The sequence below is a fragment of the Mobula birostris genome, chromosome 15 (assembly GCF_030028105.1).
Source record: "Mobula birostris isolate sMobBir1 chromosome 15, sMobBir1.hap1, whole genome shotgun sequence".
Lineage (NCBI taxonomy): Eukaryota > Metazoa > Chordata > Chondrichthyes > Myliobatiformes > Myliobatidae > Mobula > Mobula birostris.
The window spans coordinates 22,342,777-22,413,815 of NC_092384.1; the positions used below are offsets into that span (position 1 = coordinate 22,342,777).

General features: G+C 48.3%; 1 protein-coding gene and 1 long non-coding RNA gene across 2 annotated transcripts; one reads left to right on the top strand and one right to left on the bottom strand.

The window, feature by feature from the left end:
* The first annotated feature begins 3,852 nt into the window (after nt 1-3,852).
* Nucleotides 3,853-44,141, top strand: LOC140210465 (adhesion G-protein coupled receptor G1-like). The gene is made up of 14 exons (XM_072279439.1): nt 3,853-3,930; nt 12,129-12,228; nt 19,438-19,479; nt 22,502-22,544; nt 24,967-25,111; nt 25,827-25,967; nt 26,389-26,508; nt 32,403-32,445; nt 32,533-32,636; nt 34,139-34,266; nt 35,290-35,558; nt 36,759-36,858; nt 39,702-39,979; nt 40,276-44,141. The coding sequence occupies exons 2-14, from the start codon at nt 12,147-12,149 to the stop codon at nt 40,353-40,355; spliced, it is 1,575 nt and encodes a 524-aa protein (XP_072135540.1). The 5' UTR covers nt 3,853-3,930; nt 12,129-12,146; the 3' UTR covers nt 40,356-44,141.
* LOC140210466 (uncharacterized) lies at nt 12,134-34,888 on the bottom strand. Its single transcript, XR_011889240.1, has 3 exons — nt 34,615-34,888; nt 20,401-20,489; nt 12,134-14,148 (listed from the first exon to the last, which is right to left on the bottom strand). It is a non-coding gene; the product is annotated as an uncharacterized lncRNA (long non-coding RNA).
* Nucleotides 44,142-71,039: the final 26,898 nt, after the last annotated feature.

Here is a 71,039-nt window from a genome sequence, read left to right on the forward strand (position 1 = left end):
CTGTCTCTGAGCCCACAGAAAGGCCAAATGATTTAGCCCATGGAAAAAAAACTGAGCCCAGGATTACCCTTGTTCTGAACTTCATTTTAAATTCAAACTGCAATCCACATTCAGATCTGAAGACTGGTCATTGTTGAAATTTGCTATTTTTCCATTACGTACTCCAGAATACACCCTAACAGTGGAAGTTGGAGTGCAGTACTTGGTTGACAGAGAAGGGTATGGTTCCGAGGAGAGGTCTTGGGCTGTGTTCAGTTACATCTTGCATACATCTATGAGTTCCACCAAACCCATCTGGATCATCCTGGGCCGTCGGGAGCTGGCCGTAGGTGGGGATGGTCCTGTCAGGCCTGCTCTTGCTGACACTTCCCTGCATGCACAAGCAGACACTTCCCATCACCACTCGCTCTAGACTTATTACCTTCTTCACTCATCGAACCGTCTGGCCACAAGCAGTTGCTCTTAGGTTTCACTCTCCCTGCCTAAAGATGGTCTCGTTGCCTGTTGTGTTTATTTTCTGTTCCCCTTGTCTTGTGGCCCTTGTGGCTTGTTATTTTGTGGTCTATAATTGAAGTTATTATTCCTGCTAAATTGTCTCCATCGCTCTGCTTTTGCGTCAGGCCTCTACATTTCCTGACATGAACAGCTAGCAATGGACACCCAGGATTAAATACCAAATCATGTGGCTTAATTTATGAGCAATAACAGCAATTTCTGTGGCAAAAGAGCACTGTTTCCATTTGAACAAATTCGACAATGACACCCTGTTTGCAGACTCTCAGACAGTGATGAGACGCACAGAAGTGAGAGACATTGGCTGTCTGAGCAGTGTTAGACCTTGCTCTCGATGTCAGCAGGAGCAAATAGTTCATTGTGGACCTCAGGAAGGGGAAATGAGGAAAACCCCGACCGGGGTTCGTTACGGGATCAGCAGCGGAAAAGGTGAGCAGCTTCAAGTTTCTGTGTGTTGCAGAGATACTTTTCCACTGGTGTTTGGCAAAGGGTTCATCCTCCCTCCCCTTAACCCGTTCTGGGGATATTGCACATGCACACTGTTTTCCATCAACCAATATTCTCATTTCATTCCCTTTGTTTCAGTATTCAGGGAGTTAACTGTACCTGGTCCTGGTCCTACAGCTCTTGATATAGTGCCCGTGAAGTATCTCCCACCCCTTCTCCAGCCCATAGTGAAGGGTCTTGCAGATTGTGTTGTCTGTCCGTTCCCAGACTGAATGGTGCCCCTGGTGAGTAAGAATCTGAAGAGAAAGCAACACACACAAAATGCTGGAGGAACTCAGCGGGCCAGGCAGCATCTATGGAAAAGAGTGAACAGATGATGTTTTGGGGCCAAGACCCTTCACCAGGACTTGTCTTCGCTGCCATTCTGTACTCTTTTCTGTAGATGCTGCCTGGCCTGCTGAGTTCCTCCAGAATTGTGTGCGTGTTGCTTTGGATTTCCAGCATCTGCAGATTTTCCTGTGTAACTGAAGGCAAAGAACCAGGTGGCAGGATTGAAGTTAGGGCTTCAATGCTGAGCAACTTATGCATCCCCAGAATCCCTTTCAACTCTCTGGTACTCCACTGCCACATCACTTTGAAATTCACTGGGACCTTTCCCTAAGCATCTGTGTGGCAGGAGGCCCCAGCCTCTCTGGGGTTGGAAGTTCTGACTGTGTATGTGTGTGCGTGTGTGAGTGTGTGTGTGTGTGTGAGTGTGCATGTGTGTGTGTGTGTGTCTGTGTGTGAGTGTGTGTGTGTATGTGCACGCGTGTGTGTGTGTGAGTGCGTGTGTGTGAGTGTGTGTGTGTGAGTGTGTGTGTGTGTGTGTGAGAGAGAGAGTGAGTGTGTGTGAGTGTGTGTGTGTGAGTGTGTGTGTGTGTGTGTGAGTGTGTGTGTGTGTGCGTGTGTGTGAGTGTGTGTGTGTGTGTGTGTGTGTGTGTGTGTGTGTGAGTGTGTGTGTGTGTGTGTGAGTGTGTGTGTGTGTGTGCGTGTGTGTGTGTGTGCGTGTGTGTGTGTGTGTGTGTGTGAGTGTGTGTGTGTGTGTGTGTGTGTGTGTGAGTGTGTGTGTGTGGTGGGAGGGTGGGAAAGAGGCTTGTTTTGCTGTTGGTTTTGTTACTGTTGCTTCCTCCACTATGGCTGTGCGTGGTTCTGCTGAACGTTGTGGACGTGCTTTATTGGTGCCAGAATGTGTGATGTGTGCAGGCTGCCCCCAGCACATTCTTAGGTTGTGTTGGCTGTTAACACAAATGATGCATTCTCTGTTTGTGTCAATGTACATGCAATAAATAAATTTAATCTATTCTAAACTTTTAAAAAAATCCAATCTAAAATCAACGTATTCCTGATCTTTATTTTCAGTAGCATTTTTCAAAATATTTCTGAGACGTTTTTTCCATTTTGAAGAGCACGTAAAAGTCTATCCACCCCAAGTGATTTTTCAACAATAATTTGTCTTTTACATGGAAACTTCACTCCTGAATTAGAGTTTGCATGTTCTTCCTGTGAGTACATGTGTTTCACTTGGGTACTTCTGTTTCCTCCCTCCCCTAAAGGTCCCAAAGCCACGGGGGTTGGTGGCTGAATTGGCCTGTTCAAATGGCACCTACCCCAGAGGTGAGTGGTAACATCTGGGGAAGAATGGTGGGAATGTAACGAAAACAGTTTACAAGGATAAGTTTGTAGGGGAGTGGGATTGCTCACTGAGGCAGCATGAATTCAAGGGACAGAATAGTTTTCCACCTATGCCGTGAGGAAATATAACACTTCCAATGCTGCTTCAATATCTTGAGATCAAATTCAATTGTGTTGAATTTGTCAGGAGATTTTTAATACTGTATTTTGTTGATAGGGAAATTAACTTAACCCAATACATCATCAGCAGGTTAACAATCTTCCACAGTAGTGGGATTTTACTTTGAAAGCCCTGCCTTTGAATCAGCAGGCCACCTCTGGAAATGAACACTGTCAGTTACACTAGAAAAGCAAGTTTCTTCATTTTTTTCCTGAAGTAAAGAGAACTGGTGTTAGAGATACTCCTGCATAGCTGAAAGCAGTGTCTCCAGGGCAAGTGCTAGTGCATTGTTATTTTTTACTATTTGTTAAGAATTTTAGTGTTTGATCTCAGAGAAATCCCATTAGAAATTTACTTCATAACTAGAAGTTTAATGTTGAACATTGAGCCTTTACACAGGAGAACAGAAATACACATTTACACCTCTGATCTTCGTGTTGTCTGTAAACAAAAACATACATCCCCTCGTGCTTTCGACAAGTCATTAACTTTGTGCCCTGAGATTGTAAAGCAGATTTCCTGCAACTGAGGATTTAACCGTGATGTCAAGGTAAATCTTGGACATCGTTGACAGGGATCAGAGGCTTGAGAGATGTTTGGTGGTGGACAGGCAAAGGTGGAGGTTTCTTTTGAGCTCCATGGTGACCCTATGGAAGTGAATGTATTTCTAGTCTGTGAGCCCTGATAAAGCTTCATATGGTTGAATCCAGAACTGGACTGAGGGGCAAACCAGTTCCATGTGAGGCTACAGTAACTGTGGAAATCAAAAATTGTATAGGAAGCTAGATCTCAGAACACTGTTGTAAATGACTTAGATCAAGTTTATTTTAAGAATAGATGTGGAATGAAGAGTCATGACAAAGACCCAAAAACTACCCACCACCCATGGGTACAGGAACTATATGGAATTTAATTTGGAGTTTTAAGTTTTTTTGTCAGAAAGCTATACAGAATTAGGCAGGATTCCCTCTGAAATGTCTGACCGTTATTGTGGTTTGTGTAACTTCTACATTTGAGTTCACTTGCAATGCATGATTCATCTTAGTTCCTTCCTGGTGTTCTACTCTTGTGAGGAGACTCTCAGCCACCTCGTCTGCATCAGTTTACGAACAGAAGTACACTTAACCTTCAAATAATTTGTGAGTAATTCAATGATATTCAGTGGTCAGGTCTCTAATCTGTTACTTTACAAATGGACTAGTGTGGGAGTTACTCAATATTCATAATAATTGCTGCAAAACCATTAATTAGTATTTTCAATTTTTATTTGCATGTTTTGTGAAAGATCAAGTGAATGAGGTTGTGGAGGGGGTGGAGAGATTAACCAGAGATGAGGATCTCCAGTTCTGTGGAAGAACAATATTAGCTTTGTTTTTCTTACAGTAGAAGTTAACTCTAGCAGCTACCTGCTGCATTCTGTTGTCACCAACCCCACCGTTCTTCCTGGCAGAAATCTGAGCCTGAAACAGATAAGTTGCATCCTTTGGTTCTGTAAAGACTTTAAGCTCAGCACTGGTTCCCAGTGTCTCTTCTCCTGTAATGTTCCCTGATATGAAAGCACATTGATGAAACAGGATCTAAACATGAATAACGAGTCCTTTTCATGAGCATCTGTTACGAGGTGAGAAAGAGATTGGATTCCATGACTTCTTAAAGGATAATGGTGGTGTGTAAAAGAATTTGGTAATTGGTTTACTATTGTCACAAGTATGGAGATTCAGTGAAAAGCTTTGTTTATAGACAATCCAGACAGACCATTCCATATATAAATACAACAAGGCAGTACATACAGTGGGGAAGAAAAGAATACAGGATCTAGTGTGATGGTTGCAATGAGGTAACTTGAGAGATCATATGACAGATCTGTTTCTGAGTTTTACAACAGGTAGAACATGTCTTTGAGCCTGGTCTCAGGGTACATGTTCTCAAGCTTTGTACCTCCTCTCCCATGTGAGTGAGGAGAAGGGAGAACGACAGAGGTGTGGGAGGGGTCAATGGTGAAAATGTATTCAACCTCAGTCGTACTTATCAGTGTCGTCTATTACCTTGACTGTCCTAAAGCCTGTTGGAGCAATTCAAAAATCAATGCTGGAGTCGGACCAATAGATGGCCCAATGGATAGATGGCTCATTTCAGAGTTCAACCTAACTGATGGATCAGGAGAATGACCCAGAATTCTTTCTGGCCTGTTCAACCTGACTTACAGATTCAGGCTAATATACAGTATATTGTAACAGAGCTCAGTATACATGTGTGATGTTTCTCTAACACAACGTTATCAGAAATGACTCCACAGTTTAAGACAGGGTTATTGCCAGAGCGGTGGGCAGAGGATAGTGTCGGGCACTTAATAAATTTTCAGTGGCAGTTCATTGATCTGCTTCTTCCCTCATTGAAAACTGTCCCGATCCTGTGGCTTCAGGAAAACAACATATTCTGGTTTCAGTTTTAGCCAAGGAATGTTCATTAGTAGCAGAACGTTAATTTTGCACCCGGCATCTGATTTCCTACAAAGCTGCATCTAGCTTAAAAACATTCGAATTGTCATTCAGTGTCACTGACTGAGTACTGAAGGCATTGATTCACGAGAGCTCAGTGTTTTGAGCAGGGGTCAATCAGCAATCGGGATTGATTGACAAGAACAAATTAAAATAAGGCAGGGGCAAGTGGAGTGGTCAATGCTGGAGTAGCCTTTGTGTGAGTGGACAGTGTTAGAGTGGGGATTTTTGAGGCTTTAGCTCTTTGAGGCTTTATTGAGTGAAGGTAAAAAAACTTGTATGTAGATTTTACCACCCAGTTTATTTATTGTGTTTATTTCATTATGTTTGCACATTTAGAACAGTAGGGATACCAGGCAGGATAGTTGAATGCTCCTCTTGCACAAAGTGGGAAGCCAGGGAGATCTCCAGTGTCCCTGACACTACACCTGCAAGAAGTACATCCAGCTGCAGATTCTAACTGTCCACATTAAGGAGTTGGATCTGGATGAATTCTGGATCATTTTTGGAGACTGAGGGGGTGATAATTGGGACATACTCGTAGATCGAGGGACGACTGCGTAAGCAGTGAATGTCAGTGACTTAGTCCGGCGCAAAATTTAAAAGGAGACAACTCTACAGAGCGGTAGTGAGAGTAGTGGAAGACAGAGTAGGAGGGCTTTGGTTCAGCAGAGCTTCGGCGATAACAGGTCGAAGTGAGGTCAGTTACTTGTGAGGAATAGAAACAGGAAGTATGTCTGTGAGACCCGTGTTCTGTACTGGGTGTCAGATGTGGGAAGTCCGGGAGACTCCCAGCCTCCCGGACGGCCACATCTGCGCCAGGTGCATTCAGCTGCAGCTCCTTAGGGACTGGGTGCGGGAACTGGAGATGCAGCTCGATGACCTTCGTCTGGTCAGGGAAAGTGAGGAGGTGATAGAGAGGAGCTAAAGGCAAGTAGACACACCGGGACTTTAGAGCACAGATAAGTGGGTAACAGTCAGAAGAGGAAAGGGCAAGAGGCAGAAACTAAAGAGGACCCCAGTGGCTGTCCCCCTTAACAATAAGTACCCCGGTTTGAGTACTGTTGGGGGGACGGCCTACCTTGGGGAAGCAACAGTGGCCATGCCTCTGGCACAGAGTCGATCCTGTGGCTCAGAAGGGTAGGGAAAGGAAGAGGATGGCAGCAGTGATAGGGGACTCTATAGTTAGGGGGTCAGACAGGTGATTCTGTGGATGCAGGAAAGAAATGCGGATGGTAGTTTGCCTCCCAGGTGCTGGGGTCCGGGATGTTTCTGATCATGTCCACAACATCCTGAAGTGGGAAGGAGAACAGCCAGAGGTTGTGGTACATATTGGTACCAACAACATATGTAGGAAAAGGGAGGAGGTCCTGAAAACAGGCTACCTGGAGCTGGGAAGGAAGTTGAGAAGCAGGACCTCAAAGATAGTAATCTTGGGATTACTGCCTGTGCCACGCGACAGTGAGTATAGGAATAGAGTGAGGTGGAGGATAAATACGTGGCTGAGGGATTGGAGCAGGGGGCAGGGATTCAGATTTCTGAACCATTGGGACCTCTTTTGGTGCAGGAGTGACCTGTACAAAAAGAATGAGTTGCACTTGAATCCACGGGGGACCAATATCCTGTCAGGGAGGTTTGCTAAGGCTACTGGGGAGAGTTGAAACTAGAATTGCTGGGGGGTTGGGGGTGGGAACCAAACTGAAGAGACGGAGAAAGAGGAGGTTGGCTCACAAATAGAGAAACCATGGAGACGGTGTGAGAGGGAGGATAGGCAGGCAATAGAGACCGATGGTTTGAGATGTGTCTATTTTAATGCAAGAAGCATCATGAACAAAGTGAATGAGCTTAGAGCATAGATCAGTACTTGGAGCTATGATGTTGTGGCCATTACAGAGACTTGGATGGTTCAGGGGCAGGAATGGTTACTTAGAGTTCCAGGCTATAGATGTTCAGAAAGGACAGGGAGGGAGGCAAAAGAGATGGTGTCATGGATGCAGAAAAGGAGGAAGTCATGGAGGGATTGTCTACAGAGTCTCTGTAGGTGGAAGTTAGAAAGAGGAAGGGGTCAATAACTCTACTGAGTGTTGTATATAGACCACCCAATAGTAACAGGGACATAAAGGAGCAGATAGGGAGACAGATTCTGGAAAGGTGAAATAATACCAGGGTTGTCATGTTGGGAGGTTTTAATTTCCCAAATATTGATTGGCATCTCTCTAGAGAAAGGGGATTAGATGGGGTAGGTGTGTTCAGGGAGGTTCCTGACACAATATGTAGATAAGCCTGCAAGAGGAGAGGCTGTACTTGATCTGGTATTGGGAAATGAACCTGATCAGGTGTCAGGTCTCTCAGTGGGAGAGCATTTTGGAAATAGTGATCACAATTCTATCTCCTTTACCATAGGATTGGAGAGAGACAGGAACAGACAAGTTAGGAAAACGTTTAATTGGAGTAAGGGGAAATACGATGCTATTGGGCAGGAACTTGGAAGCACAAATGGGGAACAGATGTTCTCAGGGAAATGTATGGAAGAAATGTGGCAAATGTTCAGAGGATATTTGTGTGGAGTTCTGCATAAGTACAATCCAATGAGACATGGAAAAGATGGTAGGGTACAGGAACCGTGGTGCACAAAGGCTATTGAAAATCTAGTCAAGAAGACAAGAAAAGCTTACGAAAGGTTCAAAAATATAGGTAATGATAGAGATCTAGATTATAAGGCTAGCAGGAAAGAGCTTAAGAATGAAGTTAGGAGAGCCAGAGGGGCCATGAGAAGGCCTTGGTGAGCAGGATTAAAGAAAACCCCAAGACATTTTACAAGTATGTGAAGAGAAAGAGGATAAGACGTGAGAGAATAGGACCAATCTTGTGTGACAGTGGAAAAGTGTGTATGGAACCAGAGGAGATAGCAGAGATACTTAATGAATACTTTGTTTCAGTATTCACTACAGAAAAGGATCTTGGCAATTGTAGGGATGATTTACAGCAGATTGAAAAGCTTGAGCATATAGACATTAAGAAAATAGATGGGCTGGAGCTTTTGGAAAGCACAGGTTGGCTAAGTCTCTGGGACCAGACGAGCTGTACCCCAGGCAACTGTGGCAGGCGATGAGGAGATTTTTGAGCCCCTGGCAATCATCAATGGGGACAGGAGAGATTCCGGAGGATTGGAGGGTTGCAGATGTTGTTCCCTTATTCAAAAAATGAAGTAGAGATAGCCCAGTGAGTCTTACTTCAGTGGTTGGTAAGTTGATGGAGAAGATCCTGAGAGGCTGGATTTATGAACATTTGGAAAGGCATAATATGATTAGGAATATTTTTTAGCAAGGCACTTGATAAGGCACCCAATGCAAGGCTTATTGGGAAAGTAAGGAAGCAATAAGCCAAGGGGACTTTGCTTTGTGGATCCTGAACTGGCTTGCCCACAGAAGGCAAAGAGTGGTTGTAGACGGGTCATATTCTGCAAGGAGGCCAGTGACCAGTGGTGTGCCTCGGAGATCTGTTCTGGAACCCTTCTCCTCGTGATTTTTATGAATGACCTGGACGAGGAAGTGGAGGGATGGGTTAGTAAATTTGCTAATGACACAAAGTTGGAGGTGTTGTGGATAGTCTGGAGGGCTGTCAAAGGTTACAGCGGGACATTGATAGGATGCAAAACTGGGCTGAGCAGTGGCAGATGGAGTTCAACTCATATAAGTGTGAGGTGGTTTCATGTTGGTAGGTTAAATATGATGACAGAATATAGTATTAATGGGAAGACTCTTGGCAGTGTGGAGGCTCAGAAGGATCTTAAGGTCCGAATCTATAGGACACTCAAAGCTGCTGCGCAGGTTGACTCTTTAGTTAAGAAGGCATACGTTGTATTGGCCTTCATCAGCCATGGGATTGTGTTTAAGACCCAAGAGGTAATGTTACAGCTATCTAGGACTCTGGTCAGGCCCCACTTGGAGTACTGTGCTCAGTTCTGGTCACCTCACTACAGGAAGGATGTGGAAACTATAGAAAGGGTGCAGAGAAGATTTACAAGGATGTAGCCTGGATTGGGGAGCATGCTTTATGAGAATAGGTTGAGTGAACTCAGCTTTTTCTCCTTGGAGCGATGGAGGATGAGAGGTGACATGATAGAGGTGTATAAGATGATGAGAGGCACTGATCATATGGATAGTCAGAGGCTCTTTTCCAGGGCTGAAATGGCTGAAATGACAGGGTACAGTTTTAAGGTGCTTGGGAGTAGGTACAGAGGAGATGTCAGGGGTAAGTTTTTTACACAGAGAGTAGTGAGTGTGTGGAATGGGCTGCCGGAAACGGTGGTGGAGGTGGATATGATAGGATATTTTAAGAGACTCCTGGACAGGTACATGGAGCTTCGAAAAATAGAGGGCTATGGCTAACCTTAGGTAATTTCTACGTAAGTACATGTTTGGCACAGCATTGTGGGCTGAAGGGCCTGTATTGTGCTGTAGGTTTTCTATGTTTCTATGTTTCTATACGTGGAAGTAGTTACACGCAATGTGCAGGACACAGGAAACAAGTTGACATTCAGGAAGGGGAAAGAGGTTAACAGTCAGTGCAGAGTACACCTGTGGGTGAGAACGAGATGCCCAGATGGTAGGTTGTCTCCTCGATGCAATGATCCAGGATAACTCGGACCGAGTCCTCAGCATTCTTCAGTTGGAGGGAGAACACCCAGAGGTCATGGTCCGTGGAGGTACCAATGACATAGGTAGGAAGAGTGACGAGGGCTAAGTTAAACGGCAGGACCCCCAGGGTTGTGATTGGTTGTGATTGCTACCTGTGCCACATGCTAATCAGGCCAGAAATAGGAAGAATGTACAGTGGCTAAGGAGTTAGTGCAAGAGGGAGGCTGTCAGATTTTTAGATCATTGGGCTCTCATCCAGGGAACATAGTAACCATACAGAAGAGAAGGTTTGCACCTGAACTGGAATGGACTAATATCCTAGCGGGAAGGTTTGCTAGTTCTGCACGATGGGGTTTAAACTAGAGGTCCAGGCAGATGGGAACCAGAGTGCCAGAACAGATAGTGGAGAGGTCGTGGAGACAGATGCTGGTATGACCTCAGACAAAGTGAGGAATCAAAAGTTTGAGCATACTGTTACTAATATCCTGAGCTGTGTATATTTCAATGCAAGAAGTATCACAGGAGAGGCAGACAAGCCCAAGGAATGGAGCAACTGCTGGAATTGTGATGCTGTAGCCATTCGTGAGGCTTGGCTGCAGGAGGGGCAGGACCAGCAGCTCAATATCCTGCTATTCTGGAGCTCTGTTGTTTTGGATGTGACCGAGAGGGAGGGATGAAAGGAGGAGGGGTGGCGTTACTAGTCAGCAAAAATACTACCACAGTGCTCAGTCATGACAGACTGCAGAACTCGTCAATTGAGGCATTATGGGTGGAGATGAGGAATAAGAAACATATAACCACATTAGCAGGGTTATATTATAGACCACCCACAGTCCATGGGATTTAGAGGAAGAAATTTATAGCGAGATTGCAGTCTGTTGCAAGAGATATAAGATTGTTACAGTAGGTGATTTTAATTTTCCAATTGCTGACTGGAACTCCTAAACTGTAAAAGAACTAGATGAGATAGAATTTGTCAAATGTGTCCGAGGCAGGTGTCCAAGATAGGGCAGGTGACAGAAGTTTGTGTAGGGGAACACTTTACAACCAGTGCCCACAATGCCATTAGTTCGAGGAGAACATGAAAGAAGCAGATCTGCTCTATGGGTTGTGATTCTAAATTGGAGAAAGGGTCAATTTTGATGCATCAGAACGTGTCTGGCAAGCGTGATATGGGACAGGCTGTTTTCTGGCAAAGGTGTAGTTGGTAAGTTGGAAGTCTTCAAAAGTGAAATTTTGAGAGTACAAAGTTTATTCCATCTGTATCTACTCAGGAGATGAACTTCAGATGCCATATACAGATTACAGAGGAAAAGGCACTTGTTGTCTTGAGGCAATTTGGGGTAGGTAAATCCCCAGGACCATAAGTAGGTGTTCCCTTAGACCCTGTGGGAGGCAGGGAATTTTATGCAGACAATTGCGAGATGTTGCACCAACCAGGGTAGATCTTACTCAGTGAATGGTAGGGCACTGAGGAGTGTGGTAGAACAAAGAGTTCATTGAATCATTGGGCTTCATAAATCAATGTATTGAGTACAGGAGATAGGATGTTATGCGGAAGTTGTATAAGATAATGATGAGGCCTAATCTGGAATATTGAGTTCAATTTAGGCCACCTAGCTAAAGGAAAGATGTAAATAAGGTTGAAAGAGTATGGAGAAAATTTTCAAGGATGTTGCCAGAACTGGAGAATCTGAGTTATAAGGAAAGATTGAATAGGATAGTACTTTATTACTTGGGAGGAAGAAGATTGGGGGAGAGATTTGATAAAAGTGTTCGAAAGTGAGGGGTGTAGAGCGGGTAAATGCAAGCAGGCTTTTTCCAGTGAGGTTGGTTGGGACTACAAATGGATGTCATGGATTAAGTGTGAAAGGTGAAAAGTTTAGGGGACCATGAGGGGAAACCTCTTCACTCAGAGCATCGTAAGAGTATGGAACGAGCTGCCAGTGGAAGTGGTGCATGTGGACTTGATTTCAATGTTTCAGAGAAGTCTGCATAGGTACATGGATGGTAGGGGTACGGAGGGCTGTTATCCTGGTGTAGATAGGTGAGAGTAGGCAGTTTAAATGGTTTGACACAGATTAGATGGGCCGAATGATCTAATGTGTGCTGTATTTTCTATGAATATGAGACTATGACTATTAGAAACACCTTCCGTGCAATATAATTTGCTTCAGTTTATCGTTTTTATTTCTTTAGCCATTTGATACTTTCACAATGGAAAACCCAAGGGCATGTACCTGCAGATGGAAAACAGGAAGCATTATTTTGCTTATCTTCATTATTGGAATGATATCTGGTAAGATACATTATCACTTCATTTGTGTTACATGTTTGATTGCTTTCATGTTTTTACAATTGGTAGAACTAAGTGAATGACTTGTGCATCTTATATTCAACCTTCCTCAGTCTTAGCTTGAAAAATGTACTTTCAAAACATTCTCAAGTCAACACTTGAGAAATATCCCACAGCATAAAGACAGTTGGAATATCCTAAGGTTATGAAATGTGCTGAATACAAGGAGGTATTGGATAGGCTGGGGTTCTTTTACTCATTGGAGCATAGGAGTCTCAGGAGTGACTTTATAGAGCTTTCACATGAAACTCACTAAAAATAAATGAACTGTGTTTAAGCTACTTCACTAGCTGGAACTATCTCCTCCTTCGTAGAGAGGGGGACTCACTGCTCAAATAGTGGGTATTGGCAGCTAAACTCACCATGGACAATAAAAAGGGAAGTGATCTAGCCTTTGAAGAGTAAATGGTTACACTATAGCCTCACTTTAGTGAGGGCACTTATATCGGATAGGGCTTAAGTTCTTTGTCTGAGTTCAAAACTTCACAGACAGTAAACCAAATACCATCAGTGATATGTAAATCACTATCAAGGTGGTGGAGGTGGATGCCTTGTGTAGAAAAAGGAAATTGGATTAAATTGAATTCATTATTTTTCTTATTATTAACTGAATGTTAATCCACATCTGCCATGTGGCATTTGTGTGGAATTGAGCAGATCAATGGCAGATCCAATTTGATCCAGGCAAGTGTGTGGTAATTTGCTTCAGGAAGTCACATGCTGGCAGGAAATATAAAGTCAATGGCAGCATCTTTAGGAATATGTGAATTTAAAACAAGCAACAAACAAGGTCAGTAACTTAAATGTTAACATGATGAGAAACTTCCAGCTTTATGAAACCTTTCATTTTAAATCAAATTAATGACAAATCTCAATAAACCTCAAGTTGTCAGTGGAAAGAAAATCCCTGATAAATGGTGAGGTGAAAATACTGCTTGATATGGAAAAAAATGTTAGAGCTCTCTAATCAATGAAATTGAATAATTTTGGATTTCTAAAACTGATCTGTTTCTTTATCCTTATGGCCCCCATGAAGGGTCAGATAGTCATTGATTACATTTTTATTGACATTTGGGTCCCCTAGCTCCTTGAATCCTCGGCTAACCACAGGTGAAATAAAAAGTTGAAAAAGGGTAACTTTTGCTCAGTCCGAGAGTTGCAAAGACTGAGATCTTGCAACCTGAAGTCCTGCTTCAGGATATCCCAGTATGATATACCCTGAGGGAATGACCCTTGGTACACTACAGCTGAAGATGGGAACTGGATTTACAGAGTAAGTTTCCGCAATCTACATTTGGGTGATTTATGTAAAGATCCTTTCTATAGTGTTAGTTGTGGGATAAAGAAAAATGAGTAATCGTGGTGATGGGAGACAGGACTGTCCCCAGCGTAAGAAAGTGACAGATCTGTTTGTGCCTATTGGGTGCATTATTTCAAACTCATCGTCTATGACGTTGGACGTGGATAAAGGATAAAACAATGCACACTCATCCTTGAGTGGAAGCACAGGATTACTTCAGTGTACATAGATACTTGGGGTACAACATAGACTAGAAAAGAATCGGAAGCCTACTCCTGACTTTGAACACTTCCCTGACAATCAGTGAGGTCATAACTGCAATATCAACTTGCATCTGCTTCTCACATATTCCCTGGCTCTGCTGAGATACCAGTTCTTATTGATTTGTGCATTGAATGTATGAGTAACTGAACTCCCACAATGCAATGATATACAGAGACCCAGGCATTCACAACATATTGGTCAGGGTGGCCATTCACAGGTACAGGCAGCATGCAGATGAGGGTTCTTCCCAAGCTGGTTGCCTTCCCCCTTTCCAAGGCTACATCCATGCCCATGTGTCCCTGGGAAAAAAAAAACATGACATCCATTAGAGTAAATTAAAGTGAAATAGTTTGTAAGTGATTGCAATGTGGGTAAAAATGACACCTTTATTTGTGCAGTAAGCTCCCACCTCAGACGTTACGGTGCATGGTCCAGACACAGCGTGAGGCCAGAGGTGCCCCGGATGGCAGGTGGGATCCCACAAACTGCTCGCCAACTGTGACCATGTGTGTGAGGTGACCGAATCTTTCCCACAATGCACCATGTCTTCAGTGCCTCACTCCACCACTGACCTATCCAGTTCTAATACACTCAGTGTCTATCTTTATTAGGTGTACCTGCTCATTAATACAAATATCTAATCAGCCAACCACGTGGCAGCAGCTCAATGCAGACATGGTCAAGAGGTTCAGTTGTTGTTCAGACCAAATATCAGATTGGGGAAAAATGGGATACGAGTGACTTTGATTGTGGAATGATTGTTGGTGCCTGATGGGTGGTTTGAGTATCTCAGAAACCGCTGAGATTTTCATGCACAGCAGTCGCTACAGAGTTTACAGAGAAAAACAAAAGCAACCAGTGAGCAGCAGATCTGTGAGGAAAAATGCTTTGTAATGAGAGAGGTGAGAGCGGAAAGGCCAGGTTGCTTCAAGTTGACAGAGGATGACAGTAACTGACATAACCACGTGTTAGTGTGCAGAAGAGATTTGCTGAACACAGAACGTGTTGAATGTTGAAGTGGATGTGCTGCAGCAGCAGAAGACCATGAACCTCCAATCAATGGCCACTTCATCAGCTACAGTAAGTACCTAATAAAGTAGCCACTTAGTGTAGGTTATCAAATGGAGCCAGACCTATTTCCGTCAATACTTTTCATGTGTTTTACAAACTCTGATCTGTGGCAACAACCCAAGTCTATCAGTAGTGCATCCCAGTTTAAAGATTGACTTGTTTCCACCAGCCTGGTGACCAGGTGATGTACAACAGACCGTCCATTGGTACTGTGCCCAGTCTAATACAGTGGCAGACCTGTCTGTGCCTGTTGGGTGCATTATTTGAAACCCATCGTCTATAACGTTGGACGTGGATAAAGGATAAAACAATGTCACACTCATCCTTGAGTGGAAGCACAGGATTACTTCAGTACTGTCATGGTCTGGTCTGTGAAATCCGCATTCCGATTCATCGTCCGGTCCAGATTCCTTATTCCAGGTTTTCTGGTTTTCCCCAGTTTCTGTTGAGGCAGCTGATTCTCGTTTGGCTGACCTCATAAATAGCTTCAGAATTCAGCCTCCGGCTGCTGGATTGTTCCTGTCCATACCCTTTGTCATTATCCCTGTCCCTGTCCCCGTCCCCATGCCCATCCCCAAGTTCAATTGCTGGAGCAAGATAAGGAACTGTCTATTGTTGTTTTGAACTGTCTCTGTGTCCATGCCTTCACTAGGTAGGTCTGGCTATCTGCCGCTATCTTGTGTTCTGAACAGTCTCGTTGTATTCTGCATTCTGTGTAATGAGTCCTGGCCCTATGTCCTGTACCCAAGGAAGGGTCCCGGCTCTGTGTTCCATGTTCCTGTCTGTCCCTCGACCAAGGCTCTGCGTTCCTGTCTGTCCCTCGACCAAGGCTCTGCATTCCTGTCTCTCCCTCAATGAAGTCAAGGCTTCGGGGTCTCGTCCAGTCCTAGCCACTATCCAAGAACCTTGTCCTGTCCAAGCCATGGCTTTGTGTTCTTGTCTTGTCCATGTGTCTCACCCAGCCCAGGAGTATCTTGCCCAGCCTGGTGCTGGGGTTCCCTCGTCCTGTGCTGGGGTTCCCTTATCCTGCCTAAGAGTCTCACATCCAGTCCTGTTGCCTCTCCTTGTCCTGTAGCCATGTCTTGTCCTCGTCTAGTTCTGGAGTCTGAGCCTGACTCAAGTCCCAGGTTGTGGGTCCTTGCCCAGTCTCTGGCTTGCCTCGAGGAACCCAAGCCCCGTCATGTCCTCGCCTTGAGGAACCCAAGCCCTGTCAAGACCCAGGTTTCGGGTCCTTGTCCAGTCTCTGGCTTGGGGTCCAAGCCCAGGCTCCTAGTTCCAAGTTCCATGTCCTGGTTCCACTAACCTAGTCAAGTCCTAACCCAGGCCCTGTATCCTTGTCTCGTCTAGGGCCTGTGTCATGTCCAGTGTCCTTTCTTCCCCACTTCCCTTGCTTTCTTGACTAACCTAGTCCTGTTCCTTGTACTTCAGTGTCTGTGCCTCGCATTTGGGTCCGCTCCCAGTGCCCCCCTTATGACAAGTGCAGGTGGATACTTAATGTACAACATGTAAAAGAAGATGAATCAGGAGAGGGAGAAGCAGAAAAATCATATATCCTCCAGTTCTGCTGAGATCTAAACTCGTATTTATATTGTACATTGAATATTTGGAGCAAATGATCTCCCACAATCTCTTGATGCTGAGGGATTTAAAACGTTGCTGGCTTTATAAAACTGTACATTGTGCCTTGGATTCACAAGAATTGCATTTAAGCAGAACCAGATACAAGTTCAGTCCCAGGACACCTGTTCACCTGACAGCACACGTGGACACGTGCTGTACAACATAGAATGTATGGAAAAAGGAGTGTGAGCAACAGGGGACGTCTACTCCCCTCCTAGACCACGTTCTGCCAATTATTGAGATCATTATTGACCATCCAGCTCAATACCAGTTTTCCTCAGTCATCCCCATATTGCCTGGTACTGCTCAGGTCTAAAATCCTTTGGGTTTGTGAACTGAATCTACGTAGCAACTGGACATCCACGACATTCCCAAAGGATCACAGTGCTGCTGTCACAACTACGGACATTGCCATGGGGTCTGAGCGCCCTCGCTAGTGGGCTGTGGAATAGGTTCTGCAATCACTCAACAGTGTACACATTACGGGCAATTAGTGTTTCCTGTAAGCACCTTCCCTAATCACATAATGCTCCCAGCTTCCTTGTCGTGGGCATCCCAGACCATGAGCTTCAGGCGTTTATCCACTCCGAGACAGCTGGGAACCTCATGGATATCTCTCTGGCTCAGAGATGTAGAGTTATAACTCAGCAATTGAGAGAGAATATCAATGATTAGGCTCTGGACACCAGCAAGATCCACCTTTCCATAGGACCCCTTCGACTAGTGCAAAAAGGAAACCATAGGGAACAGCTCTCATTCTATCTTGTTCATCTGCAAGAACTGCCCCGGTACTTGGCCTTCCTCAGCTATCTCGACACAACAACAGATCAATTGGACCCTAAAGGCGCTCCAAGAGTGGGGATTGGCATGTCTAGATCCAGCTCAAGATCCACAGCAGATAGACAGAAAGGTGCCCCAAGAGTGGGGATCGGCATGTCTATATGTCTAGATCCAGCTCAAGCCCCTGTCAACGTGTCCCCTTCTGTGCTAACTGGTAGTGTGGACCTGTCTGTTGCTCTGGCTGAATATGTTGACCTTCTTGAAGTCTTCAATAAGAAAGCCACCTTCCTGTCAACACACCGGCCGTAGAACTGTGGCTTTGCCATTCCAGGTGGGGAATCTTCCAAATGGCTGCTTGTCTCTGCCAGGGTGTGCCCCAGAGTGTGGGAATGGGGTCACTCCTCCCATTGAGCTGGTTAACCTGGAATTTATCAAGAGATGATTTTGGTGACCATCTATGTCTCAGGACGTCCATGACTTTGTCTCAGCTTGTCCCCCTTGTGCCCAGAACAGGACGTCACACCAGCACACTGCAGGTCTGTTATGTCCACTGTCTGTGTCTCACGGCCTGTGTCTCAGTGCCACTGGTCCCACCTCTCTGTGGATTTCATCGCTGGTCTGCTCCCATCTGATGGAAACATTACCATTCTGGTGATTGTGAAAGAGCTCTCGAAGGCTGTCCACTTCATCGCTCTTCCTAAGCCCCTGTTGGCACGTGAGACTGCCACCAGTATGGTTCAGCATGTGTTCAGGCTGCACAGCTTCCATCAGGAAATAGTGTCTGATCAAAGACCACGGTTTTCTGAAGACTTTCTGTTCTCTTGTGGGAACTACAGCCCAGTCTTTCATCTGGTTTCCATCCCCAAACTAATGGCCAGACTGAGAGAGAATCAGAAGCTGACACGACCCTGCACTGCCTTGTCTATTCCATCCCCACATCCTGGGAGCTCCTGATTGGTTGGGGCAGTGATTGCCCAAAATAACTTCCAGTCGTCCTCCACTGGCATGTCCCCCTTTGAATGCCAGGAGGAATCCAAGCCACCGCTGTTTTCTGATCAAGAGACTGACATGGGAGTTCCTGCTGCTGAACAGTTGGTCCAACACTATAAGCGCACGTGGAGACGGGTGAGGGCTTCTCTGCAGTGCGCTCAGAAACAACGTGCCCAGCACACTGATCAGCTCCGCCAACAGGGTAAGGCCTGTCAAGTCAGGAGAGAAAGTCTGCTGACATCTTCCCTTGGAAGTTGAGAGCCACAAGTTAGCCCCATTCTATATGGGACCATTCATAGAGGAGAAGGCTATCAACAAGGTCTCGTATTGATAGCACCTATCATTATCGATGAAGATCCACCCACAGTTCAATGTTTCGAAGAGCAAGCTGGTGACTACCTCCCCCGGCTCCAATTACCCACCTTTCCCTCCTCCCCACTTGCTAGATGGGAGCTTATCGATTCTGTATGGCGACTCCTGGCATCTTGATGGATGCAGGGCAGGATCCAGTAGCTCATGGTTTGGAAGGGGTTTGGCCCTGAGGAATCACCTTGGGTTCTGGTCCATGTCACCCTGGACAAGTCTCTCATCCGGGAATGTCAGCAGGCACCGGTCTCCAGCGGCTAGGGATGGGTCCCTGGCACAACCACGGACTCTCCTGCAGGATCTGTGTGCCCACACAGGCAGACTATGGAATGGGTTCAGCAATCACACTCATGAATATGCACATTCCAGCCAATTAGTGTTTCATTGTGGTGGTATTTAACTCCCTGCCTCTCAATCCAGTCTTGTTGAGACTTTACCAAAAGCACAGCAAAGTCTATGCTCCCTGCATACATTTGCCTTTGTTCCGGGAAAGAAGTCTACTACTCAACTGATGCTGTAAAGGAGCAGTACTCATTTAGTATTAAGTTACTGATTCTCGTTGTAATGTCAGCATTAACTTTCAGTTTGAGAGTTTTGGTTAATGGACCTATTGGCCGAGTGTTTATTGTTTTTCCTTTAATTCTGCACAGTCTTATCATGTCAGTGAACTGTTCATCGGCTCCAGTGTCTCTCCCTCTGCACCTGGGCTGTAACCTCTGCAGTAACTCCATAACAGTGGCTCTTTAATTCTGTCTCTGCAGGTATTTGTTGCATATATCACTGTATGGAGGAGGAGTGCCAAGGTCAGCAACTTAAATTTTTAACATCATGAGAAACTTTCAGCACTTTGAATCCTTTCAGTTCCATTTCCCTTTTAACCAAATTAATGATGAATACCAAATCACAGATTCAGGAAAGTTCAGCTATCTTGCCATTATGAATCCCTTTTCTCAGCCACAGATTTTTATCAAAGTTAATCAGAATGAAATACTTTTGAAAGTGATTGCAATCTGAGGAAAATGACCTCTATATTTGTGCAGTAAGATCCCACCTCAGGCATTTTGGTGTATGGTGCAGAACATGTGAGGTCAGTGCTGTTCTGGTTGGTGGGTGGGATCCATCTACTCACCAACTGTGACCATGTATGTAAGGTGACTGAATCTTTCCTACAATGCAGCATATCGTCAGTGCTTTTTCACACACTAATCTCCTGAGTGATCCCCTCCTACTGTCACTCAACATGACCAAAGATTGCTGCTACAGTCCCAGCAAACTCTGGACCTCTCTCCTTCTTCCCAAATCCTTAACCAGAGTGTCTGGATCTGCACCAAAAAATCATAATGCTGCAGATGGTGAAAAGCCAAAATAAAAACAGAAAATACTGGCCAACAGGAGGGACATTTCCTGTGAAGAGATCCATGAAATTAATGTTTCTGCTCAATCACTTTCTTTGGAAACAGGAAAGTTGCCAGTTTTTAATTTGCAATTAGCCCACATGTGTAAGTCCACCATTTATTAGCCCAGTGTCCACTGTTGACTTCTTGAGCACTAGTATTTACCCAATGGGCCAAATGTCCTCCTTTTGTGCAAGAGTAAATCATTATGTTCACAAAACATTGGAGTTTTGAGGAATGTGTTAGGTAACATTTACTGCTGTGTTTGAGAGATGTAGTTCTGATCAGTAGGATATTCATTTTAACAAATCAAATAAGCCCCTGGAATACCTTCCTGGATTGCTCCAGATGCAACTTCCATCAGTTACTCCTGCTGCCAATAAAAATAAAAAAATAGAGTGCTGATGCTTGTCTGAAATCTGAAATAAAAACAGAAAATGATGGAAATTTACTTTTATTCTACACATACCTAACCTAACCACCTCTCTCCTTTCACCTTGTTTCTTTCCTCTTCTCCGCACATCATGTTCACACTCCTCCCACTGGTTCCCCACCCCCCACTGTTCCCATCTCCCCTCCCTGCCTTCCTCATTGGGTTTTATGCTCCACCTACCTCTCCTGACAGATTCCATCACCTGTTCCCTTCAAGCCTCTGTTGCTCTTTGTACACTTGCCTCCTCCATGTGCTCATCACTCCATCTCAACTGGACCCACCTATCCCTTGCCACCTTTTGCTCTGCTCTTTCCCCTCACCCCTCTATATCAACTATCTCCCCTGTACCTTTTCAGTTCCAAAGGATCTCAACCCAAAATTTCAACCATCCATTTTCCTCCACAGATACTGCCTGATCTGCTGAGTTCCTCTTACATAGGAGTTCCCAAACTGGGGTCCACGGACCCCTCAGTTAATGATAGGCGTCGATGCCGTAAAAATGTAGGGAACCCCTGCTGTAGCAGTTTGTTTTCTTTTGCTCTACAATGGCATGTCATTCAAGAACTTCACACATCCCGAAGAGATCATCTCTCAAGTTTTGAATTTGTGGAGAGTGTAGATCTTGCACAGAGTGCCTTAACGTCGGAGAATCTTCCTTCCCAGGAATCATTTTCACTTCTCAGATAAAGTTAATGGCTGCATCAGTCCTTTGTCCCAACAGAAGCTACTCCACTCAGTGAATTTCTTCCTGGAGATTATTTGTCGGGGCTGATTCTCTGCTGTCTATCACAGCAGACTGTTCGGCCATACACTGGAGTGAGCTGATTTAATAATCTATAATCGACTATCGCTCTCCATTCTCCATCCTGTTACTTTACCAGCCAGCCCAGTGAAATATGTTCTTGAGGCAATGCTACCCTGTTTGGTGGTTTGACCATAAGAAATGTTCTGGGTTTATTGGGATTGTAAAAGGCTGATGAATAGTTTCACTGCAGCAAAGGTCTGAGAATTGAGGGATGAATGCAAACTCAGTAGAACCATGTGTCTGGTTCTCTGTGGATTTGTACACTTTGTGGGCAGGTCATACTGCAGGGACTGAGAGAACGATACAGATGATTTGAGCAACCACTGTATGTAGTAAGGCCGTTTTTCACTACAACTGTCCGACACTTTACATATGTTTGTTTTTTTTAGTTAAATTAATTCTCACTGCATCTCTGCATACAGCTGCAGCTTTACCCTTTGTGGTGCTCCCCGTGTAGTTTCACTGTCCACGGTGCCATGATCTGCACTGCACTCCACTCTGCACTCATCTCCATCAGTCTCTAATGTTGGGTACTGAATTGAGAATGTTTGCTGCTGTTTTACCCGTCTCTCCCTACCCTTCAAACGACCATTTAGTCAACGTCCTGGAATATACGATCCGGGAATTTCAATCTCCCTCATCCTCCACGGGGATCCTGAAATCTTAAACCTGAGTGTGATCAATCAGAGGCACTGCCTGTGCAGTATGGCATCCGGAGACACAAGGAGCAGAAACTCCCACATCTTCAGGAATAGTTCCCAGTTACCCGGCCATGATCTAAGAAATATTTTACTCTCCTTTCTCTTTCATAAAGATGCTGATCTTTCATTTGTATCCTTAACTGAACCATTCTTTCCTTGTCATGGTTGTGTTCGATTCTGGGTTAGTGATTAAATACTTGATAATTTCTCCTCAATTTTGCACTGTAATTTTGGTGAAACACTTACCTGTCTTTTAGTAACTTAATTCTCTTGCTCTCTGTCCAACAAATTCCAATTCCTTGCAGTTGGCACAGATTGCACTCTATGTTAACCTGTCCCCAATGCCAAGTACAAAACATTGATTTCCGCTATAGAACTGATGACCTGTTTAATCACTGGCTAACAAAGGAGAAAAGTGTGGGTAGGAAAAGCAACAGGATCACAAATTATTTATGAAATACTTACAAAAATTTTTCTACCATTTCATTTCAGGTAGTCCAATACAGCTACATTCTGAAAATAAGTGCTTCAAGAAGTATGTTTTTTCATTGAACTATCTTTTCTACTGGTGTTAGATATGAAGTATAAAGATTTACATCTGAAGAATTGTGATCAGGAGAGAAGAATTTCAGAATTGTGTTCTCATCGTGTGTGATGTATTTTGTACCTTGTTTACAACAGTCTGAAGTGCAGATTACTCATCACACCCAAATGACCAATACACTGGGGATGAGTCTGTTTATGATACATTACAAGAAGGATCCTTGGTTCAGCCTGGGATGGTCAGATACTCCAGTGCTCTGGGTGGGGGTGGATAAGATCATTCATCAGCTTCCTCATAGCCACTCACTGAACCTTAATAGAAATTGCACATACGAGAGAATCCAGCACAATTAGTCTCACCTTCAAACGACCTCTTGACACTGGCCTCAGTTTACACAGCATGGCAGAATATGGGGGTAGGAGCTTGCTAGAAATCATAGATATGGAGACTCTTTCAATGTTAAGCAGTAGGATACCACTGAAATAAATTATTGTGGGATCCTGCTCCACACATATCCAAATTGACGGCCAGTGGAAGAGGACATTTGACCAAACCCCAGGTACCCATGTCACCAGTGGTTGGTATAAATTTTCTCACAGAACAACGGAGAGGAGGGAATTGCCTTTGGTAGGCACAGAAATGCAATTGTGTCATCACAGAGAATACAAATGCTCTTACTTTGATCATAAGGGACACAATAGGATATTCAGTCCCGCAGGACGGCCCCACCATTCAATATGACCATGGCTAAATTGACCTAGGCTTCACCTCTTCTTCTAAGCTCATTCCATAAGGCATAGAGCAGAATTAGGCCATTCAGCCCCTCAAGCCTGCCCCACCATTCAATATGAACATGGTTAATCTGCCTCTTCTCAGCTAGTTCCCCACAGTTTCCCATTCTCTCAAAAATGTATCTACATCCTCTTTAAGTATCCCCTGGGATCCAGTCTCTACCAACCTCCAGGATAGAGTATTCCAGAGATTTACATCTTCTGCAAGAAAACGTTGCTATGTAATTCCGTTTCAAATAACCATTCACAAATCTTATATATCCCCTTGTTGCAGTTTCTCCCACCAGTGGAAACATCTCAACAGCTTCTATTTCTGTTGGATCTTTAATCATTTCCATAACATCAGTCTACGTTATCCAAAGTGTATAGATCTAATTTCTTCAAGCACACGTGATAGAACCAGTGGCTCACCTGCGGAATAGTGATGGTGATGTTGGAAGTAACTCACCTGATCTGACAAGGCATTTGTGGATCTATATTTCTGTGTGAAGGTTCTGTCAAGGTATCAGTGTGGGAGTATAAACACTCATCCTTAGAGAGGGGAGGAGTTTTGTTCAGTCCACAGATCTACTGGTCCTTGTCCAGATGAGGGCATCTGGTAATTGTGCCGTATAGTCTTGTTACGTTAAGATCCATGACAATTATTGACCTATCCCAATGATGGGCGCGTTGTGTGTGTGTGTGTACATGTTCTTACAAATGTGTATACATTTGTGTATGTGTGTATGTGCATGTATGTACTTGATATGTTCATGCAGTGTGTGTATCTGTATGCTTGTGTGTGTTATGTCTGCTGCGTGTTTGTGTGTGTGTGTGTGTGTGTGTGAACGTAATTCAATTTTAATTCTTTAATTCAATTACTGTGTGGTTTCACAGACTCAGACTCAGATCAAAATGCTTCAAAATGTTATTTTTATGTGAGGAATTAAAGAATGATGCCATGGAAATACACACAGAATATAGGCAATGAATTAACATCTGCCGGACGATGCTGAGGATGTTCTACGAGTTTGTGGTGGCCAGTGCTATCATGTTTGCTGTTGTGTGCTGGGGCAGCAGGCTGAGGGCAGCAGACACCAACAGAATCAACAAACTCATTCGCAAGGCCAGTGATGTTGTGGGGATGGATCTGGACTCTCTGACGGTGGTGTCTGAAAAGAGGATGCTGTCCAAGTTGCATGCCATCTTGGACAATGTCTCCCATCCACTACATAATGTACTGGGTGGGCACAGGAGTACATTCAGCCAGAGACTCATTCCACTGAGATGCAACACAGAGCATCGTAGGAAGTCATTCTTGCCTGTGGCCATCAAACTTTACAACCCCTCCTTTGGAGGGTCAGACATCCTGAGCCAATAGGTTGGTCCTGGACTTATTTCCTGGCATAATTTACATATTACTATTTAACTATGTATGGTTTTATTACTATTTATTATTTATGGTGCAACTGTAACGAAAACCAATTTCCCCTGGGATCAATAAAGTATGACTATGACTATGAAAGGGATTAAAGTGGAAATGACTGAATTGAGATGATGTAAATTACGCTCCCATCCATTGAGACAGTAAATTCACATGTTACATTACTGTTTATACATTTTCATATCTTATGGTTTCACAGATACAAAAGAAAATGCATGACAAAGTCAGATAAATGCACAGAATTAAATAATGACAGCATGTTAATATACAGAGATTGTAAAGTTCTGGAAAAAAAGGGAATTCCCAGAAAACAACAAATAAGACTGATTGTTAATCCATCGTGGGTAAGTACAAGGAACTCACAAGCTGTCCACCTATGCTGGAGTTACATATACAAACAATCTTTAGATCACTCATTAAACGTCCCTTGGATTAACAAAACAGAAATGAAATTTGCCTAAAAGAAGCAACAGATGATATTTATGTGTCATTTTAAATGTTTCTATCAAGGTAAATCAGTGTGTTTTTCTTCGTGACGGAGGGCCTAAGCTGCAGAGAAAGACTGGACAGGGTGAGGACTTTATTCCTTTGGAATGAAGGAGTTTATGGAGATACATAAAATCGTGATGGGTTTTCATAGGGTGAACACACAGTCTTTGTCTCAGAAAAGGGAAGTAAAAATCAGAGGGCAAGGGATTAAGTTGAGAGTTGAAGTATTTAAAAGGGACCTAAGGGACAATTTTTTTCATGCAGAAGGTGATACATTTACGGACTAAGCCACCAAAGAAAGTGGCTGAGACAGGTGCAATAACAACATCGAAAAGACATTCGGATAAGTACGTGGATAAGGGGGTTTAGAGGGATATCGGACCATTGTGAGAAATTGAGATTAACTTAATGGGCACCAAGGTTGGAACAAAGTTCCTGTTTGCAAGTAGTATTACTCCATAATTATAAGACTTTCCTACTTTACAATCAGATCAAGTGGTGTTAAATCTGCACCTATTATCAACAGAACACAGAGTGAATGGTGAAATGGTTTCCCTTTGACTTGTATAGGTGGGTGAACGAACCACTGGTAATCAGGATGCTGATGTCGAGGTGATCCTTCCAGCTGAGCTATCTGAGAGAGCTGAAGAGCAACAGAATGACCTTTCAAGGCTCATTTTCATCGTATTTAATGACAGCAAACTGTTTGAGGTAAATTGTTCAAAAGTGTCATTGTAGTCTGTATAAATTTACACTTGAAATTAAATGAGATTGTTGTCAGCCTACATTGCTACCATTCAGTTGAAAAGGGCCAGGTGCCTGTGGTGGTCAGTCCTCAGTTTGAATGATTTTCTCCCCTGACCTCACCACCTCCCATGTTAATGCCTTTCCTTGTGGTTCCTGGTTGGGCCGGGAGGAAGTAAACTCTGAAACAATGTGAATCTAGATCCCAATCTAATTTGTGATGGTCCACCAGAGTCAGAGGAGCAAATTTGGCCAGATGTTTTGGGCAAAATATAGTTACTCCAAAGTTAAAAATCTCTAAAAATAGTGAAAATTGTGAAAAATATCTGATGCTTTGTTCTCCAACACTGCACCTTGCTGAAAGGACTCTTGGTTTATTTCTCTGCAGGATGAAAACAATAGCACACTATTAAATGACCAAGTGTTTGGAATTTTTGTGGGAAACACAAGCATTCAGAATTTAACAGAAGGTGTGACGATTAAGATTAATCATGGCAAAAATACGAAAGTAAGTATTTTGACAATAACTCAGAAAAAATCTTTCAAGAATGATGAAAGGTCTTTAGGTCAATTGAAGTTTATCTCTTTATTACCCAGACACAGATTGTAACAACTTATTTGGTGTAGTGAAGTATTTCAACTTGGAATTGTCAGCTAAGTCAAAATACTAACCACCCTGGGTAACACTTAATTTACACATTAGTTCATTCTATCAAAACAACCTGTAAACAGCTCCTTTGTATCAATGAACCACCCTATAAGAGTCTTGTAATATGATTGTATTCACCCTGCAGTTTGAGAGGGACAAGATGAAGCCAAATATATCACAGAACATAGAACATAGAATAGTACAGCACATTACAGGCCCTTCGGCCCACAAAGTTGTGCCGACCCTCACACCCTGCCTCCCATATAACCCCCCACCTTAAATTCCACCATATACCTGTCTAGTAGTCTCTTAAACTTCACTAGTGTATCTGCCTCCACCACCGACTCAGGCAGTGTATTCCATGCACCCACCAACCACTCTCCGAGTAAACAACCTTCCTCTAATATCACCTTTGAACTTCCCACCCCCTTACCTTAAAGCCATGTCCTCTTGTATTGAGCAGTGGTCCCCTGGGGAAGAGGTGCTGGCTATCCACTCTATCTATTCCTCTTATTATCTTGTACACCTCTATCATGTCTCCTCTCATTCTCCTTCTCTTCGAGTAAAGCCCTATCTCCCTTAATCTCTTATCATAATGCATACTTTCTAAACCAGGCAGCATCCTGGTAAATCTCCTCTGTACCCTTTCCAATGTTTCCACATCCTTCCTATAGTGAGGCGACCAGAACTGGACACAGTACTCCAAGTGTGACCTTACCAGAGTTTTATAGAGCTGCATCATTACCCCACGAATCTTAAACTCTATCCCTCGACTTATGAAAGCTAATATCCCATAAGCTTTCTTAACTATCTTATCTACCTGTAAGGCAACTTTCAGGGATCTATGGACATGTACCCCCAGATCCCTCTGCTCCTCCACACTACCAAGTATCCTGCAATTTACTTTGTACTCTGCCTTGGAGTTTGTCCTTCCAAAGTGTACCACCTCACACTTCTCTGGGTTGAACTCCATCTGTCACTTCTCAGCCCACTTCTGCATCCTATCAATGTCTCTCTACAATCTTCGACAATCCTCTACGCTATCTACAACACCACCAACCTTTGTGTTGTCTGCAAACTTGCCAACTCACCCTTCTACCCCCACATCCAGGTCGTTAATAAAAATCACGAAAAGTAGAGGTTACAGAACAGATCCTTGTGGGACACCACTAGTCACAATCCTCCAATCTGAATGTACTCCCTCCACCACGACCCTCTGCCTTCTGCAGGCAAGCCAATTCTGAATCCACCTGGCCAGACTTCCCTGGATCCCATGCCTTCTGACTTTCTGAATACGCCTACTGTGTGGAACCTTGTCAAATACCTTACTAAAATCCATATAGATCACATCCACTGCACTACCCTCATCTCCTGGTCACCTCCTCAAAGAACTCTATCAGGCTTGTTAGACACGATCTGCCCTTCACAAAGCCATGCTGTCTGTCCCTGATCAAACCATGATTCTCTAAATGCCCATAGATCCTATCTCTAAGAATCTTTTCCAACAGCTTTCCCACCACAGATGTAAAGCTTACTGGTCTATAATTACCCAGACTATCCCGGACTACCAGTATTACAGTGGAGTAAGGGGAATTACAGAGGCATGAGAAACCAGCTGGCCAAAGTTGATTGAAAGGGGTCACTAGCAGGGATGACGGCAGAACAGGAGTGACTGGAGTTTCTGGGGGTAATTCAGAAGGCACAGGAAAGATACATCTCAAAGCTGAAGAAGTACTGTAAAGGGAGAATGACATAACCCTGGCTGACAAGAGAAGTCAAAGACAGCATAAAGAAAATGAGAGAGTATATAATATAGCAAAAAATTAGTGGGAAGATTGGAAAGTTTATAAAAATCAAGAAAGGCAACTTAAAAAGCCATAAGAAGAGAAAAGATGGAATAGGAAGGAAAATTAGCTAATAAGATAAGAGAACTCCAAAAGCTTCTTCAGATATATAAAGTGTAAAAGAGAGGCAAGAGTAGATATAAGACTGCTGGAAACTGATGCTGGAGAGGAAGGAATAAGGGACAAAGAAATAGCAGACGAACTTAACAAGTAATTTGCATCAGTCTTCACTGTTGAAAATGTTAGCAGAATGCCTTTAAGTTCAAAAGTGTCTGGGCATAAGTGAGTGTAGTTGTTACTAGTCAGACAAAAGTGCTTGGGAATCTGAAAGGACTGAAGGTAGATAAGTCACCTGGACTAGGTGGACTACACCCCAGGGTTATGAAAGAGGTTGATCTTTTAAGAATCACTAAATTCTGGAATAGTTCCGGGGGACTGGAAAATTGCAAATGCCACTCTATTTTTCAAAAAGGGAGGGAGGCGGAAGAAAGGAAATCATAGGCCAATTAGCCTGACTTCAGTGGTTGGGAAGATGATGGAATCTATTGTTAAGAATGAGGTGCTGGGATACTTGGAGGCACATGATAAAATACCCCAAAGTTAGCATGGTTTACTTAAGGGGAAATCTTGCCTGACAAATCTGTTGGAATTCTTTGAGGAAATAACAAGCAGGGTAGAAAAAGGAGAGCCAGTGGATGTTGTCTTCCTGGACTTTCAAATGGTCTCTGACAAGCCACTGCACATAAGGCTGGATAACAGGATAGTAGTCTATGGTATTGCAGGAAAGATACTAGCATGGATAGAAGATTGACTGACTGGCAGGAAGCAAAGCATGGAAATAAAGGAGACCTTTTCTCGTTGGCTCCTGATGACTAATGGCTTTTTGCAGGGGTTAGTGTTGGAACTGCTTCATTTCCCATTACATGTCAGTGATTGAGATGATGGAATTGATGGTTTGTGGCCATGTTTGCAAATGATATGAAGATAGGTGGAGGGACAGTGAGTGTTGAGGAAACAAAGATCCTGCGGAAAGTATTAGGCAGATTGGAAAAGTAGGCAAAGTAACAAGTGGGCTATAGTGTAGGAAGGTGTATGATCATGCACTTTGGTAGAAGGACTCAAGGTGTAGACTATTTTCTAAACGGAGAGGAAGTTGAAAAAGGAACTTACGAGTCCTTGTGCAGCAGTCCCTGAAGATAATCTTGCGATTGAGTCGATAGTAAGGAAGGCAAACGCAATGTTAGCATTCATTTTGAGAGGACCAGAATAGAAGAGCAAGGATGTAATGCAGAGGATTTACAAGGCATTGGTTGACTGCACTTGGAGTACTGTGAGCAGTTTTGAGCCCCTTATCTAAGAAAAGATCTGCTGGCATTGAAAGGGTTCAAAGAAGGTTCAGGATAATGATTCGGGGAATGAAAGTTTACACACATAAGCAGTGTTGCTGGAGCAGGGCCTGTACTGGCTGGAAGTTAGAAGAATGAGGGAGGATCATATTGAAACCAATTGAATATTGAAAAACCTAAATAGGATATGGAGAGGATGTTTCCTACAGTGAGTGAATCTGAAACCAGAGGGCACAGCCACAGAATAGAGGGATGTCGATTTAGAACAGGGATTAGGAGGAACTTCTTTAGCCAGACGCTCTTGAATTTGTGGAATTCATTGTCACAGATGTCTGTGGAGGCCAAGTAATTGAGTATATTTAAACCAGAGGTTGTTAGGTTCCTAATTAGCCAAGGTGTCAAAGGTCACAGGGAGAAGGCAGAAGAATGGGATTGAGAGGGATCATAAATCAACCATGATGAAATGTTGGAACAGACCTGATGGGCCAAATGGTCTCATTCTGCTTCAGGGTCTTATGGTCTGATGGTTTTATTTAATTCCCATACATTGAGCTGTTAAATTAATTTCTATCCATGCACATTATTGTTGATGCATTGTTAACACCAACATAATCAAATTGATATGAATCAGTTTGGGTGCAGTTGGAGGCTCCAATTCTCAGACTTCAGTGCAGTAAAGCAGGAACAATATGATAGCACAGAACCAGACATCTAATTGCACTTTACAATTGCATTGGGTGGAATGAAGTTGGAGAGATACATCAAAGAGACAAGTCTTTTGCCCAACCAAGTCTGCACCAATCATCAACTATTCCACATTTCTCCTCTATTTTGTCCTTCCCACATTCTCAGTAGCTCACCCCCATCTGGCCTGCACAAACAGGTTCCTCCAGTCTCCAACCAGCTGACAGGACTCACCTGTTACTCATTTCCAACTCATAACCTGCAGCCTATTTAAACCCAGCATTCATCCCCTGTCCTTGTTCACACATCGACCTAGCCAGCCTCATCCTGTTTCTCCCAAACTTCTGTTACCTTTGTGTGTTAGGTATCAGTTCTCTCTGGTTTTGTGGCCCCTCGTGGCTTGATATTTAAAAGTATATTAGTAAAATGTCATTCACTACTACATTGTCTCCACCGCTCTGCTTTTGGGTCAAGCCTCCTCTGCATTTCCTGACCACCTCCAGATTCTACAACATACGTGAAGACATAGTAAATTTACAAAGACCAATTAATCTGCCAACCAGCATGTGATTGGAATGTAGGAGGACACCTGAGCACCTGGTGGAAATATACATGGTTATAGAGGGAACCTGCAAACTCCACACAGAGAGTACCTGGGGCCAGATTCAAATCCAGGTATCTGGAGCTGTGGGGCAGCAGCTCTACTGTGCCACCCCTGATAGAACTCCAACTCTGAGATTCACCATCAGTATTTTGAGAGCATCTCTCAATTTGTTGAGACTTTTCTGAATTTGTTTTCTGTCTTTTAACAACATCAGAAAGTAACATTATTGCTGATGTTGTGACGAAAAACCAAGTTATCAGAAGATTGATGCTGATGAGAGAGATAAGAGAGACAAAGGGAGAAGCGTTTAAAATGTTAATGAGAGAGCAGAGAGATTAACGAAAAGAGACACAGTTCTGAGTATTGACAGACCGGTTGCTTTGAACCTGAACTGTTTGAAGTTTGATGGACAGGCAATACCCCGGCAAGGGGATAAAAAGAGCAGGTTCGCTAAGGCACGACAGACACCACGAGATCACGAGATAACGAGACCCTGGAAGTGCGGTGTCCCCCCCACAAGTTGGTGGGAGTTTTGGAGGTCTAGTTGTGGGACCGACCATAGACGCACAGGATGAAAAGGTACGATCGGCGGGAACCTGGTGTGTGTGTCCGCCCTTGCCTGGGTGCCGGGTTCACCGCGGAAGAATGATTGTATCCGGAACAGAGGAGTCACAGTCGGTAACCTCAGAAGACATTAAAAAGGGCTTGCCCGAAAGCTAACTGCGAGCAACGTCAAAGGTCTGTTTGAATCGAAATTTGCATTCGCTCTCTCTCTCTCCAACGGCACAACAGCGATTACTGCGAACTGTACTCAGCTGAACTGAACTCTGCGTCACTTGAGACTGATCATTTTACCCCTAGACTGCGATAGGGCTTGATTGATTCCTATTATCCTAGTTCTGTGTACATGTGTGTTTTATCATTGCTAACAGTTGCATTTATATCCTTACGATTAGAGTACTGTGTTACTTATTTCTTTAATAAAACTTCCTTCGTTCCAGTAATCCAGACTCCAACTAAGTGGTCCATTTCTGCTGGTTTGGCAATCCAGTTACGGGGTACGTAATAATGTTTACGTCACAGGAAAAAGAGTTAAGCAGACAAGTGGGACAGATCAGTTGTACAGTCTTATCAATCAGCAGTTTAGTTCTGTAGTAGCACTAGGACTCTTTTGTACAGACCCTGGTGCCCACAATGGTACATACATTGCTGAACAGTCATTGCAACAGGTTTCTGGTAACACACAAACTAACTAAACAAATCCATATCTTTCAGAATGGATCACATCGATGTGTATTCTTGTTTGAAAATGATAATGGTAAGCTGAAAACCAGTTCAAATATTTCAGTCAGTGTTGGAAACCCCAGTTACAGTGTAATCTTTAAAGCCTGAATTAACGTTACAGAAAACATCTCAGACTCCTGGAATTCCACGGGCTGTAACACAACAGTTGAAGCTAATCAAACCATTTGTGTGTGTGACCACCTGACCTTCTTTGCTGTGCTGCTGGTAGGTTTTACATTTTGTTCCCCCCCCCAATAAAGATATGTCGGTCACCTGTAGAAAGCATAGCTGTCTGTCCCTTTCACTGAGTTATATCGTTGATTTCTCCAGCACACAACAGGCTATTCAGCGAAAATCTGATTTGATCACCCAGAACTCATTTACACCAACCTATAATAATCTCATAATATTCTCCCCCTAACCCCCTCATCCCCCCAGATTCTCCTGATGCAATTCCCACCCTCCAGTTCCTCCATACTCACCCAAAGATTGGGGAAATTTACAGTGGCCAAATAACCTACCACCTGCAGGACTTTGGGACACGAAGGGAACCAACGGAAATCCATGTGGCCTTGGGGGGGAGCATGTAAACTTGGCACAGACAGTTCCCAAGGTCAGGATTTCACCTGCGTCACTGGAGCTACGAGACAGGGGATCTACTAGCTCTGCCACTGAGCTCCCCACTTTCCTCTTTCCTTTTTTCAATTCTTCATCTTCTTCAGCCAGCCCTGCTCACCCCTCGAGGTCCTCAAAGTCAGCTGCTTCACCAAATCACGCTGTGGAAATAAGCTGACCTGAATATGTCTACCCACACAGTACTCAGCCATCCAATCTCTCATCCCTTGTCAGGATGCAGTCATTCCAGTACCAAGAATTGGTTAATGGTACAGCAAATGTCTGCACTTGGCCAAAAACATGAGCAGCTCTGTGCCACTCCAAGAGAAGACATGAATACCAACAAGGTCCAGCCCAAGACAGAATTTTATCGATGGTGACCTTCAATGACATAAGGGAGAATAGCCACTGGAATTTGTGTTGCCTTTGGAACTTGCAGCTGCTGTTCCGTGATGGGCACAGCAGTGACCATGGGGTCACACAGCAAGGAAACAGGTCAGTGGGTGCACTGTCCATGCTGACCATCAAGCACCCATTCACACTGATCCCATTCACATCAGCTCCCACTGAGGGTTGACATGGTAAGCTCCCCGCTGTAGCTTTCACGTGCTTCATAATACTGACACATAACTGTATGCTAAATATGTTGGTAGGAGAACAGAATCATTTTAAAAAGTAACTCAACTTCCTGTTTGCATCCTAACCCACTGATGTACAATCCCCCTTGAGATCAATGCAGTCTAGCAACCTGTGCAAGCCTTGTCCTGGTCTAGAATTTGATTAGTGATTTCTGACTGGTGCAACAGTGAGCAGCAACATGATTGGGGTGTATCTGTTGACATTACACCAGATGGCAGTGACAGATTCCATGTGCACCCAAACTACTCACTGGGAGGTGTGGCCTCATCTCAGCATGAACAGCAGATGTGTTCAGATCCGCTGTCTGGGACGCCTGTTTCCTGGGAACAGTTCAAGTTTACATCAGATGCATTTCAGGCATTGTTAATTTTCAACCAAATTTATTTTCAAAAATTTAAATTACCTCCAGGAATAGACAAATCAGACTGAGAACAGGTTTAATCATTGCTCACAATCACCATTATTTCTCAAAGGATTTACGCCTGGACAACAACACGCTGGATGAAAAAGATGTGATATCATTAACGTACATCACAGTGACTGGCTGTGCAATCTCTGCCGTCTTCTCAGCCATCACAGTATTCCTTTACTGTGCGATGAGGTGAGTGACCCCATCCAGTGAGTTCTGTGGGAGTATCACTGATCAGACTGCACCCTGTCGTAACCTCAGTCCACACAGCAGCTTGTGTGTTTCACAGATCAGTCTCTTCTGTGAACCTTCTAATTATCCCTCCATGGAGCAGTAAAGAAATGAACACTGATTATTCATCACTCACACCATCACTAACTATCTCTACAAATTACCCAACAATGACACAGACACTGACTACAGATTACCCAGCTCCAACAGTACTTTACCAACCAGTTGACAGCTAAGCTGATTCTTTTACAACACAGGGGTGTTGACAGTGGTGTCCTCAGTGTTAAAAGCTGAATGCTCATTACTTACTGGATGCATGACGTTAATTGAGGTAATCCGCATCGGAATAAGGTTACTTCCGATGGCATATTCCTTGTGTTCCATCGCCTGTAACTCAGCTGTGCCCCTCTTTCCTGGGTCACTGTTAAACCAAAGGGGTGATCGATTCCCTTACCACCTGGCTCCCGATTCCAGTGTGGATCCACAAAGCACAACAAAAGCCTCGGTGATAGCTCCAGGCGTGCTGATGAAGCGTTTCAGTGTGTGAAGCAGTCTGGAGGAGCTCGGCACCACAGTGGCTCATGGTCACTGCACTCTACAGAATGCAGCTCAGCCTCTCAAATCAGAGAGTCTCAAAGGGCTGGGGACCACAAGCAGAGGGAGCAAGGGAGGGAGAGGAGGAAGGGGAGAGAAGCAGGGCAGGAGAAGGACATTCAGAGTCAATGTTGAAAGACGTTTCTGCCTGGAATTCAGACTGTCCCTTCTGTAAACACAGTTCTGAATCCTGGTTCTCCATTCCACCACCATTCCCACAGTAACTTCCCTCTTGTTCTGACAGTCACCAAGCCCTTTGAAAATGACTAAAACAGTTGTGTGAAGCTGAATTGTCTGTTTCCATGTGATATTATCTCAGTAGGATCAGAAAGGTTCTTGAAGTATGACTGTAGTTCACAATGTTGGTATCTGGTTGTCTCTTTGTTTTAGGAAGAATAAAGGTGATCACACCACCCAGATCCACATTAACCTCTGCATTGCTTGCTTTCTACTGAATATGAATTTCCTGACCAATGAGTGGATTAGTAAGCTGATGGTTGATGGTGCCTGTAAGACGATCGCTGTGTTCCTTCACTATTCATTACTGTGCGCTTTAACATGGATGGTAATTGAAGGACTTCATCTCTACTTGTTGCTGATCAAAGTGCTCAACATCTATGTCAAACACTACATACAAAAACTGGCTTTGATGGGTTGGGGTGAGTATCAGGCCATTTATTTCACTTTCTCTTGAACACTCGGTGCTTTACACATTGGACATTAGTTGATCCAGTAGAATATTTTTCTCTAAATATTACCAGATGGACAGGTGCCTGATGTCAATTGGGCATTGGTACTCTTAAACACAGCACCATCATGAGACCTACATATCTCCCATTTCTGGAGCTGGTGTCAGTTATAACATTATAAGCCCTAACTAACTTCTTTTCATGAAAGGTGATACTTGCTACTGAGTTGCTCCAAACATTAGTCCTTCATTCTCTTGTTCTGCATTTTGTTTCCTATCATTGTATCATTACTGGTAATAGTGCAATGTTCAGAGAGGAAAGCTGATTGACATCATTGCCTGCTGTCATCCGACCATATCCTTGCCTTGGGTTCTGTGTTTCAGCTCCTTCCCACTCATGTCAATATTTTTTCTCTCTCTCCTGAGATTCTGAAACTGCTTTGTGGAGATTCTTATTTATCTAACTCTCCCCCCTCTGCCCTCCCCCTTTCCCCCCCATCCCCCACTCTCCCTCCTCCCCTCTCCCGCCCTACAGTTTTTCCCTAACATCTCCTCTGCAGGTTCTAACATTTTTCTATTTACCCTACGGCAAAGATAGTGAAGGGAGAGATGTCTATTTGGTGTACATTCCCATTGTATCAGAGGCAGAACTGAAGAAGATTTTCAGTTCCTCAGCCTTCTTCCAGGATATAAGTCTTCTACCATAGGAATTCCATGATCTTGACTCAGTAATTGTGCGATCAGACACATCATCACCCATTTCTATATTAATGACCCTGTTTCCAGGTATTTGAAATTGATGCAAGATTGGACAAGAACATTTGGGCACATCTAACCCACTTTTATTGAGATTGTGGTCTGCGTCACGTAATGGCCTATCATTCAACAGTAACTGGGGCTGAATTATGGCTCTCACTGGGGAATCTTCAAGAATAATCCAATTGCAAAGTTTGGTGGAAAATCAACAACACATTTAAAGTATGATTTTTAAATGTTGTTATTTTTCATCTTTCATGGACATGGATTGAATGCAATAATTGGAAAATAATTCATCACTATGCCAAACCTCCAATCGATAAAGCAATTACAGCTTAACATTCTCAACAGCATACATAGTGAATTATATGTGACGACAACAGGATGAATACATGTCATTTTCTTCTATTGACAGGCATCCCTGCTGTGGTGGTGTCTTTGTGCATTGCAGTGGACAAGAACAATTATGGACAGTTTCAAATCCAGACACAGGACAATAACAGCTCTGTTTCCATGTAGGTCTTGTTAACCATGCCAACAGCAATAATGTTGATACTTATCTCCATTGCTCAGTCTGTGACTAGAATTTCAGCTGAGCTAGATGTGCATCGAGCCAAACAGGCAAGGGTGCTCTGAGGTTCTGAGTCAACTGACATTGGGCATTAGATGGTGGGAAACAGGTTCAGATTAGCTATGTTGTCCCCAACAATCAAACACCCCACTGGCACTTTTTATCATGGAGAGACATTGGAGGGTGACCAGTAGGCCGGTAAAGCATCAACGTCCTTTGGATAGAGTTAGAGTTTATTCTTCAGTAACTCAGTATTAGATGGAGAAACATCATACCATGTTTGCCATTTCCTTTCCATGGACAAAGGAGATAAATGGTTGCAGTGACTTAGATGCGGAACAGTATGTGGCACGTTATCGGAGGAGGTTACTTATCAACTTTCCATGAACTCACTTCAATGAACTAATTTTCTTCCCTCCCCACCCCTGTCACAAATGATGGACCTGAAACATAAGGAAAGGATTAAGTTAAAGCTTTATCTGTTCAAGATGCATTTTTGGGCTAGATATCACTTAGCAGTGATTGGTTAGGGCACTGAACATAAAAATTGGGAACAAACAAGAGAAAATCCGCAGATGCTGGAAATCTGAGCAACACACACAAAATACTGGAGGAATTCAGCAGAACAGGCTGCACCTACGGAAAAAAGCACAGTCAACGTTTCGGGTCGAAACTCTTCAACACAACTCAAGAAAAAAAGCTGAGCAGTAGATCTGAAAGTTGGGAGGAGGGGAAAGAGAAACACCAGGTGATAGTTGAAACTTGGAGAGGGAGGGATGAACCAAAGAGCTAGGAAGTTGATTGTTGAAAGAGACAGGTCCATGGAAGAAAGAAGAAAGGGGGGGAGCACCAGAGGGAGGCAATAGGTGAACAAGGAGACAACATAAGAGAGAGAAAAAGGAATGGGAAATGGTGAAGTGGGGGTGGGGAATCAGTCATTACTAGAAGTTTGAGAAATCAATTTTCATGCCATCAGGTTGGAGGCTACCCAAATGGAATATAAGCTGTTGTTCCTCCAACACCTTATCACGTGGCCTTATCACAACACTGGAGGAGGCTGTGGATGGGCATATCGGAATGGGAATGGGAAGGGGAATTATAATGGGTGGCCACTGGGAGATCCCACTTGTTCTGGCGGACAGAGTGTAGATGCTCGGCGAAGCGGTCTCCCAATCTACGTTGGGCCTCACCGATGTACAGGAGGCCACACCGGGAGCACCGAACACTATATACAGCCAACAGACTCATGGGTGAAGTGTTGCCTCACCTTTGAGCCCTGTATGGTAGTGAGGGAGGAGGTGTAGAGGCAGGTGTAGCACTTGTTTTGCTTGCCAGTGCCAGAAGGGAGGTGGGGAGGGAAAATGTGCTTGGTGGTGGGATCCAGTTGGAGGTGGCAGAAGTTTCGGAGAATTATGTGCTGGACATACAGGCTCATGGGGTGGTAGGTGAGGACAAGAGGAACCCTATTCCTGGTAGGGTGGCAGAAGGATTGGGTAAGAGCAAACATGGGTGAAATGGAAGAGATGCGGATGAGGGCAGCATTGATGGTGGAGGAAGGGAAATCACTTTCGTTGAAAAAGGAGGACATCTCCTTCATTCTAGAATGAAATGCCTTGTTCTGAGAGCAGATGCGGCGGAGACAGAGGAATTGAGAGATGGGGATGGTGTTTTTCAAGTACCAGGGTATAACGAGGTATAGTCCAGGTAGCTGTGAGGGTCCGTTAGTTTATAATTGAGATTGGTGGATAAACTGTCTCCAAAGATAGAGACAGTGAGATTGAGAAGGGGAAGGGAAGTGTCGGAAATGGACTGGGTGAATTTGAGGGCAAGGTGAAATTTGGAGCAAACTGGATGAAATAGACAAGTTCAGCACAGGTGCAAGAAGCAGCACCAATGCAGTCATCAATGTAGCATGGAAAAGTGCGGGACGGTCACTGAAGGTTTGGAACACAGACTGTTTCACGTAACCGACAGACAGGCAGGCATACCATAACTGGGAGCCATGCGTGTGCCCATGGCTACCCCTTTGGTTTGAAGGAAGTGCGAGGAATAAAACTCGGGAAGTCATGTGTGCAGTTGTATAAAACCTTGGTTCGGCCACATTTGGAGAATGGTGCACCGTTCTGATTGCCCCATTACAGGAAAGCCGTGGAGTCTTTGCAGAGGGTGCAAAGACGTACTCCAGGATGTAACATGGGTTACAAAGTATTAACTCTCAGAAGGGGTTGGAAAACTGGGATTATTTTCTCTGGAGCCTCAGGGTTTGAGGGGCAACCTGATAGAAGTAAATAAAATTATGGAGATACAGGTACAGTAGATAATGAGAACCTTTTTCCTGGTGTAGAAAAGCCTAACACTGGAGGGCATAGGTTTAAGATGTGGGGAAGAAAGTCTCATGGATGTTTCCCAGGAAAGGCTTTAGACACAGGGAGTAGAAGGTGCCTGGAACGTACTGCCATGGGAGGAGGTAGAAGCAGATAAGATGGTAAGATTTTGGAGGCATTTAGACAGGCACATGATCATGCGAGGAGTAGAGGGATATATTCCACATGCAGTGGAATGGGATTAATCTAATTTGACATCGGGGCTGGCACAGGCATTGTGGAACAAAGGGTCTGTTTCTGTGCTGGTCTGTGTTCTGTGTTCAGAGACCTCGTGGTGTTAAAACATTTCTCCAGAGTGTTGGAGCTGGTTAGGCAGTGGATCAGAACACTGGATGCAATGGGAAATTATTTCCAAACAAAATCTGCAAATTGAATACTTCATGGTTTATATATTTTCACACAGGTGCTGGATAACAAATGATAAAGTGCATTATGTTACAAACTGTGGTTTTTTCGGCATGATATGGCTTTGGAACCTGACAATGCTAATCACCATCTGTGTCAAGTTAGCTCAGATGAGAAAAAGAATCTATTCTGTGTCAAGATCTGTGTGGAAGGATCTGTGGACGGTCCTCGGCCTCAGTTATTTGCTGGGCATCACGTGGGCTTTGCCGTTGATTTTACATGGACCAGTGTACGTGGTTCAAACGTACCTGTTTTGCATCTTAAACTCCCTGCAAGGTTAGTGAGAGATTTACCAGGTATGTTGTGACAATTATAAGTTAGTGGCCATACAATGGTAACAAATCTTGAAATATTTCTACTATTTTATTAACTTATTAATGTTTCAATTGCTTATTTTAAAAATGAGAGGATTTAACTGAAAGGTTTTTTTTTAAGTTAATGGTCACCAGAGGGTATATTTGATATGTCTCATTTATCAGAACTAAAATAACTAGCATATTCAATAGTAGATGTAGACAAATTCTGAAAAATGTTTAATATCTCAATGCTATTTTCTTCTTGAATCTTTGCAGGGTTTTTTATATTCTTGTGGTACTGCACCATAAAACTACCATCCAAAGAGCAAAGTGCAAATTATACATCAGATAAGTAAAGAAGAAATGGAAATGAAACTGCATTTGCTGGAAAAGACCCCGCTGATTATTAACTTTAATTAAGAGCAGCATTTATTATTTCAACTTGCCATAAAAATCAGAACCAATATCTCTGATTTCTCTTTGCATAGGTGACTTGCATTTTGCACTTGAAGACGAGCCTAGTAGTGATTTGTTGACCTAAGGAGTTATTCAGGTGTTCAATTGTTGAGCCACAATGGGACAATCAAAGCCAATAATGCCACTGAGCATACTTTTCCCACTCTCCCACCCCCACTTTCTGCTTTCTGCAGGGATCACTCCCTACAAGACTCCCTCGTCCATTCGTCTCTCCTCTCTGATCTCCCTCCTGGCACCTGTCCTTGCAAGTGGGACAAGTGCTGCACCTGCCCATACAGCTCCTCCCGCAGGTCCCAAACAGTCATTCCAGGTGAGGCGACACTTCACCTGTGAGTCTGTTGGGGTCATTTACTGCGTCCGGTGCTCCCGGTATGGCCTCTTGTATATCAGTGAGACCCAGCATGGACTGATATATCGTTTTGCCATGCACCTACTCTCCATCTGCCAGAATAAGCGGGATCTCCCAGTGGCCACCCATTTTAATTCCATTTCCCAGTCCCATTCCCATATGTCTATCCCTAGCCTCCTCTACTATCGCGATGGGGCCACACTCAGGCTGGAGGAACAACAGATTGTATTCTGAATGGGTAGCCCCCAACCTGATGGCATGAACATCGATTTCTCAAACTTCTGGTAATGTTCCCCACCCCCCACTTCACCATTCCCCATCTCCTTTTCCCTCTCTCACCTTATCTCCTTGTCTACCCATTGTCTCCCTCTGGTGCTCCTCCCCCCTTTTCTTTCTTCCATGACCTTCTGTTCTCTTCTATTACATTCCTCCTTCTCAATAGGTACATTTAATATCACAGAAATGTATACAATATGCATCCTGAAATGCTTTTTCTTCACAAACATCCACAAAATCAGAGGAGTGTCCCAAAGAATGAATGACATTAAATGTTAGAATCCCAGCGTCCCCTCCCCATCTACCCCTCCCCCCCAGCGCCCCCTCCCCCAGCTACCCCTCCCCTCCCACGCAAAGCAGCAGCAAGGCAACAAACTCCCCCGCATCCCCACCAGCAAATAGCATCAGCACCCTCCACCGAGCACTCAAGCGTACAGCAAGTGTCAATATAGACACAGACTTGCAGTACCCCAAAACTATTCATTCACCCGGTAATTCGACACACCACAGGCGCTCTCTCTCTCCCTAATAAGGGAGAAAGAAATGTCCCCATTTCACAGCAAGAGGGGAGACATAACAAACAACTCACTGATTTACGATATTAAAAGTCTGTTCTGTCATTTTTTCCAAGCTCTGCGCCCAGAGAATCAGCCTTAGGAAGGCTCAAATTTCTGGACACAGCCCACGGCAGCTAACCCACTGCTCCGATGTTCCATGTTCTCCCGCGATGTCTCAGTCAGGAGCACCGGCCTAGAATCAGCATGTCTCCAGAGCAACAAAAATACCACACTCTGTAGGCGTGCTAGTCTTCCAGGCCATGTCCTTGGGATATCAAAAAGCAGCCGGTCGTGAGGCCCTGAGGGCAGGTCCCATTCCTGCAAAGAACCAAAGTCAGAGTGTAACTCCAGGTCAAGGTCTTCAAAAGAACCTTGAAAAGGAAAAAAAAGAGGTATCAAAGATAGAAATAGAGCTGTTTCCACGGATGCAAACAAAGGAGTCGCTGTTTAGCGCTGTCATCACTCCAGCCCTGCATCTCTTTCACCAGTCAACTTCTCAGCTGTTTATTTCTCCCCTCCCCCTTCAGGTTTCACCCATCACCTTGTGTTTCTCCCTCCCACCTTTTCAATCTATTCCTCAACCTTTTCCCCTCCAGTCCTGATGAAGGGTATCGGCCTGAAACGTCGACTGTACTCTTTTCCTTAGATTCATTTGCTCCTGCATTTTGTGGGTGTTAATGATTTCAACGTTCAACTTGTACATGTTAATTATGAAACTCACCTACTACTGTAATTTGCAAACGTATCCTTCAGTTGTCGGAATATCTGGTGAAATTTTGCCATCTTTATCGGCATTCTCCTTATAGGTTGGTTCCCTTGTCAATCATAAGCAGGCGGACACCTTTGTGCAGCACATGCAAAATGCCAGAGGAACTTAGCGAGTCAGGTCACAACTATGGAGGGAAATAAAGTCAAAGTCTTTGGCCAAAACCCTTTGTTTTTTATTTCGACAATCATCTCTTTGAGCTTCCCACTTTGAGCAGAGGGGAATTAGAATGTGCAACCAATGTACTAGAAGATGAAAATTATATTACACTAACTAAAGCATAGCAGTTTCACGATGATATACCCTCTGACTTACTTGAGCAATTTTAGAAAAAAACATTGCTTTTTTTTAAAAAAGTGGTTTATTACGATTGGTGACAGCTGAATGTATTTCTGCAGGTTATAGAACATTTACAAGAAATTTTATGTCCAGACAGGTGTCGATTCTAACCTATATTGTACTGATTATTATGTTCAGTAATTATAACCATTCCACAAACTTGCTGTAACACTTACATTGAAGAGTAAATTAATGGATCACCTGCTGAGAGAGTTGACACCCTGTCCCAGTGAATGGCAGTAAGGGTTTACCCGGTAAGGAAGGGAAAAGTTTAGTTGGTGTTTTGTGGCAGGAGGTTAATGGACCTGATGTCAGACCTGTTTCTTTCTCAGAGCTGCCAGGATTCCAACCCAGATATTACCTCTGAGAAACCCTGCAACTCCGTCCCTCCTATAACTCTCACCCTGGGACTCCCACCCCATTACACCTGCCACCCTGGGGTTCCCTTGCTCCCACCCCATTCACCGAGGATCTTGTAACTTCACTGCCACCTACACACCCAGGGACCCCTCACTCCTGCCCCAGTCACCCTGGGACTCTCTCAATCCCACCCCATTACACTGAGGCTCTTCCAATTCCACCCCACCTTCACCCCCAGGGACCCCTCACTCCTGCCCCAATGTTACCAGAGAGTGCTGGTTTGAAGTACTTGGTAACTTTGCACTTTTAACCCCATACCTTATACTTTATACATACAGTTCATACGTAGTGAATACAATCGTGATATGTCATTATCCATGTGCAAAGTACCAGTAACACAACACGTTCTCTTACAATGAATGGATCAACACCAGTCTCATTCGCCCCCCCCCCCGATAATTACATGGATGAGGTGCGTGACAGGCAGTTACACAGGGCCCTGTCCTCAGTGTCCCAGACTGTGAGCTGAGTGCAGCACCACAGAGGGTGGGAGGGGAGAGGAGAGGAGAGGCTAGTGTGGGTGAAAAGGGAAACCAAGACCCACACTCCCCTTCAGTACAACATGAAGGATCACACTGCTCGATTTCACAAAGGAGAAGGCCAGATATCCCTGGGTTCTGACCAATATTCATCACTTAAGAAACAGCTCCTGAACAGGTTTATTTGGCCATTAACACTCAGTTGTTTTTGAAGTCCTGTTGTGCTGTGTTGCCTGCATTATTATAGTGACTGCCCTTCATTGGCCGTGACCCACTTTTATGAAATTGGAGGAAGTTTCTTTTGATGTTAAGACTTATTAACAAGTAAAACTCACACTTAAATCACAAGTGCCAGAACATTACTCAGAGTGGAACTGAGTCTGATCGGGTGGTTTGTAAAGGGAATGAGTTTGATCCTTATGACTGCGATTCCAATGGAGAGAATGTGTGAACAATGCAATTTATTTCATTTTGTACATGGCAGCTTCTTTCTGCAATTGCAATAAAGTGTTTATACTTGTATTAAAGATTCTGCAGAGATCTGGGTTACAAAGAAGGAACATAAAATACATCTTACATTTTCTCACATTGTGGAAGGAGGCCATTTGGCCCATTCTGTATTTGCCAGCTCTTTGAGCAAGCCCATTAATCCTGTTTCTCCGGTTATTTCAGAGTGTCGTGCCTCCCTTACATGCCTGCCAACTCCACCCAGATTCCTTTCCCACCTCACTCCCACAGGGCAATTTACAGTGACGAGTTAACATACCGCTGTGCTCTTCTTTGGGATGTGGGAGCGGAAACTCCAGCAGTCACTGGACGATCATACGGACTCCACACAGACAGCACTGCAGGACAGGGCTGAGCCTGGGTAGCTGGTACCATGAGGTAGTCACACTACCTGCTGAGCCACAAATGGAAACAGCAATCTTATCGTGAGGGACAGGAATGAGGAGGGGCCAGGATTCTGAAGTGTGTTACACAGAGACTCTCTGTAGATCTTGTCAGAGATGAAATTGCAGGGAAGATGCTGACCTCAGGTTGCCCATCAAACAGATGCTCCTGTTCCATTTAAGAGTGGTGTTTAGGGTATTTCTGGGTGTGTGGGGTGTTCAGGGATTGCACCTCTGGTGAGAGGGCTTGTCATGACCTTTCTGGAGCAGCGCTGTCACCTTTGGACACCACCAGACACTCAGGTCTCACTAAGTAGTTGTCTGCATGCGACAGTGGCCACACCCCAGTACACTGTTTCTACAGGTGGGCTAAACCAGGAGAGAGAAGCCAGTGGGCCTTGTACCTCGGAGAGATAGGGACATGCCTATCCAAGCATGTGAAGTCAGCTCTGGTGGACTGGGTGGATGGGATCAACAGTGAGATCCAGTGGCTAGGAAGGAAATTCTGTAATGCTTCATGGAGAGTGAAGCAGGTAACAGGGTACAGATAAGTCATGGCCATCTACTGCGACAAAGGAAGCCCCCAGTCTGTGATGACCACTTGAACCACTGGACACGGACTTCAGAGGTCAAGAAAGTGGAACTGCCCCAGTGCAGCAGCTTTTCCACTTTAAGAACTCTCCCCACAGGTCTTCTGTTGTTATTGGACACAACGGACAACCAACCACTGTAGGGTGTTTGTGATCCCATTGCCAGGGTTCACCTCAAAAACAGCTAAATACACAAAGAGAAAAAGGGTCTACTACTTTCCCAGTGTATATGGCAAATGAACTCTTCTTGGGCTTCCTGTAGCAGAACCTGGCCGGAAGCCCGAGAAAAGTTTATACATAAAGAGTTGTTGAATATCTATTTATTTGAAGAGGGATGGGTTGCTGCTGAAGGCTGAGGTGTTTAGGTGTGAAGATAACTTGCAGTAAAGTGACAGCATCTCTAGTTTATCGAGTTGCCCTTCCGTCCACTCCACAGACACGACTTGGGTCAACTCTGGAGGCTTCCATTAGGCGTTACTGTAGAAGCAATTACCCTGTCCTACTGAGAGAGAAGTAGTATAACTGATAGCAGGCTGGCATATTTGAAATTGACCCTGGCATTATTTCTCTTCTCTCTCTGGAAATATCAGCTGCTCTGAATCTTCTGAAAGAAAAGCTTATGAAAGATTCACGAAACTAGGTACTGCTAGAGCACTAGAAAATTACATGAGTGCCAGCAAGGAGCTCTAGAATTAAATTAGGAGAGCTAGAAGGGGCTATGACAAGGAGGATTAAGGAAAACCCCAAGGCATTCTACAAGTATGTGAAGAGCAAGCAGATGAGCCCTGTCAGAATAGGACCGATCAGGAGCAAGAGTGGAAACATGCACATGTAGCCGGAGGAGGTAATGGAGATACTTAATTAATACTTTGCTTCAGTGTTCACCAGTGAAAAGGACCTTGGCAATCGTGGGGATGACTTGTAGCAGACTGACACATTTGCCTGTATAGTTATTAAGAAAGAGGATGTGCAGGAGCTTTTGAAAGGTTTTGAAAGTTAGATAAGTCACTGGGACCAGACAGGGTATACCCCAGGATACTGTGGAAGCGAGGGAAGAGATGGTTGAGCCTCTGGCAATGATCTTTGCATCATCAATGGGGACAGGAGAAGTACCAGAGGATTGGAAGTTTGCAAACGTTGCTTCCTTGTTCAAGAAACAGAGTAGAGATAAGCCAGGAAATTATAGACCAATAAGTCTTACTTCAGTGTGGGCAAGTTGTTGGAGAAGATCCTGAGAGGCAGGATTTATGAGCATTTGGAGAGACATAATTTGATTATGGATGGCTTTGTCAAGGGCAGGTCGTCCCTTATGAGCCTGATTGAATTCTTTGAGGATGTAACAAAACACATTGAAGGTAGAGCAGTGAATGTAGTGTATATGGATTTCAGTAAGGCATTTGAGAAGGTTCGCCATACGAGGCTCATTCAGAAAGTAATGAGGCCTGGGATCTAAGAAGAGCTTGCTTTGTGGATCCAGAATTGGCTTGCCCTCAGAAGGCAAATGGTGTTTCACAGCAATCTGCTCTGCCCCCCAACCCCCTTGTGATTTTTATAAATGACCTCAATGGGAAAATAGAAGGGTGGGTTAGTAAGTTTGCAGATGACACAAAAAAATAGGGGGTGTTGTGGATAGTTTGGAGGGTTGTCAGAGGTTATATTATTTTCTATGCAGAATACGAACCATCAATCGGATGCAGAACTGGGCTGAGAAGTGACAGATGCAGCTCAACCCAGATAAGAGTGAAGTGGTTCATTTCAGTACTTCAAATTTGAAGACAGAATATAATATTAATGGTAAGACACTTGGCAGTGTGGAGGATCAGCAAGATCTTTGGGTCTGTATCTATAAGACACTCAAAGCTGCTGTGCAGGTTGACAGTGTTGTTAAGAAGGCAAATGGTAGGTTGGCCTTCATCAACCATGGGAATGAGTTCAAGAACCTTGAGGTAATGTTACAACTATACAAGACCTTAGTTTGCCCCCACTTGGAATACTGTGTTCAGTTCTGATCATCTCATTACACCAGGCAAGATGTGGACACTATAGAGAGTGCAGAGGAGATTTACAAGGATGTTGTCTGGGTTGGAGAGCATGCCTTATGAGAATAGGTTGAGTAAACTTTGCCTTTTCTCCTTGGAGTGACTGTCATGACACTGGAACAGGGATCCAATCACAGACCCAGTACTGTGCACACAGTGATATTAATTGAATAACAAATCCCAAGGTGCAAACAAAGTCAGTGTCAAAGTTCAGGCAGAGATCAAAACATCCAGGGAAATCCAAAAACCAGAATCAGGAAACAGGCAGAGTCGATATTCAGACAGACAGACAGAGTACAGATACAAATGCTGGAAAGGCTCAGGAAAACTCACTGGCACAATCTGGCAACAAACAGCTGAAAACACAGGACTGAAATACACTGAGCAATAAACAGAGAGGCAGATGATAGGTGGAGCACAATGAGACACAGGTAGCAGCAATGCAGGTAATAACGAGAAACATGAGAGACAGAGTACTCAGTAATGCAGGGGCCGGAGTAGAGCAGGAGCAGGGACGGGAGCACATGGCAATACAAAACCACAGACTGACAGCTGGGGAAAACACAAAAAGATAGAGTTCATCTGGAGGTACTGATAGTACCACCCCCTCCCCCCCCCACCATCTGCGGATGCCTCCCGGAGTGACAGCAGGTAGAGCTGGGTGCTGGTGGTGAAAGCCCTTGACCAGGATGTTACGGGTGGGGACCCAGCACCTCTCCTCAGGACTGTAGCCCTCCCAGTCCACAAGGTACTGGAGGCTACGGCCCCGGTGACAAATGTCCAGCAGTCAATGCACCGTGAGGGCCTCTGACCCATCGATGAGCCATGGGGAAGGGGGTGTTTGGGGACAGGACACGGGGGTGGATCATGAAAGGCTTGATGTGGGACACATGGAAGGGGGGATGAATGTGGCAGAGAGTGGAGGGGAGATTGAGACAGATGGCAGCAGGGCTGATGACTTTAGCAATGGGAAAGGGGCCAATGAAATGAGGGGCGAGCTGGCAGGAATCCAGCTTGAGGGGCAGGTCTCGGGTTGAAAGCCACACATGCTGTCCCTGGCAGTAACATGGGACCTTGGAGCAATGGCAGTCAGCTTGACTCTAGCAGAGGCACGGAGAAGAGCAGAGCAAGTGTACCTCCACGTCCGCTGACAACGGCAGATGAATGCCTCGGTAGATGCAATGCCAACCTCCTTCTCCTGGGCAGGAAACAGTGGAGGTCGGTAGCCAAGGCAGCACTCAAAGGGGGACAGACTGGTGAATGAGGACGGATGAGAGTTTATGGTGTACTCGGCCCAAGGTAGCTGCTGACTCCACGCAGAGGGTTTCTGGGAGACCAGACTCCACAATAGTCTCTAGCTGTTGGTCGGCCCGTTCGGTCTGGCCATTGGTCTGTGAGTGGAATCCTGAAGACAGGCTCAGAGGCACCCAGAAGATTACAGAATGTCCTCCAGAAATTGGATGTGAATTGAGAGCTCCTGTCTGACACAACATCTACAGGTAAACCATGTAATTTAAAAACATGCAGTACAAGTAACTTGGCTGTTTCTTTGGCCGAAGGGAGTTTATTTAAAGGAATGAAGTGTACAGACTTGGAGAAATGATCAACTACTGTGAGGATGGTGGTGTTACCATCTGATGGGGGAAGACCGGTGACAAAATCCAGGGCAATGTGGGACCAGGGTCTCGTGGGGATAGACAGGGGTTGTAACAGACCAGCAGGTGACCAGTTAAAGTTCTTGACTTGAGCACAGACCGAGCAGGCTGAGACAAAGTTGTGGATGTCATCTCCCATGGAGGGCCCCTAGAACCACTGACTGATGAAGGCCTGAGTATGCTTGGAAGAATGACCCCACTGCAATACCTGTGAGCGGACAGAGCTGGGAACATAAACACGGTTAGTGGGACATTGACGAGGGGCTGCCTCGCTCTGTTGAGCAGTTTGCACCATGGCTTCAATGTCCCATTGCACTGCACCCATGAGACAGTGAGCAGGGAGGATGATATTGGGTACCTCAGGGGTCTCAGGGGAGGGAAATCTTCAGGAGAGGACATCAGGTTTTCCATTCTTGGAACCTGGGCAGAAGGACAGGGTAAAGTTGAATCTTGTGGAAAACAGGAACCAATGAGCTTGACGGGAGTTGAGATGTCTGGCCATATGAATATATTCCAGATTCTTGTGATCAGTCCCGACTAAGAATGGCACCTTTGCTCCCTCCAGCCAAAGCCTCCACTCCTCCAGAGCTAGCTTCACAGACAGCAGCTCCGGGTTTCCGACATCGTAATTCTGCTCCGTGGGAGTGAGGTGATGAGAGAAGGTGGCGCAGGGGTGTACTTTCTCATCCCTGGCCGAGCGCTGAGAGAGAACAGCTCCTACACCAATGTCAGACGCATCCACCTCCACAATGAACTGCCAGTCGGTGTCGGGTTGAGTCAGGATGGGGGCAGAGGTGAAACGTTCCTTCAGGTCAGAGAATGCTTTTTCAGCAGCAGGGGACCAGGAGTATCTGACAGCCGATGAAGTAAGAGCAGTGAGGGGTGCAGCCAATGTACTGTATTTTCTGATGAAGCGGCGATAGAGGTTAGTGAAACCCAAGAAGCGTTGCAACTCCCGACGAGTGGAGGGTTGGAGACTTTCAACCACCGCCTAAACCTGCCGTTGGTCCATCTGAATGGAACCGTCTGAAATTACACACCCCAGGAAGGAGACGGTATTGCGATATAACTCACATTTCTCAGCCTCCACAAAGAGCTGGTTCTCTAGAAGGTACTGGAGAATTCTGCGGACGTGACCTGTGTTCTCAGCAAGGGACTTAGAAAAAAAATCAAAATGTTGTCGAGATACACAAACAAATTGGTTCAGCATGTCCCTGAGAACATTATTGACCAGGGTTTAGAAGACAGCAGGGGCATTGGTGAGACCAAATGGCATGACCAGATACTCGTAATTGCCTGAGGTGGTGTTGAAGGCCGTCTTCTGCTCATTCCCTCCACAGATACAGACAAGATGATAGGCATTACGGAGATGAAGCTTGGTGAAAACTGAGGCTCCTTGCAGTAGTTCAGATGCCGAGGTCATGAGCAGAAGACGGTATCCATTCTTAACAGTGACTTCATTCAGTCCCTGGTAATTAGTGCATGGACGCAAGGAGCCATCCTTCTTTTCAACAAAGAGAAAAACCAGCAGGGGAGGAAGATGGCCAGATGATGCCTGCAGCCAGAGACTCTTGAATGTACTTATTCATGGCTCCTGTTTCAGGTACGGACAGGGAATACAGGCGGCCCCTTGGGAGAGATGTGCCAGGCAAAATGTCAATGGCGCAATCATGCGGATGATGGGGTGGTAGGGAAGTGGCCCAGGACATGCTAAACACAGCCTTGAGGTCCAAGTATTCAGGAGGGATAGAACTAAGATCCGGAAATTCCTCAGTGTGGGGGGGGTGGGGAATCTGGTCTTTGAGACAAGGAGATCTGAGCATGGTGGAGGCAGTGGGAGTGACAGAATGGGCTCCAGACTACAATCTTGTGACTGAGCCAGTCAATGTGGGGGTTGTGTCTAACTAACCAGGGATGGCCCAGGGCGATGGGAGCTTGAGGAGAGTCAATAACATAAAGGGTTAACTGTTCATGATGGTTGCCGGATAAACTGAGACTCACCAGGGCTGTGACATGGGTGATATTAGCCAGTCTCTGACCATTCAAGGCATTGGGCATCAATGGTGACTGGAGAGTAGATGTGGGTTACCACCACTGGGCAGCCAGGCGGGAATCGATATGACACCCCTCCGCACCGGAATCAACCAAGATGGAGACTGCTCGCCATTGGACGCCCCACTCCAGAGAAGCAGGTATGAGAGTGAGTGGCGTCAAGGAGGGCCGGACAGGGGTCACGTTCACCAATACTCCTCGTCCTACTGTTGAGTGCTTGGCTTTTACTGGGCAAGTGGAGATGAAATGGCCAGGTTGGCCACAGCACAGACAGGAGCGGGCGCTGATTCGCCTTTGTCTTTCAATCGGCGTCAGGCAGGTACGGTCAACATGCATAGCCTTGGGCTCTGGAATGGGAATTGTAGATGGGGGCAAATGGCAGGTCAATATAGACTGACGAGGAGCTTGGAAATCACCCAGTGCCCCCAGGGCCCCTCTGGAACCCCTCCCTCTGTGGCACTGCTGAAGGCAAACATCAATACAGATGGCCAAATCCACCAGGGCTTCAAAGGTGGCATGAAGGTCCTGGGTGACCAGTTCATGTTCGATATCTTGCAAGAGGCCATTCAGAAAGGTGTCGTACTGTGCCTCCGAGTTCCAGCCGCTGGAGGTGGTTAGGGTCCAGAACTCGGTGGCATAATTTGACACCGAACTGCGCCCCTGGTGCACGTGCAGCATTTCATGGACAGCCTCTCTCCCATGTTTGGAGCGATCAAACATTTCTCTCATCTCTTCAGAAAATAACTGAAAACTAATACCGAAAGGGGAGCCTGCCTCCCAGATGGCTGTTCCCCATTCTCTCACACAACCGGGCAGTTGGGTGATGACATAGGCTACCTTGGCTCAATCAGTCGGAAATGCTGTTGGTTATAATTCAAAAATGAGGGTGCACTGGGAATGAAGAGAGCAGCGGATATCGGGCTCACCCGAGTACTTTTCTGGAGGAGGCAGACGGGGCTCTTGGACAGGAGGAGCATGCGAGGACACAGGGGGCAGGGCAGAAGATGCAGTTGCAGATTGTTGATGAAGGCTCTGGGGTAGCTGGAGTGACTGAGTCTGGGCCCCAAGATCGCCTACATTGGCAGAAAGCGACTCCACTGCCCAAAACGCAGACTCCAGCTGGTTCTGAAGTCTCACCAGCATCACTCCCTGTTGTTCCAGGATAGCTCCCAGACAACTGGGGTCTGCTGGGTCCACTCTAGCCAGATTGTACTGTCAGGACGCTGGAGTAGGGATCCAATTGCAGACCCAGTACTGTGCACACAGTGATATTAATTGAACAACAAATCCCAAGGTGTAAACAAAGTCAGCATCAATGTTCAGGCAGAGATTAAAACATCAGAGAAATCCAATGACCAGAATTGGGAAACAGGCAGAGTCGATATTCAGACAGACAGTTCAGATACAAATGCTGGCCAGATTCGGGAAAACTCACTGGCACAATCTGGCAACAAACAGCTGAAAAGACGGACTGAAATACACTGAGCAATAAACAGAGAGGCAGATGATAGGTGGAGCACAATGAGACACAGGTGGCAGCAATACAGGTAATAACGAGAAACATGAGAGACGGAGTACTCAGTAATACAGGGGCTGGAGTAGAGCAGGAGCGGGCACAGGAGCACATGGCAATACAAAACCACAGACTGATAGCTTGGGGGAAACACACAAAAAGACAGAGTTCATCTGGAGGTACTGACAGCGACAGAGGATTAGAGGTGACCTGATAGCGGTGTAGAAGATGATGAGAGGCATTGATCGTGTGGATAACCAGAGGCTTTTTCCCAGGGCTGAAATGGCTAACATGAGGGGGCATTGTTTTAAGGTACTGGGAAGTAGGTACAAGGGGGATATCAGATTTAAGTTTTTCACAATGGAGTGGTGGGTGTGTGGAATGCACTGCCAGCGAAGCTGGTAGAGGCTGGTGAAACAGGGTCTTTTAAGAGATTCTTAGATAGGTACATGGAGCTAAGAAAAATAGAGGGCTATGCGGTAGGGAAGGTCTAGGCAGCTCCTAGAGTAGGTTGCATGGTCGGCACAACGTTGTGGGCCAAAGGGCCTGTAATGTGCTGCAGATCTCTATTTTTGCAGTCCTGAGTATTTTATGCAACCTCACTGAGTAACCAAATGCTGAACTGGCAGTGTTGTCAGCAAATATCTGTGGTATTTGACAATGTTTCTGTGGCATTTTGAAAGAGCAATGTACTTCGCATCATTCCTCCAGGTCAATAACACGAACTGTGTGAAAAGCATTTTGTTCCTTTTCTCAGTACCTTAAATTTACTTCCCCTGGTTCAGAGAATGAGGAAGAGTTTCTTCCCCTCTGCCATTTAAATCCTGATTGGACATTGAACCCATGAACATAACCTCACTACTTCATTTTATTTATAATTTTCCACTGTAATTTCACTTAATTTTTTAAGTATACTTATCGTCATGTACAGTTTTTATTGTTATGTATGGCAATGTACTGCTGCTGCATAACAACAAATTTCACCACATATGCCCGTGATATTAAACCTGATTCTCATTCTGACCCCTCCACCAATAGAAATAGTCTTTCCCCATTTACAAACGTGGAAATACTTTGCAATTTGCATCTTCCTCTTGAACACTTTATTGGATATATTACTGAGTACCATGTATGTATGGGATGAGGGAGGATTTGGCTAGTGTAGACTGGGAACACGGCCTATATGGTGGGATGGTTGAGGAACAGTGAAAGACTTTCAAAGAGGTTTTTCCACGGTGTTCAACAAAATTATATTACAGTTAAAAGCAAGAACAGTAAGGGTGGGGAGAGCCAGCCTTGGATAACTAAGGAAATAAAAGAAAGCACCAAACTAAAAGCTTGTACATACAAAGTTGCCAAGAGCAGAGGGAAACTGGGAGATTGGGGCAACTTGAAAAAGCAACAAAGAACCACTCAGCAAGCAATAAAGAAAGGGAAGCTAGATGATGAAAATAAACAAGCACAAATTATAAAAACAGATAGTAAACATTTGTATAATTATATAAAGCAGAAAAATGCTGGCTAAAGTGAATATTAGATTAGATTAGATCATGAGGACATGCAGTCCTCTTTTATTGTCATTTAGTAATGCATGCATTAAGAAATGATACAATGTTTTTCCAGAATGATATCACAGAAACACAAGACAAACCGACTTAAAAACTAACAAAAACCACATAATAATAACATATAGTTACAACAGTGGAAAGCAATACTGTAATTTGTTAAGAACAGACCATGGCACAGTAAAAGTCTCAAAGTCTCTCGAAAGTCCCATCATTCATGCAGACAGTGAACCTCCAGCGCCGCAAATTTGCCGATGCAGCATACTGGAAGCATCTGACCACAGTCTGACTTGGAGTCCGTACGAAAACTCCAAGCCTCCGACCAGCTCTCTGACACCGAGCTACATCTCTGCCGAACGCTTTGACCCCGGCCCCGGCAACAGGCAATAGGCAAAGCCGAGGATTCGGGGCCTTCCCCTCCGGAGATTCTCGATTCCACAGTATCGGCGGTAGCAAAGGGGGCATTTCAGGAGTTTCTCCAGGTCATAGGTCCGTTGGAGGACAAGAAGGAGGAATTGATATTGGGTAATGAGGAAATGACAGAGGCTTTGAATGACCATTTTGTGTCAGTCTTCACAGAGGACATGTCTAACATGCAAAAGAGAGATGATATGGATGCGATGGAGGTGAGGACCTCGATACAATAGCTATCACTAAAGAGGTGGTGCTGAACGTACTTGTGCCACTGCCAGCAACGGCGGTGGAGGCAGATACGACAGGGTCTTTTAAGGGACTCTTGGATAGGTACATGGAGCTTAGAAAAATAGAGGGCCATGTGGTAGGGAAATTCTATCAACTCCTAGAGTAGGTTACATGGTCGGCACAACATTGTGGGCCAAAGGGCCTGTACTGTGCTGCAGATTTCTATGTTCTATGTTCTAAAGATAGACAAGTTCCCTGGTCCTGATGGAATAATCCCAGGGTATTGAAATAAATGATGGGAGTTACAGCTGAGGCTTTGGTAATAATTTACCAAAATTCTCTGGACGCAAGGCAACCAGCAGATTGGAAGACGGTGAATGCCAGGCCATTAAAAAAGGATGTAGACAAAAGGCAGGTAACAGTAGGCCAGTTAGTTTACCATCTGTAGTTGGGAAAATGCTTGAAGCTATCATTAAAGAAGAAATAGATCCATCGGGCAGACACAGCATGGATTCAGAAAAGGCAGGTCCTGTTTGAGAAACTTACTGGAGTTCTTTGAGGATATAATGGGTGCAGTGGATAGAGGGGAACATATGGACATTATTTACTGGCATTTCTAGAAGGCATTTGATAAGGTGCCACATAAAAGACCTAACCATAAGATAAGGATGGATAGAGAAGTATTAGCATGGATAGAGAACTGGTTAACTAATAGAAAGCAGAGAGTTGTGATATGTGGGTGTTTCTCTGGTTGGTAATCAGTGGTGCGTGGTGTACCACAAGGATCAGTGCCGGCCCTGCAACTGTTCATGAAATGCATTAACGATCTGGAAGAGGGGACCAAGTGTAGTGTATCTAAGTTTGCCGATGATACTAAATTGAGTAGAAAAGCAAATTGTGCGGTAGATACAGAGAGTCTTCAGAGTGATATAGGTTGGTAAAGTGAGTGGGCAGGAGTCTGGAAGATGAAGTACAATGTTGGTAAATGCGAGGTCATCCACTTTGGAGGGAAGAATGAAAAAGCAGATTATTACTTTAATGGTAAAAAGATTGCAGCATGCTGCTGTGGAGGAGGACTAGAAAGTGCCTGTGCATGAATCACAGAAGGTTGGTTTGCAGGGGCAGCAGGCTATCAAGAGGGCAAATGGAATGTAGGCCTTCATTGCTAGAGGGATTGAATTGAAGAGCGGGGAGGTTATGCTGCAACTGCACAGGGTACTGGTGAGGCTGCACCTGGAGTTCTGCGTGCAGTTCTGGTCTCCTTACTTGAGGAAGGATATACTGGCTTTGGAGGCGGTGCAGAGCAGGTTCACCAGGTTGATTCCAGAGATAAGGGACTTAGACTGTGAGGAGAAATTGAGCCGCCTGGGATGGTACTCACTGGAATTCAGAAGAATGAGAGGAGATCTTATAGAAACTGATAAAATTATGAAAGGGACAGATAAGATAGAGGCAGGAAAACTGTTTCCACTGGTAGGTGAGATTAGAACTAAAGGGCATAGCCTCAACATTTGGGGGAGAAGATTTAGGACGGAGATGAACAGGAACTGCTTTTCTGAGATAGAGGTGAATCTGTGGAATTCTCTGCCCAATGAAGAAGTGGATGCCACCTCAGTAAATATATTTAAGATAAGGTTGAAGAGATTTTTGCACAGTAGGGGAATTAAGGGTTTGTCATAGTCCGGTCGATGAAGTCCGTATTCTGGTTCACGGTCCGGTCCATCGATCCTTGCTCCAGGTTTTCCTATCTACCCTGTTTCTGTACTTGTTGAGCTAATTGAGGCAGCTGATGCTTATTGGGGCTGGCTGCAGAAATACCTTCAGAAGACCCAGGCGTGCTGGATGGATTGTTCTTGTCCTTACTCCTTGTATACCTTGTTCTGCCTTCTGTTTCCTCGCCTGAAGCCTTGCCTTGTCTTGCCGGTAACTCTTGCCTCGTCTTACCTGCAGTCTTGTCCTGGAGCCACCCTGTACCTAGCTCCCTTCCTGTCCCTTGCCTCTGCTCAGGTAAGCCAGGCTGTCTTGCCGTTACCTGGGGTTGGTTCTGTCCCTTCCTGTCCCTTGCCTCTGTCGGGTGGTGATCCGTGCTCTGCCCAGGAGAACCGCACACTGCCCAGGAGGAGCCTGCCAGTCCTCGTCTCAAGTCTCCTGCCTCCAGACTCCAGCCTCACCTCGCCTCAAGTCTCCTGCCTCCAGCCTCGCCTCCCCTCAAGTCTCCTGCCTCCAGCCACTCCTGGCCTCCAGTCTCCTGCCTCCAGCCTCCATCCTCTCCTCAAGGCTCCAGCCTCCAGCCTGCAGTCTCGCCTCGTCTCCAGCCTCCAGCCTGCAGCCTTGCCTCAAGTCTCCAGCCTCTAGACTGCAGCCTCGCCTCAAGACTCCAGCCTCCAGCCTCACCTGTCTGCTGCCTCCAGACTCGCCTCAAGTCTCCTGCCTCCAGCCTCCATCCTCGCCTCAAGCCTCCTGCCTGCAGCCTCCTTCTTTGCCTCAAGTCTCCAGCCTCCAGCCTGCAGCCTCGCCTCAATTCTCCAGCCTCCAGCCTGCAGCCATGTCTCAAGTCTCCATCTTCCAGCCTGCAGCCTCGCCTCAAGTCACCATCCTCGAGTCTGCAGCCTTGCCTCAAGTCTCCAGCCACCAGCCTGCAGCATCAACTCAAGTCTCCAGCCATCAGCCTGCAGCCTCAACTCAAGTAGCCAGCCTCAAGCCTGTAGCCTTGCCTCAAGACTCCAGCCTGCAGCCTCAGTTCAAGTCTCCAGCCTCCAGCCTCGCTGTCTCCTGCCTCCAGCCTCCATCCACTCCTCAGGTCTCCAGCCTCCAGCATGCAGCCTCACCTCAAGTCTCCATCCTTCAGCCTGCAGCCTCGCCTCAGGTCTCCATCCTCGAGCCTGCAGCCTCACCTCAAGTCTCCAGCATCCAGCCTGCAGCCTCACCTCAAGACTCCACCCTGCAGCCTCACTTCAAGTCTCCAGCCTGCAGCGTCACTTCAAGTCTCCAGACTCCAGCCTTGCCTCCAGTCTCCAGCCTCCAGCCTGAAGCCTCACCTCAAGCCTCCAGCCTCCAGCCTGCAGCCTTACCTCAAGTCTCCAAGCTCCAGCCTGCAGCCTCGCCTCAAGTCTCCAGCCTCCAGCCTGCAGCCTCGCCTCATCTCCAGCCTCCAGCCTGCAGCCTCGCCTCGTATCTAGCCTCCAGCCAGCCGCCTCGCCTCAAGACTCCAGACTCCAGCTTGCAGCCTCGACTCAAGTCTCCATTCTCAAGCCTCCAGCCTCGCCTCAAAACTCCAGCCTGCAGCCTCAGTTCAAGTCTCCAGCCTTCAGCCTCGCCTAAAGACTCCAGCCTCCAGCCTTCAGCCTCGCCTCAAGTCCCCAGCCTCCAGCCTGCAGCCTCGCCTCAAGTCTCCATCCTGCAGCCTGCAGCCTCGCCTCAAGTCTCCAGCCTCCAGCCTGCAGCCTCACCTCAAGACTCCAGCCTGCAGCCTCACCTCAAGTCTCCATCCTCAAGCCTCCAGCCTCGCCTCAAAACTCCAGCCTGCAGCCTCTGTTCAAGTCTCCAGCCTTCAGCCTCGCCTCAAGACTCCTGCCTCCAGCCTTCAGCCACGCCTCAAGTCCCCAGCCTCCAGCCTGCAGCCTCTCCTCAAGTCTCCAGCCTCCAGCCTGCAGCCTCACATCAACTCTCAATCCTCCAGCCTGCAGGCTGGCCTCAACTCTCCAGCATCCAGCCTCATCTCAAGTCTCCAGCCTCCAGCCTGCAGCCTCGCCTCAAGTCTCCATCCTCCAGCCTGCAGTCTCGCCTCGTCTCCAGCCTCCATCCTGCAGCCTCACCTCAAGACTCCAGCCTGCAGCCTCACCTCAAGCCTCCATCCTCCAGCCTCCAGCCTGCAGCCTTGCCTCAAGTCTCCAGCCACCAGCCTCCCTTCAAATCTCAAGCCTCCAGTCTCGCCTCCAGTCCCCAGCCTCCAGCCTGCAGCCTATCCTCATTTCACCATTCTCCAGCTTGCAGCCTCACCTCAAGTCTCCATCCTTCAGCCTGCAGCCTCGCCTCAAGTCTCCATCCTCGAGCCTGCAGCCTCACCTCGTCTCCAGCATCCAGCCTGCAGCCTCACCTCAAGACTCCACCCTGCAGCCTCACTTCAAGTCTCCAGCCTGCAGCGTCACTTCAAGTCTCCAGACTCCAGCCTTGCCTCCAGTCTCCAGCCTCCAGCCTGAAGCCTCACCTCAAGCCTCCAGCCTCCAGCCTGCAGCCTTACCTCAAGTCTCCAAGCTCCAGCCTGCAGCCTCGCCTCAAGTCTCCAGCCTCCAGCCTGCAGCCTCGCCTCATCTCCAGCCTCCAGCCTGCAGCCTCGCCTCGTATCTAGCCTCCAGCCAGCCGCCTCGCCTCAAGACTCCAGACTCCAGCTTGCAGCCTCGACTCAAGTCTCCATTCTCAAGCCTCCAGCCTCGCCTCAAGACTCCAGCCTGCAGCCTCACCTCAAGTCTCCATCCTCAAGCCTCCAGCCTCGCCTCAAAACTCCAGCCTGCAGCCTCTGTTCAAGTCTCCAGCCTTCAGCCTCGCCTCAAGACTCCTGCCTCCAGCCTTCAGCCACGCCTCAAGTCCCCAGCCTCCAGCCTGCAGCCTCTCCTCAAGTCTCCAGCCTCCAGCCTGCAGCCTCACATCAACTCTCAATCCTCCAGCCTGCAGGCTGGCCTCAACTCTCCAGCATCCAGCCTCATCTCAAGTCTCCAGCCTCCAGCCTGCAGCCTCGCCTCAAGTCTCCATCCTCCAGCCTGCAGTCTCGCCTCGTCTCCAGCCTCCATCCTGCAGCCTCACCTCAAGACTCCAGCCTGCAGCCTCACCTCAAGCCTCCATCCTCCAGCCTCCAGCCTGCAGCCTTGCCTCAAGTCTCCAGCCACCAGCCTCCCTTCAAATCTCAAGCCTCCAGTCTCGCCTCCAGTCCCCAGCCTCCAGCCTGCAGCCTATCCTCATTTCACCATTCTCCAGCTTGCAGCCTCACCTCAAGTCTCCAGCGTCCAGCCTGCAGCCTCGCCTCAAGTCTCTAGACTCCAGCCTGCAGCCTCGCCTCGTCTCCAGCCTCCAGCCTCCAGCCTCGGCTCAATACTCCAGCCTCCAGCCTGCAGCCTCGCCTCAAGTCTCTATCCTCCAGCCTGCAGCCTCGCCTCAAGTCTCCATCCTCCAGCCTGCAGCCTCGCCTCAAGTCTCCAGCCTCCAACCTGCAGCCTCACCTCAAGTCTCCAGCCACCAGTCTCACTTCAAATCTCAAGCCTCCAGACTCGTCTCCAGTCTCCAGCCTCCAGCCTGCAGCCTATCCGCAAGATTCCAGCCACCAGCCTGCACCCTCAACTCAAGGCTCCAGCCTCCAGCCTGCAGCCTCGCCTCGACTCCAACCTCCAGCCTGCCGCCTCGCCTCAAGTCTCCAGCCTCCAGCCTGCAGCCTCGCCTCAACTCTCCATCCTCCAGCCTGCAGCCTCGCCTCAAGTCTCCAGCCTCCAACCTGCAGCCTCACCTCAAGTCTCCAGCCACCAGCCTCACTTCAAATCTCAAGCCTCCAGACTCGTCTCCAGTCTCCAGCCTCCAGCCTGCAGCCTATCCGCAAGATTCCAGCCACCAGCCTGCACCCTCAACTCAAGGCTCCAGCCTCCAGCCTGCAGCCTCGCCTCGTCTCCAACCTCCAGCCTGCCGCCTCGCCTCAAGTCTCCAGCCTCCAGCCTGCAGCCTCGCCTCAACTCTCCATCCTCCAGCCTGCAGCCTCGCCTCAACTCTCCAGCCTCCAGCCTGCAGCCTCGCCTCAAGTCTTCAGCCTCCAGCCTGCAGCCTCACCTCAAGACTCCAGCCTGCAGCCTCACCTCAAGCCTCCATCCTCCAGCCTGCAGTCTTGCCTAAGTCACCATCCTCCAGCCTGCAGCCTCGCCTCAAGTCTCCAGCCTCCAGCCTTCAGCCTCGCCTCAAGTCTCCATCCTCCAGCCTGCAGCCTCGCCTCAAGCCTCCAGCCTCCAGCCTGCAGCTTCACCTCAAGTCTCCAGCCTCGCCTCAAAACTCCAGCCTGCAGCCTCAGGTCAATTCTCCAGCCTTCAGCCTCGCTCAAGACTCCAGCCTCCAGCCTTCAGCCTCGCCTCAAGTCTCCATCCTCCAGCCTGCAGCCTCGCCTCAAGTCTCCAGCCTCCAGCCTGCAGCCTCACCTCAAGACTCCAGCCTGCAGCCTCACCTCAAGCCTCCAGCCTCCAGCCTGCAGCCTCGTCTCAAGTCTCCATCCTCAAGCCTCCAGCCTCGCCTCAAAACTCCAGGCTGCAGCCTCAGTTCAAGTCTCCAGCCTTCAGCCTCGCCTCAAGTCTCCATCCTCCAGCCTGCAGCCTCGCCTCAAGTCCCCAGCCTCCAGCCTCGACTCAAGACTCCATTCTGAAGCCTCCAGCCTCGCCTCAAAACTCCAGCCTGCAGCCTCAGTTCAAGTCTCCAGCCTTCAGCCTCGCCTAAAGACTCCAGCTTCCAGCCTTCAGCCTCGCCTCAAGTCCCCAGCCTCCAGCCTGCAGCCTCGCCTCGTCTCCATCCTCCAGCCTGCAGCCTCGCCTCAACTCTCCATCCTCCAGCCTGCAGCCTCGCCTCAACTCTCCAGCCTCCAGCCTTGAGCCTCGCCTCAAGTCTCCATCCTCCAGCCTGCAGCCTCGCCTCAAGTCTCCAGCCTCCAGCCTGCAGCCTCAACTCAAGTCTCCAGCCACCAGCATCCATCCTCTCCTCAAGTCTCCAGATTCCAGCCTGCAGCCTCGCCTCAATTCCCCAGCCTGCAGCCTCGCCTCAAGTCTCCAGCCTCCAGCCTCACTGTCTCAGGCCTCCTGCCTCCAGCCTCCATCCTCTCCTCAAGTCTCCAGCCTCCAGCCTGCAGCCTCGCCTCCAGTGTCCAGCCTCCAGCCTCGCTGTCTCCTGCCTCAAGCCTCCATCCTCTCCTCAACTCTCCAGCCTCCCGCCTGCAGCTTCGCCTCAAGTCTCCAGCCTACAGCCTGCACCCTCAGTTCAAGTTTCCAGCCTCCAGCCTCCAGACTCGCCTCAAATCTAAATCCTCCAGACTGCAGCCTCGCCTCAAGCCTCCATCTTCCAGCCTGCAGCCTCGCCTCAAGTCTCCATCCTCCAGCCTGCAGACTCGCCTCATGTCTCCATCCTCCAGCCTGCAGTCTCGCCTCAAGTCTCCATCCTCCAGCCTCCAGCCTCGCCTCTAGTCTCCAGCATCCAGCCTCCATCCTCTCCTCAGGTCTCCAGCCTCCAGCCTGCGGCCTCGCATCGTCTCCAGCTTCCAGCCTCACTGTCTCAGGCTTCCTGCCTCCAGCCTCCATCCTCTCCTCAAGTCGCCATTCTCCAGCCTGCAGCCTCGCTTCAAGACTCCAGCGTCCAGCCTGCAGCCTGCAGCCTCGCCTCCAGTCTCCAGCCTCCAGCCTGCAGCCTCGCCTCAAGGCTCCAGCCTCTAGCCTGCAGCTTTGCCTCAAGTCTCCTACCCCCAGCCTGCAGTCTCGCCTCAAGTCTCCATCCTCCAGCCTCCAGCCTCACCTCCGGTCTCCAGCCTCCAGCCTCCAGCCTCCGCTCCAGTCTCCAGCCTCCAGCCTGCAGCCCCGCCTCAAGTCCCCAGCCTCCAGCCTGCAGCCTCGCCTCGTCTCCAGCCTCCAGCCTCACTGTCTCAGGCTTCCTGCCTCCAGCCTCCATCCTCGCCTCAACTCTCCAACCTCCAGCCTGCAGCCTCGCCTCAAGGCTCCAGCCTCCAGCCTGCAGCTTTGCATCAAGTCTCCTACCCTCAACCTGCAGTCTCGCCTCAAGTCTCCATCCTCCAGCCTCCAGCATCATCTCCAGTCTCCAGCCGCCAGCCTGCAGCCTCTCCTCAAGTCTCCATCCTCCAGCCTGCAGCCTCGCCTCAAGTCCCCAGCCTCCAGCCTCGACTCAAGACTCCATTCTGAAGCCTCCAGCCTCGCCTCAAAACTCCAGCCTGCAGCCTCAGTTCAAGTCTCCAGCCTTCAGTCTCGCCTAAAGACTCCAGCTTCCAGCCTTCAGCCTCGCCTCAAGTCCCCAGCCTCCAGCCTGCAGCCTCGCCTCGTCTCCATCCTCCAGCCTGCAGCCTCGCCTCAACTCTCCAACCTCCAGCCTGCAGGCTTAGTTCAAGTCTCCAGCCTCCAGCCTCGCCTCCAGCTTCCAGCTTCCAGCCTCGCTGTCTCCTGCCTCCAGCCTCCATCCTCCCCTCAAGCCTCCAGCCTCCAGCCTGCAGCCTCGCCTCAAGTCTCCATCCTCCAGCCTGCAGCCTCACCTCAAGTCTCCAGCCACCAGCCTCACTTCAATTCTCAAGCCTCCAGCCTCGCCTCATGTCTCCATTCTCCAGCCTGCAGCCTCGTCTCAAGTCTCCATCTTCCAGCCTGCAGCCTCACCCCAAGTCTCCATCCTCCAGCCTGCAGCCTCTCCTCAAGTCTCCAGCCTCCAGCCTGCAGCCTCTCCTCAAGTCTCCAGCCTCCAGCCTGCAGCCTCGCCTCAAGTCTCCAGCCTCCAGCCTGCAGCCTCGCCTCAAGTCTCCAGCCTCCAGCCTGCAGCCTCGCCTCGTCTCCAGCCTTCAGCCTGCTGCCTCGCCTCGTCTCCAGCCTCCAGCCGGCTGCCTCGCCTCAATACTCCAGCCTCCAGCCTGCAGCCTCACCTCAAGTCTCCATCCTCAAGCCTCCAGCCTCGCCTCAAAACTCCAGCCTGCAGCCTCAGATCAAGTCTCCAGCCTTCAGCCTCGCCTCAAGTCCCCAGCCTCCAGCCTGCAGCCTCGCCTCAAGTCTCCAGCCTCCAGCCTGCAGCCTCACATCAACTCTCCATCCTCCAGCCTGCAGCTTCGCCTTGACTCTCCAGCCACCAGCCTGCAGCCTCATCTCAAGTCTCCAGCCTCCAGCCTGCAGCCTCACCTCAAGTCTCCATCCTCCAGCCTGCAGCCTCGCCTCGTCTCCAGCCTCCAGCCTGCAGCCCCACCTCAAGACTCCAGCCTGCAGCCTCACCTCAAGCCTCCATCCTCCAGCCTGCAGCCTCAACTCAAGTCTCCAGCCTACAGCCTGCAGCCTCACTTCAAGTCTCCAGCCTCCAGCCTCGCCTCCAGTCTCCTGCCTCCAACCTGCAGCCTCGCCTCGTCTCCAGCCTTCAGCCTGCTGCCTCGCCTCGTCTCCAGCCTCCAGCCGGCTGCCTTGCCTCAATACTCCAGCCTCCAGCCTGCAGCCTCACCTCAAGTCTCCATCCTCAAGCCTCCAGCCTCGCCTCAAAACTCCAGTCTGCAGCCTCAGATCAAGTCTCCAGCCTTCAGCCTCGCCTCAAGACTCCTGCCTCCAGCCTTCAGCTGCGCCTCAAGTCCCCAGCCTCCAGCCTGCAGCCTCGCCTCAAGTCTCCAGCCTCCAGCCTGCAGCCTCACATCAACTCTCCATCCTCCAGTCTGCAGCTTCGCCTTCACTCTCCAGCCACCAACCTGCATCCTCATCTCAAGTCTCCAGCCTCCAGCCTGCACCCTCACCTCAAGTCTCCATCCTCCAGCCTGCAGCCTCGCCTCATCTCCAGCCTCCAGCCTGCAGCCTCACCTCAAGACTCCAGCCTGCAGCCTCACCTCAAGCCTCCATCCTCCAGCCTGCAGCCTCAACTCAAGTCTCCAGCCTACAGCCTGCAGCCTCACTTCAAGTCTCCAGCCTCCAGCCTCGCCTCCAGTCTCCTGCCTCCAGCCTGCAGCCTCACCTCATCTCCAGCCTCCAGCCTGCAGCCTCAGTTCAACTCTCCAGCCTCCAGCCTGCAGCCTCGCCTCAAGCCTCCATCCTCCAGCCTGCAGCCTCGCCTCGTCTCCATCCTCGAGCCTGCAGCCTCACCTCAAGACTCCATCTTGCAGCCTGCAGCCTCGCATTGTCTCAAGCCTCCAGCCTCCAGACTCGCCTCAAATCTCCATCCTCCAGACTACAGCCTCGCCTCCAACCTCCATCCTCCAGCCTGCAGCCTCACCTCAAGTCTCCATCCTCCAGCCTGCTGCCTCGCCTCAAGTCTCCATCCTCCAGCCTGCAGCCTTGCATCAAGTTTCCATCCTCCAGCCTGCAGCCTCGCCTCGTCTCGTCTCCATCCTCCAGCCTGCAGACTCACCTCAAGTCTCCAGCTTCCAGCCTGCAGCCTATCCTCAAGACTCCAGCCACCAGCCTGCACCCTCAACTCAAGGCTCCAGCCTCCAGCCTGCCGCCTCGCCTCCAGCCTGCAGCCTCGCTTCAAGTCTCCATCCTGCAGCCTGCTGCCTCGCCTCATGTCTCCATCCTCCAGCCTGCAGCCTCAACTCAAGTCTCCAGCCTCCAGCCTCACCTTCAGTCTCCTGCCTCCAGCCTGCAGCCTCAGTTCAACTCTCCAGCCTCCAGCCTGCAGCCTCGCCTCAAGCCTCCATCCTCCAGCCTGCAGCCTCGCCTCGTCTCCATCCTCGAGCCTGCAGCCTCACCTCAAGACTCCATCTTGCAGCCTGCAGCCTCGCATCGTCTCGAGCCTCCAGCCTCCAGACTCGCCTCAAATCTCCATCCTCCAGACTACAGCCTCGCCTCCAGCCTCCATCCTCCAGCCTGCAGCCTCACCTCAAGTCTCCATCCTCCAGCCTGCAGCCTCGCCTCCAGCCTCCATCCTCCAGCCTCCAGCCTCGCCTCAAAACTCCAGTCTGCAGCCTCAGATCAAGTCTCCAGCCTTCATCCTCGCCTCAAGACTCCTGCCTCTAGCCTTCAGCCACGCCTCAAGTCCCCAGCCTCCAGCCTGCAGCCTCGCCTCAAGTCTCCAGCCTCCAGCCTGCAGCCTCACATCAACTCTCCATCCTCCAGCCTGCAGCTTCGCCTTCACTCTCCAGCCACCAGCCTGCATCCTCATCTCAAGTCTCCAGCCTCCAGCCTGCACCCTCACCTCAAGTCTCCATCCTCCAGCCTGCAGCCTCGCCTCGTCTCCAGCCTCCAGCCTGCAGCCTCACCTCAAGCCTCCATCCTCCAGCCTGCAGCCTCAACTCAAGTCTCCGGCCTCCAGCCTGCAGCCTCACTTCAAGTCTCCAGCCTCCAGCCTCGCCTCCAGTCTCCTGCCTCCAGCCTGCAGCCTCAGCTCGTCTCCAGCCTCCAGCCTGCAGCCTCAGTTCAACTCTCCAGCCTCCAGCCAGCAGCCTCGCCTCAAGCCTCCATCCTCCAGCCTGCAGCCTAGCCTCGTCTCCATCCTCGAGCCTGCAGCCTCACCTCAAGACTCCATCTTGCAGCCTGCAGCCTCGCATCGTCTCAAGCCTCCAGCCTCCAGACTCGCCTCAAATCTCCATCCTCCAGACTACAGCCTCGCCTCCAGCCTCCATCCTCCAGCCTGCAGCCTCGCCTCAAGTCTCCATCCTCCAGCCTGCAGCCTTGCATCAAGTCTCCATTCTCCAGCCTGCAGCCTCGCCTCGTCTCCTCTCCATCCTCCAGCCTGCAGACTCACCTCAAGTCTCCAGCTTCCAGCCTGCAGCCTATCCTCAAGACTCCAGCCACCAGCCTGCACCCTCAACTCAAAGCTCCAGCCTCCAGCCTGCCGCCTCCCCTCAAGTCTCCAGCCTCCAGCCTGCAGCCTCGCTTCAAGTCTCCATCCTGCAGCCTGCTGCCTCGCCTCATGTCTCCATCCTCCAGCCTGCAGCCTCAACTCAAGTCTCCAGCCTCCAGCCTGCAGCCTCACTTCAAGTCTCCAGCCTCCAGCTTCACCTTCAGTCTCCTGCCTCCAGCCTGCAGCCTCAGTTCAACTCTCCAGCCTCCAGCCAGCAGCCTCGCCTCAAGCCTCCATCCTCCAGCCTGCAGCCTCGCCTCGTCTCCATCCTCGAGCCTGCAGCCTCACCTCAAGACTCCATCTTGCAGCCTGCAGCCTCGCATCGTCTCGAGCCTCCAGCCTCCAGACTCGCCTCAAATCTCCATCCTCCAGACTACAGCCTCGCCTCCAGCCTCCATCCTCCAGCCTGCAGCCTCACCTCAAGTCTCCATCCTCCAGCCTGCAGCCTCGCCTCAAGTCTCCATCCTCCAGCCTGCAGCCTTGCCTCAAGTCTCCAGCTTTCAGCCTGCAGCCTTGCCTCAAGAATCCAGGCTGCAGCCTCACTTCGTCTCCAACCTCCAGCCTCCCCTCCCGTCTCCAGCCTCCAACCTGCAACCTCGCCTCGTCTCCAGCCTCCAGCCTGCCGCCTCGCCTCAAGTCTCCAGCCTCCAGCTTCCAGCCTCGACTCAAGTCTCCATTCTCACGCCTCCAGCCTCGCCTCAAAACTCCAGCCTGCAGCCTCAGTTCAAGTCTCCAGCCTTCAGCCTCGCCTAAAGACTCCAGCCTCCAGCCTTCAGCCTCGCCTCAAGTCCCCAGCCTCCAGCCTGCAGCCTCGCCTCAAGTCTCCAGCCTCCAGCCTGCAGTCTCGCCTCAAGTCACCATCCTCGAGCCTGCAGCCTCGCCTCAAGTCTCCATCCTCCAGCCTGCAGCCTCGCCTCGTCTCCATCCTCCAGCCGGCAGCCTCGCCTCAAGTCTCCAGCCTCCAGCCTGCAGCCTCAACTCAAGTCTCCAGCCACCAGTCTGCAGCCTCGCCTCAAGTCTCCATCATCCAGCCTGCAGCCTCAACTCAAGTCTCCTGCCTCCAGCATCCATTCTCTTCTCAAGTCTCCAGATTCCAGCCTGCAGCCTCGCCTCAATTCCCCAGCCTGCAGCCTCGCCTCAAGTCTCCAGCCTCCAGCCTCACTGTCTCAGGCCTCCTGCCTCCAGCCTCCATCCTCTCCTCAAGTCTCCAGCCTCCAGCCTCCAGCCTCGCTGTCTCCTGCCTCAAGCCTCCATCCTCTCCTCAACTCTCCAGCCTCCAGCCTGCAGCCTCGCCTCAAGTCTCCACCCTCCAGCCTGCAGCCTCGCCTCAAGTCTCCAGCCTCCAGCCTGCACCCTCAGTTCAAGTCTCCAGCCTCCAGCCTCCAGACTCGCCTCAAATCTAAATCCTCCAGACTGCAGCCTCGCCTCAAGCCTCCATCCTCCAGCCTGCAGCCTCGCCTCAAGTCTCCATCCTCCAGCCTGCAGCCTCGTCTCAAGTCTCCATCCTCCAGCTTGCAGCCTCGTCTCCATCCTTCAACCTGCAGCCTCACCGTCTCCAGCCTCCAGCCTGCAGCCTCGCCTCAAGCCTCCATCCTCCAGCCTGCAGCCTCGCCTCGTCTCCATCCTCGAGCCTGCAGCCTCACCTCAAGACTCCATCTTGCAGCCTGCAGCCTCGCATCAAGTCTCCAGCCTCCAGCCTCCAGACTCACCTCAAATCTCCATCCTCCAGACTACAGCCTCGCCTCCAGCCTCCATTCTCCAGCCTGCAGCCTCACCTCCAGCCTCCAGCCTGCAGCCTCACCTCAAGTCTCCATCCTCCAGCCTGCAGACTCACCTCAAGTCTCCAGCTTCCAGCCTGCAGCCTTGCCTCAAGACTCCAGCCTGCAGCCTCACTTCGTCTCCAGCCTCCAGCCTCCCCTCCCGTCTCCAGCCTCCAGCCTGCCGCCTCACCTCAAGTCTCCAGCCTGCAACCTCGCCTCGTCTCCAGCCTCCAGCCTGCCGCCTCACCTCAAGTCTCCAGCCTCCAGCCTGACCTCAAGCCTCCATCCTCCAGACTGCAGCCTCGCCTCAAGACTCCAGCCACCAGCCTGCAGCCTCGCCTCGTCTCCAGCCTCCAGCTTCCAGCATCGACTCAAGTCTCCATTCTGCAGCCTCCAGCCTCGCCACAAAACTCCAGCCTGCAACCTCAGTTCAAGTCTCCAGCCTTCAGCCTCGCCTAAAGACTCCAGCCTCCAGCCTTCAGCCTCGCCTTAAGTCCCCAGCCTCGAGCCTGCAGCCTCGCCTCAAGGCTCCATCCTCCAGCCTGCAGCCTCGCCTCAACTCTCCAGCCTCCAGCCTTCAGCCTCGCCTCAAGTCTCCATCCTCCAGCCTGCAGCCTCGCCTCAAGTCTCCAGCCTCCAGCCTGCGGTCTCGCCTCAAGTCACCATCCTCGAGCCTGCAGCCTCGCCTCAAGTCTCCATCCTCCAGCCTGCAGCCTCTCCTCGTCTCCATCCTCCAGCCGGCAGCCTCGCCCCAAGTCTCCAGCCTCCAGCCTGCAGCCTCAGTTCAAGTCTCCAGCCTCCAGCCTCGCCTCAAGTCTCCAGCCTCCAGCCTGCAGCCTTGCCTCGACTCCAGCCTCCAGCCTCACTGTCTCAGGCCTCCTGCCTCCAGCCTCCATCCTCTCCTCAACTCTCCAGCCTCCAGACTGCAGCCTCGCCTCAAGTCTCCATCCTCCAGCCTGCAGCCTCGCCTCAAGTCTCCAGCCTCCAGCCTGCACCCTCAGTTCATGTCTCCAGCCTCCAGCCTCCAGACTCGCCTCAAATCTAAATCCTCCAGACTGCAGCCTCGCCTCAAGCCTCCATCCTCCAGCCTGCAGCCTCGCCTCAAGTCTCCATCCTCCAGCCTGCAGCCTAGCCTCAAGTCTCCATCCTCCAGCCTGCAGCCTCGTCTCAAGTCTCCATCCTCCAGCCTGCAGCCTCGTCTCCATCCTCCAGCCTGCAGCCTCACTTTGTCTCCAGCCTCCCCTCCCGTCTCAAGCCTCCAGCCTGCAGCCTCGCCTCGTCTCCAGCCTCCAGCCTGCCGCCTCGCCCCAAGTCTCCAGCCTCCAGCCTCCAGCCTCACCTCAAGTCTCCAGCCGCTAGCGTGAAGCCTCGACTCAAGTCTCCAGCCTCCTGCCTGCAGCCTCACCTTAAGTCTCCATCCTCCAGCCTGCAGCCTCAGTTCAAGTCTCCAGCCTCCAGCCTGCAGCCTCGCCTCAACTCTCCAGCCTCCAGCCTCACCTCCAGTCTCCATCCTCCAGACTGCAGCCTCGCCTCAAGTCTCCATCCTCCATCCTGCAACCTCATCTGGTCTCCATTCTCCAGCCTGAAGCCTTGCCTCAAGTCTCTATCCTCCTGCCTGCAGCCTCGCGTCGTCTCCATCTTCCAGCCTGCAGACTCGCCTCAAGTCTCCAGCCTCCAGCCTGCAGCCTCGCCTCAAGGCTCCAGCCTCTAGCCTGCAGCCTCACCTCCAGTCTCCAGCCTCCAGCCTCCGCTCCAGTCTCCAGCCTCCAGCCTGCAGCCTCGCCTCAAGGCTCAAGCCTCCAGCCTGCAGCTTTGCATCAAGTCTCCTACCCTCAACCTGCAGTCTCACCTCAAGTCTCCATCCTCCAGCCTCCAGCATCATCTCCAGTCTCCAGCTGCTAGCCTGCAGCCTCTCCTCAAGTCTCCAGCCTCCAGCCTGCAGTCTCACCTCAAGTCTCCAGCCTGCAGTCTGCAGCCTCGCCTCAAGGCTCCACCCTCCAACCTGCAGCCTCGCCTCCAGTCTCCAGCCACCAGCTTGAAGCCTCGCCTCAAGTCTCATTCCTCCAGCCTGCAGCCTCGCCTCAAGTCTCCAGCTTCCATCTGCAGCCTCGCCTCAAGTCTCCAGAGTCCAGCCTGCAACCTCGCCTCGTCTCCAGCCTCCAACCTCCAGCCTGCAGACTTAGTTCAAGTCTCCAGCCGCCAGCCTCGCCTCCAGCTTCCAGCCTCCAGCCTCGCTGTCTCCTGCCTCCAGCCTCCATCCTCCCCTCAAGTCTCCAGTCTCCAGCCTGCAGCCTCGCCTCAAGTCTCCATCCTCCAGCCTGCAGCCTCACCTCAAGTCTCCAGCCACCAGCCTCACTTCAATTCTCAAGCCTCCAGCCTCGCCTCATGTCTCCATTCTCCAGCCTGCAGCCTCGTCTCAAGTCTCCATCTTCCAGCCTGCAGCCTTGCCCCAAGTCTCCATCCTCCAGCTTGAAGCCTCTCCTCAAGTCTCCAGCCTCCAGCCTGCAGCCTCGCCTCAAGTCTCCAGCCTCCAGCCTGCAGCCTCGCCTCAAGTCTCCAGCCTCCAGCCTGCAGCCTCGCCTCGTCTCCAGCCTTCAGCCTGCTGCCTCGCCTCGTCTCCAGCCTCCAGCCGGCTGCCTCGCCTCAATACTCCAGCCTCCAGCCTGCAGCCTCACCTCAAGTCTCCATCCTCAAGCCTCCAGCCTCGCCTCAAAACTCCAGCCTGCAGCCTCAGATCAAGTCTCCAGCCTTCAGCCTCGCCTCAAGACTCCTGCCTCCAGCCTTCAGCCACGCCTCAAGTCCCCAGCCTCCAGCCTGCAGCCTCGCCTCAAGTCTCCAGCCTCCAGCCTGCAGCCTCACATCAACTCTCCATCCTCCAGCCTGCAGCTTCGCCTTGACTCTCCAGCCACCAACCTGCAGCCTCTTCTCAAGTCTCCAGCCTCCAGCCTGCAGCCTCACCTCAAGTCTCCATCCTCCAGCCTGCAGCCTCGCCTCGTCTCCAGCCTCCAGCCTGCAGCCCCACCTCAAGACTCCAGCCTGCAGCCTCACCTCAAGCCTCCATCCTCCAGCCTGCAGCCTCAACTCAAGTCTCCAGCCTACAGCCTGCAGCCTCACTTCAAGTCTCCAGCCTCCAGCCTCGCCT

Excerpts from the sequence above, each read along its gene's own strand:
- LOC140210465 (XM_072279439.1), top strand. The coding sequence starts at position 12,147 with ATGGAAAACCCAAGGGCATGTACCTGCAGATGGAAAACAGGAAGCATT. Across the intron at positions 22,545-24,966 it reads GAAAATAAGTGCTTCAAGAA|ATACAAAAGAAAATGCATGA; the intron begins GTATGTTTTTTC and ends ATGGTTTCACAG. Across the intron at positions 25,112-25,826 it reads TGATTGTTAATCCATCGTGG|GTGGGTGAACGAACCACTGG; the intron begins GTAAGTACAAGG and ends TGACTTGTATAG.